Source organism: Malaya genurostris, unplaced genomic scaffold (assembly GCF_030247185.1).
Source record: "Malaya genurostris strain Urasoe2022 unplaced genomic scaffold, Malgen_1.1 HiC_scaffold_17, whole genome shotgun sequence".
In the NCBI taxonomy this organism is placed as follows: Eukaryota; Metazoa; Arthropoda; class Insecta; order Diptera; family Culicidae; genus Malaya; species Malaya genurostris.
The window spans coordinates 3,624-75,523 of NW_026682647.1; the positions used below are offsets into that span (position 1 = coordinate 3,624).

The window sequence follows — 71,900 nt, forward strand, 5'->3', positions numbered from 1 at the left end:
GTGTAATGATGCCTTTCTCATATTACTCATTACATCATAAATATTATCGTGAAATTCGCAAAAACAACTGTTTATTGAATAGAAATAGGTTAATTTGTTCGGATCTAATTTCACAAACTCTATAAAACCTGTTTACTTTGTAGTTCCCGAGCCGAAAGTAGTATCCACAACAAATTAAGGAATTCCGTATGAAACTGTAAGACTTTTCTTTTGAACCTATAAGTTTGTGAAAATCGATTTGGCCATCTCCAAGAAAAGTAAGTGAGATCCTTTTTGCAGTTTTTGATCACTATTTCCAATTCTTCCGAAACCGGATTCAGATAAACGGAATAGCCGAAGTTGGTTCGTTTACTACCAACAAATATGACCTACAAATTGGAACAGTTTTGAACGTAGTTAAACCTATACATACTATCTCATGCTCTATTTCGATTAAACCAATTAAACGAAATTTCTGTTAGTTCTGCATACGAAATAGAACACAGCACGCATCGTTTGTGTTGTGTTTTCTACTTCTTTCGGTGTTGTACATATTGTCACTCTATATGGCGATTTGATAACTTTGACACTCATCGCCCTGTAACTGCGGAACCGGAAGTCGGATCCGGATGAAATTTCACAGTAGGTTTAAAGACAGTATGAACTTTAATTCAAATCAAGATTTGTGAAAATCGGTTCAAGCATCGCAGAGAAATCGAAGTGAATTTAGTTTTAGGAGTTTTTCTTCTCCACTTTCGGTGCTCTCGGACCAGGAAAAGAGGGGACCAGTAGTGCCGAATTATGTTTTTATGTCCACAAACTAGCTCTGCAAATTAGAAGAATTTATCAGACAGTTTTACGGTATTTGTACCTATTTTTAACCATCGTTCGCGGAAAAATACTAATAAAATTGGTAATTTTCCTCTTATCACGCTTTAGTTCCGGAACCGGAAGTCGGATCCAGATAAAATGTTCCACAAATTTTTAGGGTACTATAAGACCTTTCATTTGAATCTTAGTTTGCAAAAATCGGTTGAGTTGTTCCAGAGATAATTGAGTGTAAACTTTTTCTCAAATTTTCACATATTACCATATAACTCCGGAACCGGAAGTCACATTCGAATGAAATTTAATAGCAAGCTATGGGACCATAATACCTTTTGTTTGAATCTTAGTTTGTGAAAATCGGTTCAGCCATCTCTGAAAAAAGTGAGTGCATATTTTTTTCACTTTTTTGGTACATATCATCCTATATCTCCGGAACCGGAAGTCGGATCGGAATGAAATTCAATAGCAGACTATGGGACTATGAGACCTTTCATTTGAATCTTTGTTTGTGAAAATCGGTTCAGCCATCTCGGAGAAAAGTAAGTGCATATTTTTGTTACATACACACACATACACACACACACGGACACATACACACACACACACACACACACAGAAATTTGCTCAGTTCGTCGAGCTGAGTCGAATGGTATATGACATTCGGCCCTTCGGGCCTCGGTTTAAAAGTCGATTTTCACAGTGATTGCATAGCCTTTCTATATGAGAAAGGCAAAAAGGTTAAACAACGAAAAGAGTACAACAATGGGAGCATCACACAAAATCAGCCTTTCTAATGGCTCTAAAAGTTTTCTAAAGAACTATTAGGATTTCTTGCTCGCAACTCGAAGGTAAAAATCTTCAGTTTAGTGCAAATCTAGAGCAGTTTGATTAGATTTGTGCACTTTTCGCTGTGTGAAATTCACAGTTATCGAGATCAAGAGAAGCCTTCTTTGTTTTTGCGAAAAATGTGAAAAAGGGGAATGCTTGCATAATTCATACAATTAATCAACTAATTGATATTCGGAAGTGTTAAGGAACACGTCAGTTGTTTTCGTATTCACGACATCCAGTTATGTCTCTGACATTACCCACCCGCCTTTTTGCTTTCATGTATTCAGGTAACTTTACTGGGATTGTGTCATTGTTCAGTTGCATGAGTGATACCTCATTGAAGCGTTTCATTTTTCGTTTAGGGTGTATGTCGTTGCTCAACTGTAACGTTTCATTACTCGTTTATGGTGCGTGTTTTTGCTGAGTGTCATTGCTAAACTGTCAGCACGATTATTTGCATAGTACTTATCCAGATTTGCTAGGCGGTGGTATTTTCTTCTTCTGTACCAGCACATACCGGTTCGTACCGCTTCTGCATCACCTTGTATGACAGTTTGAAGGTTTTGATACTCATCGCCCCATAATTTCGGAACTGGAAGTCGGATCTGGATGAAATTGCACTATATCTTTTAAGACACTGAGAGCTTCAATTTGAATCATGATTTGTGGAACTCGGTTCAACCGTTGCTGAGAAATCGAAGTGAGTTCCGGTTTTGGAGCTTTTCTTCACTACTACCGGTGCGTTCGGAAGCGGAAACCGGGGACTAGTAGTCCCAAAGTAGATTTTTATATCCACCAACTAACTAGATCTGCCAACTAGATAAATTTAGCAGTAAGTTTCATAAAAATGTGCACCTCGTTTCGCCATCGCTTGTAAAAAAATACTCATAAAATCGAAAATTTTTACTAATCGCACTGTAATATCGGAACTTTAAGTCGTATCTGAATCAACTTTTTGGGGACTTTTTAAATAATTTTAAGATCTTTCATTTGCATCTTAGTTTGTATAAATCGGTTAAGGAATTTACCAGAAAAGGGATAATGAGGGATAATGAGGGATAAAATTCAATAGCGATCTATGGGACCGTAATACGATTCATTTTAATCTGAGTTTGTGAAAATCGGTTTAGCCATCTCTGAGAAAATCGAGTGACATTATTTGTCACATACACACACACAGACATTTGCTCAATTCGTCGAGCTGAGTCAAATGGTATTTGACATTCGGCCCTCCGGGCCTCTGTTCAAAAGACGGTTCCTATACGAGAAAGGCAAAAAGGCCTCACGACAATCTTTTCTCATGCCTATACCAAGCCAGAAACCAAAATCGACTTGTAGCTGTATGATCCGTGAATAATCGGTATTTTGGGAGCGCAAGTAAGCAACATCCAACTTAAAACCTATGCTTTAAGCCCGACATATTCTATTCCGCGTCGATTGAGATAATTCGTGTGCTAATTCGTTACCAATGTTTGAGGGATAAAATTCAATAGCGATCTATGGGACCGTAATACGATTCATTTTAATCTGAGTTTGTGAAAATCGGTTTAGCCATCTCTGAGAAAATCGAGTGACATTATTTGTCACATACACACACACAGACATTTGCTCAATTCGTCGAGCTGAGTCAAATGGTATTTGACATTCGGCCCTCCGGGCCTCTGTTCAAAAGACGGTTCCTATACGAGAAAGGCAAAAAGGCCTCACGACAATCTTTTCTCATGCCTATACCAAGCCAGAAACCAAAATCGATTTGTAGCTGTATGATCCGTGAATAATCGGTATTTTGGGAGCGCAAGTAAGCAACATCCAACTTAAAACCTATGCTTTAAGCCCGACATATTCTATTCCGCGTCGATTGAGATAATTCGTGTGCTAATTCGTTACCAAAGTTCTCATACGGTGACCAACGGTTTACCGGACGAGAAGAAAAATACACAAAAGCAATCTTGCCGATCTAGTTTTCTTCTTCATCTTTTGACGCGAATGTTAAACCGTTGCCAGAGAGACCGGAAGCGTGATGAAACGAAAGTTTCGAGCACTATTCAGTAAACCAAATATGCATGTGCTATATCAGTCAGTTTGGAAAGTAGTTTTCGTCGGTGTGGTGCTTTGTCACAAGTTTTATATTTTTTTATCGAAGTGCTGGCACAGAGCAAATGCAAGGGCCCTCCTGGCGAGAAGCAGACAGACAGTTTGATAACGATGGAACTGTTCCACGATTGACTGTGCGAAAATCAGTTCGTTGCCAAAGTTAACGTTTGCATTTAGTCATTGCAACTAGTGATGGCAGGTACTCCATGATGCGACAAATCATAATCTTGGTGGTGATAGTGACTTTTGGAACGACACTAGCAGATGAACCTACGGATCGTGAGTAGAGAACGAATCTTCGGATTTTATCTGACAATTTAATGTGATCCATAAGGCTCCATCCTTACAGCTGTCAGTACGAATCGAATCGGGTTCGGATCGAATTTCAGTGCGAAACGTGACGTACGATTTTACTTGTACACACCGCTGACGGTAAATGAGCCGCACGTGTTTTCAATTGACACTGTCGGAACGCTGTCACGCACCTTTTACAACAGCAGCCTACCGGTCCGGTAAGTTATTCAACAGAAACATGCTATATAGTGCGGTAATAACCTTCGTATTTAATTTGTAAAAAGGTTTAGAAAAAATGACATTCCGATTCACGCATAGTAATTTCTTAAGAGTTGCTTACTGTAATACTTAGTCGTTATTTTTCCATTGGTACTACGGCTTAAAATATTGACTTCAAATTCACCGTAGTTTTGCGTTGCTTAGTTTGTTGTTTATTCTCTATGTGTCGTCTGTGATACATCAGTACGTAACAATTCGCTAGTTACTCAGAGTCTAGTAGTATAATTATCATTCTCGAATGATATTTGAAAACGTCCAAATTTGAGTGGTTATCATCGTGAGTAACTTGATCATGAGTAACTTTTACTCTACATTTGGATAATTTTTAAGCTCAAGAAGCAAAATACGAGTATCAATCCGATCATATTCACAAAACAAAATTGTAACATAATTTTATCAATAGGTGTAATTTACTATATATCAAAATATGTTATGTTTAGTTACCTGTGCACTAATGATCTTTTCCCTGTCTCGTGTGTTTAAAGTGTGAGTTGGTAATCCTGGTCTTCCCGGTTCGAATCCAGGTCCGACTACTGGAACTTTTTTTATCAAGTGAAATCGCCTCACTGAAAATATGCAATTGAATTTTATATAGTACTACCTACCCGAGTAGAGTGTGAGATCAAAAAGAAAACTCAATTTGATGTTGTGCTGTTCGTATATATCGATTACTTAATTTGCTATCGTTTTGGTCGTTTTAACGGTTAAAAGATCAAAATCGAAAGCAAAAAAAAAAATGCTGTGTGACATCAAAATGAAAACTAGTTTTGCTCTCAGTGAAAGCACATTGAAAACTTAATATGATGTAGATTTTCTCGAAATGACACGTCACGAGCATAATCTAAAAATAGAACAGCCAAAACAGGTCCGGGATAGTATACATTTAGGCGATATTACTCGCAAGCAAGAAAAAAGATTGTATGCAATCTCCGTATTACCCGCATACGCATGGCTGCCAGATGGCTGAAAGACTAAAGGCAGACATTCTGGTGACCGACTGCCTCACCGCTGCCAGATATACAACTCAAACGATACAATCGTATCTCCACCAGGATTTTTCCACATCGAAATCTTTGACATTTTCAGCAAAGGTGAGAAGAAGATGAAAACGCTCGGCTAACTTAGATACAGGCGACTTTGTTTTGTCAAATTTGATTTGATAACCGTCACTGAATCAATTTTGGTAGCCGTCTGGTGGCCATGGCTGCCCAGGTAGCCAAAACGCTATGCGGGTGGTAGTAGCAAGCCGCGGAAAGAATCCAGTTTCGAACTTAGGTGATTTGAAATGCGAACTTTTTTGCGATTGCTATGGACTGTAAGTGTTAGCTATAAGTAGACGGAAAATGTTCGGCTATATGACAAACAGTGTTGTTTCACAAAGTTGTATACAGGTAGTTTCTGTCAATGCAAACTCGTTGCGTCGCCATCCCGCATCCACCATGAATAGCAGTGTGGCTATTTGAGCACAGTATAAAAATGTTTTCTGTGTCCTTCTTATATCCAAAGCTGTAGGGTAAAGTGTTATAATATGCCCCCCTTAAGAAAACATTGAGATATTTCTAAATGTACTGATATATTTTCTTCGAGAATGTATGTATTTCTTTGCAATACGTCTGAGGAGCATAATTTTCAATGATTTCGGAAGAAGTGATGAGAATTGGTTGATAAAAACACCTTTTCCAAAACGACCACATTCTCAGTTTTTTCGCTTGCCGTTGGCATAATGCCCCAGCAACTGTATAATATGCCTTACAACAAATCAGTGGTATGCCCCACAACAATGATGCAATATGCCCCTTGAAAGGTCGGTATAGAAGAAAAGCAGATAAAGAAGATATTCTTTGCATCAGAAATCAATTGCATAATCAATTAATTACAATTGGAAACCAACATTTTTTATCCTCCCAACGCTACTTTTTGTTTTAATAACCGTTATAAATCTTTAAAACAATATTTTAACTCGAAGCATACTGTTGAATCGAAGGTGGGGCATAATGTCCATAGAGTGATTGTTATGAGAAAATTCGTAGATCAAAGAAATGGCTTTGTTTCTCTAGATATTTATACTGTAAATAGAGACATTAGCACTGCTGAAAGTTAATTAATAAGTTGCAACCGACCATTAGACGTTTTACACGATTAAAATGCTTGTTTAGTCGAAGCAAAACCTTATACATCGAAAAGCTATCTAATGATATTTTCAGTTTTTTTCATATTTTCCAGCAAACCACAACTGCCAAACTAGCATACCAGAAAGATCTTACGAAAAGATAACATTAGAGATAAAACTTTTGTTTAGAAAATTCTTGAATACCTAAAAAGGAAGGGGGCGTTTCGGCCAGTAGGGACGCTTTATAACACTTTCCCCTATCATTGAAACATTATAACATTAAATTGAGTTATCTACTTGATCGCACACAACTCGCACATGTAATCATTTTGAAATACGAATTTAGAGGCTCTGAAGACCGAACTTTTACAGTGAAGCCTTCTACAACACAGGGAACGTGCATTAGGAATCCGGCAAAAATATATCTCAGATCTCTTATTTTTTCGTTTAATTGGGACAATGAACGATTATCTCGCTTCTCGCTAGAACCAGGATCTCTTCAGTAAATTTAGTCCTGTGACTCAAAATTTTGCAGATTTGGTTAGACGATTTCTTTGTAAAAGTGTATTATAGTTTCAAGATATATTAGATGATGGATAAAATACTTCTCATTGTATCTAGCGTTAGTGAGTATATGAATTTTTAAGCATTTATAATTAGACATGAGAATTCTTTTGGAGAGTGAGGAATATACAAATTAAACATATATTTTCTTGGTGTATCCTATATGCTACTGAAGTATTATTAAGAATTAGCTCTAGGTTCTGAAATCTGAGACATTCAATATTCGATGTTCGAACTTCGTAAACAATAGCTTTTTTTTTTTCATACTGTAGGATATAAAAATATGGGTATTTTCAGAACGGGTTTGATGAGTAGATTATATTCGCCATCCAGGTCCCCGATTTCTGGATGCAATGAGGATAATGGTTTAAAAAGTTTGGAATGAACTTCGCGACGTCGTCTGATTACAAATATCGTAACATTTTTTTTAACAGAACGCAAAAATTGTCACAGGATCGGATATTTAACGTATCTAGAAGGAAATCGATGACGTAAAATATATTTCTCATATCAATTTCTGAAATAAACTCCTTCTACGGCAGACGATCAGCGAAATGGGAATGCCAAAGCCACTATTCAGATTGACCTGCTTCAGACAAACGTGGTACCGATGATCGCCACTAATTTGACACTAATATACTCGTGGTTAAGTGGAGCATTATTTGCGTAAAAGTTGAAAAAATGATGAAAAAAATCGTGTCTTCGCGGTTATGGTTGCGGTCAACTGCAGGATCTCGGCAGAATGCCAAAGCATTTTTGTAAAAAACAACATAGGATTAAAGGAATAATTCTTCCATTGAAACTTAACTTTGTATTTTTGTGTTGCCATTTGAAATTTGCTCAATTTCAATGGATCCACTAAGCTGTTGATTTTAATATTTTCATTTTTTGAATTTCACAAAACTTTTGCCTTTAAACAGCAAAATGATAACATAAAGTGATATTAATTGAAAATTTGATGAGTGAATATCGTATTTGAATTCAATCTGATGTTGCTATCATAATAAGATTTCAATTTGTTCTCATTCTGATGTTAGACTTTACTCGGGTAGGCTAACGCACGGGATAATGGTTGAAAAATGCTACGGAATTCGCTATAAAATTAGATGTATTGTTCTTATTAACAATTCTGTTATCACCTTGTATGTTTTGTTATTTCAACCATCAACCAGCCAAATTTAAAACAAATGTTGTTATGTGAATTGAATACCTCAAATGGTTATAAATTTCTATTGAGCCTCTGATCGGATTTTCTTTTCCTGGATTATACCACTTGTTCTAAATATGAGTAAGATCTTGTTCATTTTTGAGTAACTTTGTCTAAGCGTGCATGACTCAGAATATATTTTTTTTTCTTTATTAAGGACCTTTTAACTGAAGTCATTCGGGTCCTTTCAGAATATATGATTTCAATTCAGGCGAGGAAACCAGTGAAATGATATTTGTAATATCTCAGATCATTTGTTTTACGTCAAACTGAATAAATACAAATATATATATATATATATATATATATATATATATATATATATATATATATATATATATATATATATATATATATATATATATATATATATATGTATATATATATATATATATATATATATATATATATATATATATATATATATATATATATATATATATATATATATATATATATATATATATATATATATATATATATATATATATATATACCCCAAAAAAATTGAATTTTACAGGTGACTTAATCCTTTATACGATGTAATTCATAAAGACCTAATTGGTCAAATGACAGAAAATTTTATTTGTAATGACTTAATGTTAGATTAGCTTGAATTTTGCTTGTTTCGACTGTAACTTGCGTTCTGCTAGCGACTGTATAAATTTAAATGCACCTTTTTCCAGCCAAGCAGATGCATGCTTCTGTGGTTCAGTCGATTAACAGACGTACTTGCGATCCAATGATTTTCGGTTCAAGTCGCGGCGGTTACTATCAGTGTTCTTTTTTTTATTTCAATGAATTTCATGTCATGGAGTTTTAGACACAATATTGAATGTTCTTCGACGTAAATTTGCGTGAACTGCGATGCTCCATTTATGTGCATCTAATAAGATGTAAAAACACAAGATTTTTTTTAAAGTGTGTATATATATACATAAACTGCTGAAAGTTCGTGTAGATTTCAAAACCAGTTTTCAACGAAATTCTTGGACGACTGCGAACCTACCTGGAACAGCTATAAATAGACAAGTAAGCAATGTGTAGCTCTAAAAGTATGAACCACACGCAAAAAAAAAGCATTGACCGTTGTAGTTCTTGCTGTGGCACAGAGTAGTCCCTAAGGACAATACTCCAAGTAGTTCTTGGATATTGGAACATCTCTTAAACGATTCCATGATCTTAGAACATACTCAGAGAGTCCTCAGACACTAAAGCATCGGACGTAGTAGGATTGTTAATGTTATTTACACTAAAATCAAGTGAAATTGGAAAAAACCTTTTTTTTACACGAAAAATTTGAAATAACGTGATGTTTTATTTAATTTATGCGTAAATTGAGAATCCAGTGTAATAGTTCGAGTTGATTTTACGGTTTTCGATTATGCCACGTGGTTCACAATTTAACTTTAAACGTGTTTAATTTCCGCTTGATTTTGCTCATTCATAAGTATCTGAGTTTAAAGGTAGTTGCGATTGTAAGTTAGTCATTTCCAACAGGGCGTATTTTTTTCATCGTATATTCAAAAAATCTGCACACTTCTCGTTTTGAAGATGAAAGTGCACTTGCCAATATGACGAAAGTGTTCGGAAAATAATTCTTGATAATCAGGAACGCTAGATCAAGAGGATATTGGAAACCAGAAGCCCCAAAATCGCTGAAAAGAGTGGCCAGCAAAACCTCAATCTCTCCGTTCGATATTCCTGGGAGTGTCGTGCATCAAGAGAAAAACGACTACGGACTTACAAAGAGGAGGTGACTCCTAATCGAGATGACAAGGAAACTATACATGAAGATTCATTTAGGCCTTCTTTAAGTTTTTATAGATTTACACAGCAACATGGAAAATAATGTTGTCGCTACACACTGTATACAAAGTGATTCGTTTATTGTCAACAATTTCATTTAGGGTAAACCTAAGCTTGTGCTTAGGGCACATAACCGTTTTTACTTTTCTTTACGTTTCGTCTTAGACTCGTCAGTGCAGAGCAGTTCAACTTGAACCGCTAAGCAGACGTAAAGTTAACGCTATTTCCGAAACACTTTTTATTCGGCATCGAAGAACCATGTCTTTGCTGACGTGTCGAACGAAAACGTTCGGCACCAATTAAAAAGTGTTTCGCAGATAGCGTTAACTTTATGTCTTCTTAGCGGTTCACGTTGAACTGTTTAAGTTTGCATTAAGCAGTTCAATTTGAACTGCTCTGCACTGACGAGTCTAAGACGAAACGTAAAGAAAAGAATTCCAATGTGGACTGAAACTAAAGAGCAGAATTCTGTTTGTTATCTGCTTTGACCTTTGTTTCATGTTCCGGTACCCAGCACAACACTAACAGCTATAGTCCTGGAGTATCCTTTGCTGTACCAAGCATACGTCTCCACAAAACTCGGTCCAAGGCTGCTCGTCGCCAGTCACTCAAGCCACTGATGCTTCGTAGATCACCCTCCCCTTGATCGATTCACCTTGCTCGCTGCGTCCCTCTTCTTCTTGTACCAGTCGGATTAGATTCAAGTTTTGTGGGCATCGTACAAGTTACGCTTACTTTCATTTTATAAAAACCTGACGAGAATCGCGACGGATAATATATTAAAAAGACATTTAGGCCTTGAACCATTTTGCGAATAATTTTTGGTTAAATTTCGGCATTTCAATAGTTTTTTTTCTAGATTTAACTAAATCGACTCATTTCAAAATTTTACGGATGGAAAGTTATTTCGATTATTATTCAATTGAACACAAAATGATAAAAGTAGTATGATAATTGCAGTACAGTTAATATAAGAAGAAATTCGAAAAAAATTTACTTCGGTTGACAATATAATCACATTTTTTTGAGATATTTTCTTCAACGGATAGTATAAAAACAAGTTACAGAAGATCTAAAACTTACAATTTTTGCAAGACTTTTCCAGTGTCGAAAAGAAAACTATCTAATTTTTGACTATGTGGTAAATACTACTGTGGGCAAAAGGTAGTAAGACTTTTGAATTATATTTCGCGTGATAACCTTATTTGTCGATGAGTATAAACTTGGGGGGGGAGGAAATAGATTTAGAATAATGAATAAAGAATGTTGAAATTATGAACAAATTCTTACTGCAGTAGAAATTAATTACTCAGCTGTCAGATTTCAAACGAAAGTTGAAATTATTCGCGAAACGGTTCAAAGCTTCATGAATCAGTTCATCCATTCTAAACCCATGCAATAACAACCAAAAATAATTTATTTTCACAGATATATTTCGTATCTACATCCAATTCTTTTCATACCAAGCAAAACTAGGTGAAACAATAATACGTGTTAACGCGTTAAAATATTTATGCTATTTCGATGAACCGTGCAAAAGATTCGAGCAGTTTTTGGACATGTGAGTAAATTTGTCATGTTTTTTTTCTCGAAAAATCGTACAAAATGAATATGAAATGTTTTTTTTCTCGAAAAATCGTACAAATTAAAGAACAGAATTGGGTGTACCCTACCAGTATGAAAACTCAAATAACTAATAAACATTAGTGATTAATTTTATTACACAGCATCGTGATCCACGGTTGGATGAACAACTACACCTCACTGGCAATTCAGGGCATCAAGAAGGCCTATCTGTCCAAGGGCGAATACAACGTCATCGGAGTAGACTGGAACAAAGGAGCCGCCGAGCCGTATCTTCGCGCATCCCAGTACACCTTAGCCGTTGGATATGTGGTGGCCGATCTGATCCATCGGGTAGTCCGATCCAGCATGGCATCGATGGATCAAATTTATCTGGTTGGTCACAGTTTAGGGGCCCACATTGCCGGGTGTGCCGGGAACCTGGTGAATATCGGGAAAATTAAGGTGATTTTCGGTCTGGACCCGGCGTCGATTAATTTCTTCGAAGACGAACCGGATGTTCGGCTCAGTCCCGATGATGCGGAGTATGTGGAAGTGGTACACACCAGCACGCAGTTTTCCGGCTATCCGCATCCCATCGGGCAGGTGGATTTCTACATCAACTACGGCAAGAAGCAACCGGGATGTTTGACCGAATCTTGCAGTCATGGAAGGTCGATCGAAATCTTCATAGAATCGTTGGCGGAACAGAGTAAAGGTTTCTGGGGGGCCCGTTGCGATGACTACAATGAACTCAAGGCCAAAACATGTTACAATCTCAAGCAGCAAGCCTTTCTCGGTGGCGATCCTCCGAGATTGGCGAATGAAAAGGGCATCTATGTGGTGGTAACTTCTGTTGATCCACCGTTTGCTTTGGGTTATAACTTCTAAACGATCATCCTAGTTCCGAAAATCGACCAATGAGAATAAATGTTATAAATAAAGAATTGATAGATATCTTACAGGAAGAAAGAAATAGTATTACGACATGATTTTAGTTTGAGAACGGAAAATCAGTTTCGTAGTAGTAATTGTTTTCAATTAGTAATAGGAACATATACTGCCCAGCTCGTTATCAGCTTTTCTAGCCGCGAAACACGAGTAACTGCCCAACAAGTTTTGCAATGTTGTCTTGATAACAAATGTACGTGATGACAATTTTATCGTTAGTTTATAAAAGACATCGCCATTGGATACTCTTCCATTTTCGGTCATATTTTGCCATCGAAGTATGAAACTTGTTCTGTGCTGGTTCGTTTTATTTCAACTTATAATCCAGGGTAATATAGCACTGAAATGTATATGTAGTATCCAGGTTTAATAATTTTATTATTTAGGTCATCTGGTTCCCACCGAAGAAGATCATCAATGGCACTTCACAGTGGATGATGAAGGTCGCTTGCACATATTTTCTAGTGAGTCGAATACCGTTGGCATATATTCGGACGTAAATCCACTGTTCCAGCCGGAGAAGGACATTCGATTTTTGTTGTACACCCGCTCGACAGGCGATAGTCCCCACAGGATTGCAAACAATGATTACGAGTCGATAACGAGTTCACGTTTCAATCCCAATCATCCCACACGAGTAATTATTCACGGATGGGGTGGAAGCCAGAATTCAGTAATAAATCGGGTTATACGAACGGAGTTGTTGAATGTCGGGGAGTTTAATGTTATTTTTGTCGATTGGAGTGCTGGAAATGATCCGTTTTATCCGAATTCACGGCGTCTGGTATATCCGGTTGGAATTGCGACATCCAATTTGATCGATTATCTTGCCAAAGTGGCAGATCTAAATCGCGATGACGTGGTAGTGATCGGCCACAGCTTAGGAGCCCATGCAGCCGGCAACGTCGGTAAAGGGCAATACGGAAAACTGCCAACAATCATCGGGTTGGATCCTGCACTTCCGTTTTTCGCTGGAGACGTAACCGATAGGATAAAGCAAACCGATGCCGAGTATGTGGAAATCATTCACACAAACGGCGGGGCCGCTGGTTTCCTGGAACCGATTGGTGATGCGGATTTCTATCCGAACTGGGGTCGAATACAGCCGGGATGCGGAGTCGATATCGATGGAGGCTGTGCCCATCAGCGGGCGGTAGATTACTATGTGGAATCAATATACTCACGAATTGGATTCAATGCGGTTCAGTGTGCAAGTTTCCAAGAAATTCGAAGCGGTGTGTGCTCTAGCACTGGAAAAGTCGCTAAAATGGGCGGTGAACCTCCCAACAGAGGATCGTCAGTGCGTGGTGTGTTCTACTTTAGGACTTCCGATGCCAGACCATTTTCCATTGAATGTTAAAATGTAATGCATCGAATATCCAAATGATAAATTATTTGTATTGTGATTTCAAAACCCTTGCATATGTTAATGTTTAGGACTTGAAATCATCATGTAGATATTATCATAATTTCTGTTGCTGAATGTGTAACTAAACGAGTTATATTTGTAATGGCAGCGAATAGGTATGGAATTTTGGCATTAAAAATGTCTCTTCACTATACGGAGCCGGGAAGGTATTAAAAGATTCAAAACTAGCCGCGTTTCCATTTTCTGTCTTAATTTTGAATGATAATAACTCAGTTACTTATTGAAGGATTTATATAATTTAACAACCAATCGATTCGGGAATATTTAATTTTACATGTGTTGACGGGTATAGCGTGATGGGATAGTCGATGCCTTTCACACAGCCCACCTGGGCTCGATCTCCAACCCTACAAGTAAGATTAGAAAGCTTTTCTGGCCCGAAGAGGCGAATGACCATAAGGTTAAAACATCTATAATTGAAACAAAAAAAACTTTACATGCTTATATGGCAACTTCGTTTCAGTATTTCAATAGCATACTATTGAAAACTTGGTTTGAATCGACCCATGCTTTCACGAACCAATCGCAGCATGCCATCGTGATGGTATCCGTTTGCTTTCTCTCGCACGGCCGACGGTTTCGATCGTTGTTTGCACCTTGAATTTCATCAGCAGTAGCAGTTCTGCTTCGGTTACTATAGGGAGGCTTCGTGTCATGCATAAAAAACACCGCACCGTTCCGCGTAGTATGAAGTTTCGCACAAAGAGGAAACTATAAATATATACTTTCTTGGCTTTGTAGGTTCTTACCTGTAAATGAAGCAAGTAGCTCATTCAGCGAGTTGATGACTGGATTATAAAGAATACGCTTTTGCTTTTGCGTTGTGTGTCGGTGCAAATTTCTGCTGTTTGCTGCACACCGTGTTCGTTTGAGTATATTAAATATCAATTAGCTATTGAAGAATCGAATTAGATTCTTTTGACATATCCCATGTATTTTGTAGCTATTTTTTCCATTTACTTGAGTTTGAGCGAGTGCATGTTGTACGAACTTAAAAATATGGATAATAAAATGATTATTAATGTGTTGTCATCAAACATTTTATTAAAAACTGTCCTAAATACTCGGATGAAATTATCAGTTCACATACAAAATTCGTTTAGGTGATCAACATCAATTTCGTTCATAGTTTATCAACGCATATCTAACTCCAGCCTTAAAAACTAAGAATTTCCCAGAGAAACCACGGAACGTGCGATCGCAGAAGAGTTGGCTGCATTCGAAAATTATCATCATTTACTTCCAGCCAAAGAAAACATTTCAAAAACTTTACAATACAAAAAAAGTGGGAAGGGTTGAGTAAAATCAATTATTATGAAAAAAATCAATTGTCAATTTTATCATTCTCAAACAATCTAAACGCCTAAACTAGATAAAGTTTCTAATTGGTCACTTGAATAAGTTTTTAGTTCAGTGCATCCACCATCATCTTTAGTTTTGTTTTTATTATGAGAATCTTTGAATTGTTTCATTTTTAATGCAATTGTGCTCGGGTGTGTCTTGTATAAAACCATGTAATTTCAAGTTGTGTGCACGAGGCATTTCACGAGGAACATGAAGGAATGTGTATAATTAGTAAGGAAACTAGTATACCTAAAGTAAAGTCTTGATATTACATTCGAAAAAAAGGTAAATATCTAGCATTGCTGGAAGTACTAATTTGCAAAAATACACAAACTAGAGCATGCAAACTATCTCTTTCCAGTAAAATTGTTCATTTGAACCGCTTTCCGAAGAAAAGCTATTTTCTTTTCTATCGTTCATCCGGTAAAGATGTTTGAGAGTATCTCATTGTCGCTCGTGAATATGTAATAACAGAAATTATTTTTCGGGGTGGTTCAGAACGCGTTTTTAATTTCCATACGTATGGAAATATGCACATAATTACTAGAAATTTTTTTGGTTATATAGTCGATTGTTGGAAATCATCCATTTCAAGGATGGATTTTATCGTATCAAAGAACGCTCACCAGCAACTCTTCACACGATTTAATCAGTGCCATCAAAGAATGACGGATATCATCGCAGTAACAAAAGAACCGGCATGGTTCATTTAACATAGAATGGACACCAGTGCGAGAGCGAATTTCTCTCGATGACATTTCTGAGATTCAAAGGTTGGCACGCTGTTGTGGGGATTCTGAAGCAACAAACGGTCGCTTATTCTCGTTTCGCGATCCGGTTCTATACAGGCAGTTGATAATTGCGATAGAATCATTTTATTATTGCCGCTTATTCTAACATATAACCTTTGTATAAGTTGTGTCTATGGTATGAGAATCGTCAAGTTGAATCATCGATTCGATTTTCTGCAATAATTGTCAGCTTGCAGAGAATCGCAAGTGTGGGAAATTCCACACAGCAACGATCATTATCAGACTGTAAATTTTTTTAAGCGCCGTAAAATACTCAGAGTATGAAGTGGAGCGAAGAAATGTAGAAACATTCTCTCGCGGTTCATGCATTGAGAGACTCGAGTTCTTTTAGCATCTTCTACCGGATTGAAAATGTTGTATACAATATGGATAGCAATATAGCAGTTTCTGCTAAAATTTTGACAATCACCAACACTGATCCATTTTATAATTGACTTATATATCTGAAGAAAAGAGTTTTCCTGATATAGGGGAGACCGGGGCTAAACCGGAAATATTTTGAATGAAAGTGCATTATTTTTCATTTTTGCTTGCATGATATAATAGACAATGATTTATAATATTACTTCTAGTAAAAATATGAATTTTAGGACAAATACCACCCTAATCATATTTTTATTTGCAAAGAACAGTATTATTCAAAGTTTTATCAATTACCATTCGACTCAGTTCGTCGAGTACGCAAAATGTCTGTATGTGTGTGTTTGTATGCGTGTGTATGTGCGTATGTGTGTATGTAACGTTTTTTGTTGCTCTTTTATCGGAGATGGTTGAACCGGTTTTCACAAACTTAGATTCAAACGAAAGGTCTTGTGGTCCCATACAAACTTCCTGAATATTATTTGGATCCGACTTCCGGTTCCGGAATTATGGGGTAAAATGTGCAAAAAATTGTGAAAATAAGTGTACTAACTTTTCTCAGAGATGGCTGAGAAAGGTGAAAGGTCTTGTAGTCCCATACGTAACTCCTGAATATCATCCGGATCTGACTTCCGGATCCGGAAATATAGGGTAAAGGGTTGTAAAAATTTTATACCATCACTGAAAAGGACGAAAACCGTAAAAAGTTTTCTAAATCGACCTCAAATCTTCTCCAATTGATAGTTTTTATCAGTAGACGGTCAAACAAACCGATTTCGGTTATTCTTTTAAGAATCGAAGAAAAATATTTTGAAGAATACCACAGTATTATATACGATAGTATGATTGATATGAGACAGGCATCATTACACTATTAGATAAATTAAAACAGGTTTTTTCATTCGATATCTGTTACAATTGTCCATGAAAACAGAATATGTTTTTAGATTCAGGTTCCGCATGGTAATAGTCATCTAACAAGCCGTTCGTTTTTGGCAACGTTTTTTTATGTATTAGAAAGATGGCAGAATTTTCAAATTCAAAACACTTTCATATTTATATTGATTTATACTGCTTGCAATAATAATTGCTGGAAAATACAACTTCTTACACCCTTATACCATTCGAAGAAGTTCGTCGAGATAAGCAAATTTATGTGTGCAAAATAATTTCATTAATTTTTCTCGGAGATGGCTTACCTGATTTCTACAAACTTAGACTCTTATGAACAGTCCTGTTGTCCCATATAAGGCTTCTGAATTTCATTTGGATCCGACTACTGGTTCCGGAACAACAGGATGATATATGTAATGAAATTGAAATAATGTCACTCATTATGCTAGTAGATGGCTGAACAGATTTCGTCAATCTTACATACAAATAAAAGGTCTTAAGGTCCCATAAAAACTGCTTGTTTTTTTAATCAGATCCGACTTCCGGCTCAGGAGATTACAGGGTGATGAGTTTTCTTCATACTTTTAAGAAAAAATACAGATAAAATTATTCGTCACGGTTTCGAAGGAATTCTCGAATTTTTCCTGTAACACGGCTCATTAGGCGGCGCACACCTTCTTCGTCCATCGTTTTAGCTATCTTATTCCACCAGGTCGTCATCTGATTGATGTCTTTAATAACCTTTCCCTTTGCCTCTTCTTGATTGTCCAGTATTTCTCAATAGGGCGGAACTGGGGGCAGTTGGGTGGGTTAAGGTTTTTCGGAACAAACTGGACCCCTTTCTCTGCATACCATTCTTGAACGACTTTGCTGTAATGACAGCTTGCCAAATCTGGCCAAAACATTTCGGGATGGTCGTGGGATCGAATGAACGGCAAAATTCGTTTTTGGATACACTCTTTTTGGTATAGTTCCGATGTCATTGTCTTATTTGTAACGAAAACGCAAAAAGCCACAGCTGCAAATGCCCTGCCAAATCATAAATTTTCTTGCAAATTTGCTGGAAAAAACAAATTTAAATTTGGCTGGAACATCCTCCCGAGCCTTTGCCAAGTAAATTTTTTGACGTGGGATTTGCCCGAAGTCAGCCTTGACATAGGTTTCATCGTCCATCAGAAGACACCCGTCGAACTTGGTCAGCACCTGGTCATATAGTTTCCGAGCACGAATTTTGACCACACTATTCTGTTTTATGGTCCCATTTGGCTGTTTGCTAGCTCGATACGACTTGATTCCTTCCCGGAGTCGAGTTCTCCTCACGGTACTATGGGCAGCATCGAATTTTCTGGCCAAATCACTATCCGACAGATTAGGATTCCTCTTAATCGTCTTCAAAATCTTACCACGCAGTTTCCGGTCACTGTTGTGAGAAAATGAAAAGACTCAACACGAAAATACTTCTGAATATTGTTTTATTAGATCAAAAACTTACATGCAAATACTTAAATAGCAAGTCCAATCCCCTTCAGTGTTAATAATGACTTGACAATTTCGAGATTTTGCGCGTATTATTCACTCAATTGTTGTGAATTCTGCGAATAAGCTTCAAATTGTGTTGTCGGTTCTTCCCAAGCTTCATCTTCATTTGAGCCCAAACGTTCTCAATTGGCTTGGCATCGGCCGACTGAGAGCTCTGCGGCAGCTTGGGTCATTTTAGGACCTTGCGGGTGCGAGCACAAAAAAACTGCTTCGAAGCGCGAAGCGTACGCGGCACTCATTTTGGAAAAAATGCTGAGAATGCTGTTACAATTCTGACAAAAATGCGTTTATATTTTTCATTTTTTTCAATAATCTCTAAATTTGCCATATCCTGACAGAATAATCTCCAAAACCATAAAACCCCCTCAATCTACTAATTATTCGCCCTTATTCTGAATAACGACGTATTGATTTTTCGATCGAATGTGGTTCGATCGAATCATAGCTACCTTTGATTTTGCTAGCGTTATGGGGAATACAAATTAAATACGAGCGAAAAAACGATACGACGTTATTCAGAATAAGGGCGATTATGAAATCAGAGATAAGATGCTACCGAGGTATAAAACAGCGACTGCTGTACAGGCGGAGACCAGTTAAAATGACTATCAGCATTGTGACATTCTTAGTGTTACTGTACGGTGTTACAGTTTGCCTGGGACAGTGTGATCCTTCGCCAACTACCGCAAGCGGATGGATGGCCCCCGAGGGTGAGTAATGGTTCAGCTTTGATTCAACTACCCAGCAGTCAGATAACATTCAACAATGTCGACAGGACCATACTGTTCCGGTCAGTTGATATTCGAGGATAATTTTGACACACTCGATAGATCTGTCTGGCAGCACGAGAACTCGCTCGGAGGTGGAGGGGTAAGAACATTTGCTTCAAAAGATGTGCTAATCAAGTATAGAAATGATTTTAATCATAGAATAACGAGTTTCAATGGTATTCCGGAAGCGATCGCAACTCGTACGTCAAGGACGGAAACCTTGTCCTGAGACCAACGCTCACTGCCGACGAATTTGGTGAAGAATTTCTTTCCACTGGTACGGTCGATATACGTGAGGGAGACGATTTCGACAGGTAACAATCGGTTTGTAGTAGTTTCCCAGTGATACTCACATTTATTCGCTCTGTTTTTATTTTTTTTATAAAAAGATGTACAGATGAAGGCCCGTGGGCTGAAGAAATACGAGGATGTTACCGACAGGGTAGTCCAGAATACATCCTAAATCCGATACGAAGTGCACGTCTTCGCACGCGCAATTCATTCGGGTTCAAGTTTGGAAAAGTGGAAATTCGTGCTAAACTGCCTGCTGGGGATTGGATTTGGCCGGCACTGTGGATGATGCCGAAGGATGACTTCTACGGATACTGGCCCAGATCTGGTGAAATTGATGTCATGGAATCCCGCGGTAACCGAGATCTGTCGATGAATGGGGAACACATTGGAGTAAACAAAGCGTCCGCGTGTTTGCACTTCGGAAGCAGCACTGATTATCGGAGCCAAATCTGTGAATCCGAGCACCGAGATGGACGGCATACATTCTTCTACAACTATCAACTCATTTGGACAGAAAGTGCTATCCAATTTGCGGTTAACGATCAGGTTTATCTAACCATCACTCCAGATGAAGGATTTTGGAAGCTTGGAGGATTCACGTTTAACCCGTGGCCCGAAGGTACTCTGATGGCGCCCTTCGATAAGGAGTTCTTTCTTTTGTTAAATGTCGCAGTAGGCGGAGACTACTTCCCGGATGGTGCTTCAAATCCCCACCCGAAACCGTGGTATTATGGAGAGTCAACCGCAATGACCAGTTTCTGGAATGCTCGCGGCAACTGGTACAGCACCTGGGGTGAAGAGGCGGCTATGGAAATAGATTATGTACGAGTCTGGGCACTGTGATTACTATTTGTTATAAATATTTGAATCGAGTTTTCCGCTGCATTTTTTTTTAATAAATACACATTATGGTAAGATGCAATATCATAATGTTATATGTGTCATAACAACACGAGAATTTTGAAGCGAATGCACTCTTTTTCATTTCATTCTTGAAACCACTGAATTCTGCATAGTTAGAAGATCTCACTCTGTCTACAGGGTCCGGCAATTGGACTGCCAAAACCGTCTTGGATGAGCCCTCGTCGTTTTGTTTACATGGCGGTTTGGTTGTCACTGGATGAATAGTATAGGCAAATACAAATAATAATACCCCTAGGTCCCATACAAAACGATCGTCATTGTTTGGTTCACGAGATGATCAATTTACCTTGGCCCATTTATATACTCTATTCTGACAAAGAAGACTTGACAAAGAAAAAAATTAACTGGCAACTTTTCTAAACGTAACTATGGTTATTTTAGTTTTGTTATTTATTTTTATTGTTTACAAATCTGACAGAAACCATTTTTGAATATTAAAATAAAATAGTTAGGGAAAAAGATAGTATTCAATTATTTGTAAACTGGGGTACTTATAAATCTATTCTTTATGCAAATATATGTATTTATCGGAAATACTGGCTAAGACCGAAAGTCGAACTGTATGTATCGGACAATCACAGAAAAAGCGAGATATTGCGGATTCTTGGAGAAACATATCTGTCATTGTGGACTATACTGTTGAAACATAATGGCAGCCAACTTGAGTTCAAATCTATCGCTTCAGATTTACATCGAAAACTAAAATTTTTATTGTCAAGTTATCGATTAAACTATCTTTCAAATGTATTTTTGCTGTTTTCTAAAAAAGTGCAACCGTTCATAATAATGTGTATTATTTTCGTGGACCATTCGTAAACGATGAAATCCGATACCTGGAAAGAGCCTTGAGACGATGAGCTGAATGAAAATCTACCACGTTTTCAAAGAAATAGCAGTCGAATGTCACTAAATAGATAAAGTGCATCCTTCCTCAGAAACACTGAAATGTATCTTCTAAAAGATAGTTTTACGGAATGATTTTCATTTGATTTTCCCATTTTTTTCATTAACTAAATCATCGAATGGTTAAGTACAGAGTGTTTTGATGTGGAACACATCTTTATTAGGGGTGCAAATCAGAAACTCGAGAAAAACTACACGTAGAAATGTTGTCAGGTTTTAAACACTTACAGCTCAGTCTGTTTTGTATCAATTATTAATATTATTTCATCATTTGATAGGAAATATTTCTACGTATTGATTTGAATGTTCATAGCCATGTATTTTGAATTGTATATCATTGACATGTTGATTAATAGCTAGCAGTGTCCTATTTTGTCGGCAAAAAATCTCCAGCATACCGGATTTCCCTGCCACAGTCGACGGTTTTGAAGGAGTAAGCGATGTATCAAAGAGAGAGCATCGCTCTGATTGGTCAATCGATGCAAAAGCGAAGCTGTTGGAAGCACGCGAATCTATAAATAGAAGCGAAATTAAAACGTTTCAGTCCTATTCCTAGCATGCTAGAGGTAGGTTGTTGCTAGACAGCAAGACAAAAACGTGCCATAAAACGATTTGAAGCTTTAAGGTGAAATGTAGCGTCATGAAATGCGTGCAAAATTTTATCCGCTTCAGTTGAACGAACCGTCGCACAAAGCATACCAAGAAAAACGGACACACAGAAACAAGAACTTTTTTCAATGATTGAGCGCAGTGGGCTTATCTCTCGTTATATTGGCTTGTAAAAAAGACTGGATGTAATGGATTTTTGAATCCTTCACACTTTGAATATATGCTAATTCAATCGTTACTGTTAGTGATTACTCTTACACTAGAGCTATAAATCATGAGTATTTATGAATGACTAACATGAGGCTATATGTATATGTATTGACCAACTTGCTAACCATGTATATGCCTGTTGTTTTTCAATGTTTATCACATTGTTTGTATCATGATAATACTTGGTTTGTATTTCATTCAGTAGCTTGTCAATAATGAAGTTATAGTTTTGCTATAAAAATTGCTACAATCTAAAATAATACCTGTTATACGATATCACACAGCCAGGCTTTATTGCTTCAGCAACATCAATGCATTGAGCTCAACAGAATTGGACATTATTAGCATTATAAATGACAGTTACTTAGAAAAACAACTTAACAATTTCTTGCAATACCCATTTTATTGTATTCAACTCGTTTTTATTGCAACACAAAACGCAATGCTGCATAAATTCGCGTCATAATTTTATATGTAATTTTTGCTCACGATACAATGCCACCGTGCCCACCGTGCATTTCTCACACCACCTCAATACGAAACAGCAGCGCGCAAGCAATACAAAAAATGCGGAAAAGTTCATGTAAACTTTTTCAAATTTCGGTTGCTCTAGATAAAATTTTATAATTTTGAGTTGCATTTTCAAATTCTTTGTGAAATTCTACTACAAACACTACTTTTCAGTTCTAAAATCAGCCCCGTGGAACGAAACAGTAACTGTTTATACATTTCAAAAACCAATTACGGCTCGGCAAAGCAAAATTTCAAAATTCAAAGAATACTTAGTTATGATAAATTTGATTTCTAAAACTTAAGTGTTTTTGGTTTTTCGAAAAGCGGTCTAGTTTTTGAATAATTGATCAAAAACGCGATTTTCGCATTCCGCTACATTTCACCTTAAGGGCTGATGCCAGTTGTTAGCGTAAAACCGTGTCGCTCGCTGTGCGTATTACATTTCTCTTCATGTTCTCTCGTAAATGTGTAAAATGACTCTCGATGTGGCCGGGTGGCCAAGAAAGTTTTGATATTTTCGGTTATAAGTTTGACTACATCACATAAAATCCAATAAAGCTACCGCTTGTTTGGCAGCCTTGATGAGCCGATTTTATTTCTCTCTCATGTGTCGTTACGTTACCAGGATACAAGAGCAGAAAATAATGGTGCCGCCATAGAAATGGACTTACCATTACAAAAATCACATTCACTTAATTTTTATCGCGACAACATATATGTTTTTATGCACTAATCGCATCCAAACTAAATTATCTAGACATTGTCAGGATAGATTTCTGATCCATGCTTTTGAAGGCGAGATATTCAATGAACAAGTTGAAAGTTGCCGTTTGGTTCGGATTGATTGAACTTTTTGATTGTAGATCATTAGAAATTTTGGTTGTCTTGTTCCACATCAACGGCTCGAACAACCCCATGGGCTGGTCCTTGTAGTTTTTCAATAACAAAGTAATATTTAGGCTGTTCAATGTCTTGGTGCATTAGATATTTTCGTTTATCTCACGACGGTTGACGATCGTTTCAGGCTAAGGAATTCGGTTTGATGGAATTCTGATGAATGCCCTGGATAATAAGATCATCGTAACAATGACAAGCCACCGTATTTATGATTTTAATTCTGTTGTACCCGTCGTAGCTTGTCGTTGGGAGGGTACTATTTAGTATTAATTTCTTTACAAAAAGAGAGAAAACGTCGACAAGTTTAAAATTCAGATATAACAATCGACAACTCCCATTGTGTAACCTAAAAACGGTTTCAAACGAGACCACGATGAGTTCTGAGCGGATTTCATGAGCAGTACTTTTTCATCCGACTGTCTCGATGATTCTACCATTTTCAGTTATAAAGATAAATTAGACAGCGCTGAAAACACAGAAAGTTATACTTTATCAGCAAAGTAGATATTAGAATACAAAATCCTTTTTCATTTACTTTACAAAAATATGCCTTGTTCGTAACAGCTTTTCTTTCTTATTCAATCGCAAAAAAAAATAAACAGTGTCTATGGTGAATTGAATTGCAGCATTGCCAGTTATACAGAAAACTCTCTAAAAATGTGTCCTCGAAAATTTGACGGAGTATTCCGTATTATAATTTGTATTTGGTATAAGTTGTGTTACCGACGAGAAACTCTTAGTCGTACAGCAGTTAGCACTGGAATTACCAACACTGAAATAAAATAATTTTCCGGGGTTTCTTCCGAGCTCAGAGTAGTCGACTTGTTTAGAATATGTTTGAGACCGAAGTCTGCTTAAAAACGTTCTTAACCCACCTAATAGTGAGTTGATACTTTTTTTTATCAATCCGCAATATGTTTTTTGCATGAATATTCTTGTTGTTGTTTTTAGTTTTCATGAAATAATTTTAACGACCGTCGTTTCACGTGACAGTTTGAAAAATCAATCGCTTTATCCTGGTATTTCGGACGTAAAAGTTTTTTTTCTAAGTATTGTTGGGGATAGCAGTTAATATTTCAATTTTTTTTGGGGCAATGTTGATGTGCACTCAGGCAAAAAATATATGGAATTTCATAATGATTTAGTATGATTTTTAACAACAAGAAAATCGTAAGCGAATCATAAGATCGCCTTATGAAATCCCGAAAACAGGAATTCCAATAAAACGCCTTATGAAATTTATACGAAATTTTTAGGAACATTGTGCGAAAATTCTATGATAAACATAACTTCTCTCATTTATTGTGAAGTTCATAAGTTGTTCGTATGAAAACTATAATAGTGATAGATAAGATGTATATTGCAGAGGTATATTTTTCATATTTATCTTATGAAATTTCGATTTTGGTGATTTTTGATGCATCATAAGATTTGCCTTATGATTTTCACTACTCAATTTGCTTGAGTGTGGAATAAATCTTTGCTTTCTATAAAGGGGTTAAAAATTCAAGGGTAAATATAAGTAGATATGTGGTCAGTTTTTGAGCATTTACAGCTCAGTCAGTTATTTTGAATCAGTAATATTATTTCATCAATTGATTGAAAATATCTCTACGTATTGATTTGAATGTTCAGAGCCAAGTATTTTCAATTATATATCATTGAAATATTTGTCAATTTGTCCTATTTTGCCTGCTAAAATCTCCGGCTTACCGGGTTCCCCTAACGTAGACGACAATTTTAAAGGAGTAAGCGATATATAAATGGGAAAGCATCGCTCTGATTGTCCAATCGATGCAAAAGCGAAACTGTAGGAATCTATAAATATAAGCGAAATTATAGCTAACGTTTCAGTCCTACGTGTAGTATGCCAGTGGTAGGTTGTTGCTAGGCAGCAAGACACAAAAACGATATGAAACGAATTGAAGCTTTAAGGGCTGATGACAGTACCGTAAAGGGGTAGGTTTTTTGCAATTTTCCCGCACTCTAAAAATTTTTGAATTTTACAGGTGACTTAATTCCTCATACGATGTAATTTATAAAGACCTAATTTGTCAAATGACGGAAAATTTTATTTGTAATGACTTAATGTTAGAATAGCTTGAATTTTATTGGTATCGACTGTAACTTGCACTCTGCTAGCAGATGCGACTGCATGAATTTAAATGCTCCTTTTACCAGCCAAGCAGATGCATGCTTCTGTGGCTCAGTCGATTAACAGACGTACATGCTATCCAATGATTCTTGGTTCAAGTCGACGGCGGTTGCTATCAGTATTCTTTTTTTATTTCAACGAATTTCATGCATGGGATTTTAGACACAATATTAAATGTTCTTCGACGTAAATTTGCGTGAACTGCGACGCTCCATTTATGTGCATCTAATAAGATGTAAAATCACAGGGTTTTTTTCAAGTGTGCGTTTCAAATTAAATTTTCATGGAAACGGTGCAGAATATATAAAAACCCACCTGACAATGTCTTCGAAATTTAGTTGAGAATATTCTGTGAAATTTTCAGAATGATTCATTGAGTTTAGCGGTCGTGTTTTTTTTTTTCTGACTGAAGAACTGCTGAGAATTGGAACGCTTGGAAATGCATACCTCTACTTGTTCATCGAATATCTCGGCTTTGAAGGCTTGTATCATAAATCTACCGTGACAAAGTCTAGATAATTTAGTTTAGATGCCATTAGTACATAAAAACATATATGTTATCCTGATAAAAATAAAGTCTTGTATTTTTCTGTTAAACAAAGTCAGTTTCGATGCATCCACCATTTTTTTCGTTTCCTGATAGCATTCTGAAAAAGGAGAGAGAAATAAAATTGGCTCGACAAGGCTGCCAAACACACAGACATTCAATCTTTGTGAAAGTTGAATATTTTTTCATTTTTCATTGAAATCCATGTAATGTCCAACCCATACGATAGATTAATGTGATAAAACTTCTCATCAAAATAATAAAATATATGCTGGCAACCCGGTACAGTTCGCTCATATACGAGAGAGTACAAGAGAAATACGATGCGCAAAGGGAATTGAGCGAGCCACGTGGTCGATTTAAAACTCAACACGTGGCCCTCTGTCCTCAGACCTTAATTGGTTTGCTCTGATCTTGTGTCATATCAGTTGGGATGAAGTTCCATGTTGTCGTTTTCGCCTGACAAATTTGCAACTACCTCAGGGTAAATTTTAAGTGCTTAAGATTATTTTTTATTTTTATAAGATGAACTCGATTGATAATGAGAAAAAGTTTATCGCTTCAACCGAAATCACAGAATGGTCGAGACTTACCGCTATAAAAATAATTGCTTGCATACAAAGCTTGAACACAAGCTTGGCAAAGAGAAGCTTAAATATCGAAATCCGTATCGTAAGTTTGTACAAAGATATAATTGCATACATTTGGGATATTGGTGTAATTTCTTCGGCTACAAAACAAATACAAATCTAAACAAACAGAGTCTATATTCTGAGTTCACGTGTTCGGTGTTGGTTCCTAATCAAGATCAATCTACGCAGAGTCTTGTGCAATTACGGATTCAACAGTGTGACGATTGATTAAAAATGTCGATCATTAGAAGTTTAGGTTGCCTTGTTCCACATCAATGGCTCGAACAACCCCGTGCGGCTGATCCTTGTAGCTTTCATATACAGATTTTCAATACAGAATTTTGATTTCCCGATACAGATTTACATATTTACATGTTCTTCTTCCGTACCAGCACGTACCGATGCGAACCATTTTTGCATTTTCATTTTGTATGACGGTATAAAAGTTTTAGTACCATTACTTCGTATCGCGTAAGACGTTGTTGTTCAATTGATGGGAATCGAGTGATATCTTGCCAGTTTTACGGCTGTCTATTGAAAAAAAAACAGAGCACAATGAATTACATGTATGATTAATAGCAAACCTCCCGACGAATTATCTTTTGAGTAATTTTTCGTTGGTGAGCTTCGTAATCGTAGTACTGGTAATCTGTATGAAGATGGAAGGTAAAGATATAACTGTTTAGGGGGTACAAAAACAATCTGATTTACAATATAATCTAGCTTTTCATGAGTAAGTAAAAACACACTGTTTATTCATATCCTCGGCTTATCTCGCTTTAATAGCTTTCCAATAATGAACGAGACTGATATCAATTCAAGTCTAATACTGCTCGACTATAAAAGAGCTGATATCAAACCCGATAGAGTTCAGTAGCAAATGGTAATCTTCAAAAATGTTGGGTACAAAAATAACTTTGATAGGCTTGCTGGCAGCGGGTAATCTGCTGAATAATAAACACTGATTGTATCAGATTTCAGTCCAATGTTTTTTTCAGCAACTGCTGTTCCATTGAATCAACCATGGCAACTAGTTCCCAATTCTTATGGGTTTCTGCACATAGTTAATATCAATCCATCCAATCTACCGGACGTGGTATCTAGCAATCCGGAACATCTCTTCGCACCCGAAAGTGATATGGTATTTCGACTTTTTACCCGAACCAATCCAATTGAACCGCAGTTTTTGGAAATAGGAAATCCAGCATCAATCACAAACTCCAATTTCAACGCCGAACACCCAACTCGCTTCACGATTCATGGCTGGAACGGAAACGGTAACGATCCCTCAAGCACGGTAGTCCGTAATAGTTTTATCTCAGCCGGTGACTTCAACGTAATCAACGTTGAGTGGAGTGTAGCTGCCGTTACTCCCAATTACGTATCGGCTCGGAATGCAGTTGGGCCGGCCGGAACCGGAGTAGGCCTACTGATAGATGAGTTAATCGCTCATGCAGGAGCTAGTCTGGATGATATCTATGTGAGTGGTTTCAGTTTGGGTGCTCACGTGGCCGGAAATGCCGGAAAGTATCACAACGGTAACATCAATACAATAATTGCCATAGATCCTGCCGGTCCGTTGTTTTCGTCCGGACAGGAAGATGCAGTATCTCCCGAAGATGGCCAGTATGTGGAAACTATTATGACCAATGCTGGGGTGGCAGGTGCAAATATACCGTTAGGACAGGCCAATTTCTACCCGAACGGTGGTCGCAGACAACCCGGTTGTGGCACCGACATCAACGGAAGTTGTGCTCACGAACGAGCGCCTGTATTATATGCGGAATCCATCGGGTCATCGGTTCCGTTTCGATCAACAAGATGCCAAAGTCATGATGAATTGCTGGATGGCGTTTGTACTCCTAGTGGACCGGATGCCAACATGGGTGGAGAGCCATCCAATTATGGTCGCGAAGTTGAGGGCATTTATTTCCTAACGACCAATGGGGAAGAACCATTTGCCCAGGGATGAATAAAAGTATACAAATCAAAATCAGGTTATTATCAATTGAAAAATATGAAACAATTAATTTTGGTTAATGATTAGGGATAGTTGGATTGATTGAAATCCTTTTCGAAGAAATCCACCCCATTGCCGAATGTCATGTACCTATCGGTTCAGCTCGACGAACTGAGCAAATGTCCGTATGGGTGTATGTGTGTTGTCAACAAAGAGGTCGAGATCTCAGAGATGGCTGGACCGATTTTGATCAAACTAGTCGCAAATGAAAGGTCTCCCCATCACCCAGAACGCTACTGTATGGTTTTAAGATAGGATGTTTACTTTTTGAGTTATATTATTTTTGATTAGCAGCGAGCAGTGTCCTATTTTGTCAGCTAAAAATCTCCAGCATACCGAACTTCCCTGCCATAGACGACGGTTTTGAAGGAGTAAGCGATATATCAATGCAAAAGCATCGCTCTGATTGGTCAATCGATGCAAAAGTGAAGCTGTTGGAAGCACGCGAATCTATTAATATGAGCGAAATTATAGCTAACGTTTCAGTCCTACATGTAGCATGCTAGAGGTAGGTTGTAGCTAGACAGTAAGACAAAAAGTGTCATAAAACAATTTGAAGCTTTAATTGGTATGCTCTGATCTTGTGTCATGCAAGCTCGGATGAAATTCCATGTTATGTCGGTTTGCCTGAGAAATTTACGACTACCCCAGGGTAAATTTTGAGTGCTTAAGATAATTTCTAATTTATATAAGATGATATCGATTGATAATGAGAAACAGTTTATCGCTTCAACCGAAATCGCAGAATGGTAGAGAAACTTAACGCTGTAAAAATAACTGATTGCTTACATAACTTGAACACAAGCATGGCGAAGAGAAGCTTAAATATCGAAATCCGTATCGCAAGTATGTACAAAGATATAATTGCATACATTTGGGATATTGATGTAATTTCTTCGGCTACAAAACAAATAGAAATCTAAACAAACATAGTCTATATACTGAGTTCACGTGTTCGGTGTTGGTTCCTAATGAAGATCAATCTAAGTAAACTGTTGTGCAATTGCGGATTGTGACGATTGATTAAAAAGGCGGGTGGGTAATGTCAGAGACATAGCTGGATGTCTTGAATACGAAAACAACTGACATGTTCCTTTACACTTCCGAATATCTATTAGTTGATCAATTGTATGCAAGCATTCCCCTTTTCCACATTTTTCGCAAAAACAAAGAAGGCTTCACTTGATCTAGATTACTGTGAATTTCACACACGGAAAAGTGCAAAAATCAAATCAAACAGTTCTAGATTTGCACTAAACTGAGGATATTTCCTTTCGATTTGCGAGCAACAAATCCTAATAGTTCTTTAGAAAACTTTTAGAGCCATTAGAACGGCTGATTTTGTGCAATGCTCTCCACTGTTGCAAATGACTGGCAGCTGTGACGTAATCGCTCTTGTCGGAAGCGAAACTAGCTTTGTAAACGACACAAAATACATCTGCTCGCAGTGGCGATAGAATCCAAACTGATCCAATTTTTATTGAGAGGTTTGTTTTTACCTGATTTCGTTTGTAGCTTTTTCAGTAATGGGCGGTCCTAACGGCTATAAAAATAGCAGCATATAGAATTTTAATGTCGATTATTTCATTTCGGATTTGCAGAGTTTATTGAAAGAAACTATCAATATGCTGTAGGGATTCGTTTCTAGTATTCAGAAGGGTCAAATGGCGTAATTCTTTACGACATTAAACTCTGGAACATTTTTCGCAAAAACAAAGAAGGCTTCACTTGATCTCGATTACTGTGAATTTCACACAGCGAAAAGTGCACAAATCTAACCAAACTGTTGCACTAAACTGAGGATATTTCCCTTCGATTTGCGAACAACAAATCCTAATAGTTCGTTAGAAAACTTTTAGAGTCATTTGAACGGCTGATTTTGTATAATGCTCTTCACTGTTGATTTTTCACCAATGCAAATGACTGGCAGCTGTGACGTAATCGCTCTTGTCGGAAGCGAAACTAGCTTTGTAAACGACACAAAATACATCTGCTCGCAGTGGCGACAGAATCCAAACTGATCCAATTTTTGTTGAGAGGTTTCTTTTTACGTGATTTCGTTTGTAGCTTTTTCACTAATGGGCGGTCCTGACGGCTGTAAAATAGTCGCATACATACAGAAGGACCAAATTGTGGAACTCACTACGATATTAAACACTGTTTGGAACATTTTCTCGAACGATTTGTTGCACAGCAGCAGATATTTTGTTCTCTTCCTCAGAACGCGTTCTGATTGGCTGGTGTTGACGTGGGTCAAATGAGACAGGTTTTTCAATAGTGTACTATCGAAATACTTCAATGCTGTTGCTATACACGTTTAAGTTGAAAAATTTCGATTCTATTGGTGGTTAGTTTATATAAATCCTTTCACAGATCACAGAGCTATGAGCTTTAAAAATACGAGAAAGGCAAACGCGCCTTATGAATTATCCTCTTTGATACTCGTTTATTCAAAACATTTCAGAAAAGTTTAATTTTGAATTATTTGAGATTATGTCACACAACTGAAAATTTTATCATAAAATTGTGATCATATTTCCGATGGCATGTAGCAAAAATTATGTTGATTCGTTAGATACAACAAGAGATATTCACAATCAAAAACTTATCACTCTCTCAGAGGGTAAATTTTGAAAAGGCACCCCATAGTAAAGTAAGTCGTACTCACGACAAAACACTTTCTACGTGTGTGGTCAGGTTTCAAACTCTTACAGCCCAGTCTATTTTGTATCAATTATTAATATTATTTCATCATTGGATTGGAAATATTTCTAAGTTTCGATTTGAGTTTCGATGTGTGTAAAAAGATATAATTGCATACATTTGGGATATTGATGTAATTTCTTCGGCTACAAAACAAATAGAAATGTAAACAAACAGAGTCTATATACTGAGTTCACGTGTTCGGTGTTGGTTCCTAATGAAGATCAATCTAAGTAGACTGTTGTGCAATTGCGGATTCAAAGATGTGACGATTAATTAAAAATGTCGATCATTAGAATTTTTGCTTGTCTTGTTCCACATCAATGGCTTGAACAACCCTATGGGGCTGATCCTTGTAGTTTTATTCGTATTCACGAACTCCAGTTATGGCTGTGGCATTACCTACCCGCCTTTTTGTGAACCAAAATAACTGCCAACCAGGGTTTGGGATATTCATTCACCGATGAATGAACATGTCGTTTCCACTGCGTAGTGAGCGCACAATTCCACCGCACACAAAGAGGACATCTTGCTAGCCAAAAAAAAAACACACACAAACAAAATGCTAATGGACGAAAATATATTCCACATATACACAGATGGTAGATTGTGCTGGTATTAGGGTCTTCACGAAGCAGTGTGCCTAAAAATATAATATATTATTGAATTTAAAAAAAAGAATTCTTAGTTATACTAGAATATTATAAACAGAAGTAGCAGGAGCGCAGGATTAGCGATGGCGATCTGGTGATATCAGCAAATACTGCAAACAACCAACTGCACTCTTGTTACTTATGTAAATCAAATTCCTGACAATTCCTTAAAAGTGACATGGTTCATAAAGCAGGTATATTCATGAATATCATACACCGTGAAGCATGTATACTGCTTCGTTCATTCGAACCCTGCCGACCTAAGATGACGGAAAAAAATTTACGACATATGTTTTTACAAAATCACTATTTCATGGTACGAATTTAGCTACGAAGATAAACAGGCTCTCGCAATCAGGCAACCGCTATCAGATAGCGATCTTGAACGATTACGGGAAAAAAGGTGATCATGAGAATATTTATGGCGACCATGGAGTATTTATAATTATGGAATCAGGAATCAGAACAAATTGGCTCAAATGGCACGTTCCCCTCTTTGCAGTCTGAGAGTATCGTTCATTCCGGTTACCTTCTAAGTTGACTTTCACCACATCAGAGGACTATTGACAGGATCTTTTTGCAATCTTGCCTTCACAAAATATTACCGAGTAATTCAGTTAGATTATTAATAAATGGTTGATCATTTTTCTGATGACATGGAAAAAGAAGTATGTTGTTGCGTTCAGTACAACCCGAGATATTCACGATTAAGTTTTACCCGTTCTTCCACAGGGCGAATTTTGAAAAGGCGCCCCATAGTATAGTAAGACGTATTCACGTCAAAAGTGTTTTGCATCATTGATCTATGTATTATATCAGTAGTTGCGCATACGCAATATAATGTTTTACCTTTTGTTATTTGAAATATTCTGTCATCACAAAAAAAAGAATGTTATTGTTTACTTTATGTAGGATTTTCTATGGTTTTTAAGAATATTTATATACACATAGCACAATACTAATTAATATTTGTTCTTTTATTTTCGTTTGAACTATGTTTCCGTGTTTGATTCATGGACATTACCGCCAGTGTTGCTATTTTCCTATTATTTATCCCTGTGCAAACGGCGACTGAGCATTGGTCGTTAAAAAGTAGATACCACTAACTCCCCGTCCTTGATTGGATGGCTGTCCACCCATGTTGGCGTCAGCGCCGCTCGGAGTACAATTGCCTTCTAGAAGCTCACCGTGACTAGCACATCTCGTCGATCGGAATGGGACCGAAGAACGGATCGATTCGGCATAGAAATTCGGTGCCCGCCCGTGAGCGCATCCTCCACCGATGTCCGTACCGCAACCGGGCTGGGAGCTTCCTCCGTTCGGATAGAAATTGGCCTGACCCAAAGGTACATTAATGCCCAACGTTCCGGCATTGGTCATGATGGTTTCCACGTACTGCCCATCCTGCGGCGATACGGCATCGCCTTGTCCGGCCGAAAATAGTGGACCAGCCGGATCCAAGGCAATGATCGAATTTATGTTACCTCCATGCCGCTTTCCCGCGTTACCTGCCACATGGCCACCCAAACTGAAACCACTCACGTACATATTGCCCAAACTAGCTCCACCATGCGTAATCAGGTCACTTATCAGTAGACCGACTCCTGTTCCGGCGGGTCCCACTTGATTGCGAGCGCTGTTGTAGTTCGGAGTAACGGCGGCTACACTCCAATCAACACTGATCACGTTGAAATCACCCACCGCAAGGAAACTGTCGCGTATGATCGTATTCGAACCGTCGTTACCATTTCCGTTCCAGCCATGAATTGTGAACCGAACGGGATGGGCAGCGTTGAAGTTGGATCCGGTAATCGAGGCGGCGCTTCCAATTTGCAATATCTGTGCTTCGGTTGGATTGCTCCGGGTAAACAAACGGAACACCATATCGCTTTCCGGTGTGAACAGATGTTCCGGTTCAGTCGGTTCTTCTTCCGGCAGATCATACGGGTTGATGTTGACCAGGTGTAAATTTCCTTCCGAGTTCGGAACCAATTGCCATGGTCGTTCCACAGGGAGGGCGGCAGCTGAAAATGTATTTTTTTATGGTAAATAATAATGCATTTTGTGAATTCAATTTCATTTTTTCATTTACCCACTACAAGAAGCCCCAATAGAGTAAGTTTTCTTATAAACATTCTGAGGACTGTTACATATAACTGAGAAGAGGTGAATTTGCGATTTGTTCTTTTATAGTCGCACTAATCGGTTTCGATTATACCTCAATACCTTTAAGTATCTGGAAAATCCATCTACGGTTAAATATTACGTTTGAAGCAATGTGATAAGACACCGAAATTTCACGGATCTATGACACAGCGGATCAATAAGATTGTGTTTATTTATTGCTGGTTATTAAATAATGATAAATTATTTTAAGTGGAAAAGTTAACATTCTGAAATGAAAAATACCTGCGTACTGAGCATATAAGCTGGAAATTCTTCCAGTAACTAAGTTCTTAATCTGAATGTTAAAATATGGACTCGAAGTATGGCATAAAATAAATATAATTTGTAATTTTGTAATTTGTAATTTTAAAAAATCTCATCACTCTGTAATTCCAGAATCGGAAGAAATTCACCAATTCGTTTTGGTCTTCTTCGAGAAGATGATTTCGGAGTTTCTCTATCTCCGACACTTACAGAACCGGAAATCGGTGTAGCCGAAGTCAGTTAAATTCATCTAAGGGATTGTAAACCATTTTATTTGATTCGGAATTTTTAGAAATCAGTGTAGCCATCTTCGAGAAATCATAGTAAAATTTTGGAGTACCTTCTGCGATCGAAATTCGAATACCGGTAAAACTTAAATAAGTTTATTTGCTCATCGATTATCAAAATTTGCAAACCCGATTAATTTATGCGAAATGAACACTTTTACACTAATCATCCAGTATCTCCTGAACCGGAAGTCGAACTTGATTAAAAACAAGAATTTTTTATGGAATCTTAAGACCTTTCATTTGATTCTTATATGGAGAAAATCGGTTCACCCATTTTCGATAAAAATGAGAGCCATTGTTTCAATAACGTTACACATATCATCATGTAGCTCCTGAACTAGATTCAGGATCCAAATGAAATTCCGGAACTCTGTATGGGATCGCAGGACTTTTCATATGAATCTAAGTTTGTAGAAAACGGTCAAGCCATCTGAGAGAAAATTGAGTTAAATTATTTGTCTCACGCACATTTGCTTATCTCGACGAACTGATTCGAATGTTTTACGGATGGTCTTGCTGGTAAGCAATTTAAACTATTGTAATTTAAATCAATATAAATATGTAAATGTTTTGATAGCACAAATGGAAGGAGTAAGTGAAAAAGCCGTGCGAAATGCAATCAGGAAGTTCGGTGAGGATAACACCTTTGAGGATAAACCGAAAACGGGTCGAAAAAACTACAAGGATCAGCTCCATGGGGTTGTTCGAGCCATTGATGTGGAACAAGCAACCAAAATTTATAATGATGACATTTTCAATTAATCATCACACTTTTGAATCCGCAAATGCAGATCTGTTTAGATTGATTCTTATTAGGAACCAACACCGAACACGCGAACCCAGAATATAGACTCTATTTGTCGTGATTTGTATTTGTTTTGTAGCCGATCAATAGCTCAAATGTATGCAATTATATGTTTGTACATGCTTGCGATACGGATATCGATATTCAAGCTTTTCTTCGCCAAGCTTGAGTTCAAGTTTTGTTTGCAAGCAGTTATTTTTATAGCGTTTCTCTACCATTACTACCATTCTGCGATTTTGACTGAAGCGATGAACTTTTTCTCATTATCAATCGAGTTCATCTTATATAAATTTGAAATTAATCTTATGCACTCAAAACGAAGGCAGCGTGGAGCGTACCGCAGCGCAATTCGCTCGGGTACGGGCTTAACAGGCTATCCGACCGATCCAAGCTCTCCGGCTATTCATTTTGTAATGTGTATGATGTTCATACTTATAACCGAATGCACCAACCGAATGCATATAATCTATACCAATCGTCGGAGGATGTTAGGAAGATTTTCATTGAAATTTTGTATTAGGCAGTCTTTAAAATGTGCAGATATTAAGATGAATTAATATTGAAATCATTCAGCTGGAAATGAAAATAAATTAAGATGCAAATGACTTACATTTGAAAGCTCTAATTATGCTCCAGTTCAATTACAATACATTTCATATACAGTGAAATTTTTTTTGAAATGGCATTCAATGAGTATGAATTGTTGTTCATTTGAATGTTAAAAATTTCTTAAAAGGTTTCAGATTTTTCGAAATCGAAATATATATCAATATAAGTGTTCCTAACGAAGATCGAAATAATCAGATTTGATGAAAATATTATGACAATCAGTGTCCCACACGTTTTTGTCAATAACGATGTCGGAATGGATGTCGACTTATACTTTTACAGGTTTACTAACACTGGGACAATATGATAAGAGTATTTGCAAGAGTCTTTTCGGATTGGAACCGCAAGGCGCCCAGCAAAATTTAAGAATAATCGCCATTTGTATTATAGCACCTATTGCAAATATTTATACGTAGCTTGCTTTCTACACAAAATGTAAAATATTGTACGAATAATTAGGTTTAGGCAAATTCAGTTTGTTTTATTCAAACAGTTACCAAACAACTGGTTTAATAGATTTGAATATGTTATCAAATATTTTCATTAAATTAACAATTATTTTATATACGAAAAACTACAAGGATCAGCCCTATGGGGGTGTTCGAGGATTGTCGAAGCTACGAGGTGTGTATCTCCCGCGTAAAAAAGGCCTCGGTGTATTAGGAACTAACATCGAACACGTGAACCCGGGCTCTGTTTGCCTTGATTCGTGTTTGTCTTGTATCCAACGAAATTGCCGAAATTACATTAATAGCCCAAATATATGCAATTATACCAACGGATTTCGATATTTAAGCTTCTTTTCGCCAAGCTTGTAGTAAAGTTTTGCATGCATGCTATTTTATTGCGTTCAGTTCTCTACCATTACCACCGTTCTGTGATTTCGATAATAAATCGAGTTCATCTTATTTAAATTAGAAATTAATTTTAAGAACCTAAAATTTACCCTGAGAAAGAATTTCATCCAAACTCGCATGACACAAGATCAAAGCAAACCAATTAAAGCTTCAAATCGTTTAATGGCACTTTTTGTCTTGCTGGCTAGCAACAACCTACCTCTAGCATGCTACACGTAGGACTGAAACGTTAGCTATAATTTCGCTTCTATTTATAGATTCGCGTGCTTCCAACAGCTTCACTTTTGCATCTATTGACCAATCAGAGCGATACTTTCCCATTGATATATCGCTTACTCCTTCGAAACCGTCGTTTATAACAGGGAAATTCGGTATGTCGGAGATTTTTAGCAGACAAAATATGGCACTGGTAGCTATTATTCAAAATTTCAATCATATATAGAAAACAAAGATGTGTTCCACATCAAAATAGTACTTATTATTGAAGATAAAAATCATTTATTCAACATAACAACAATAAAATTAAATTTGATTCAAATTTTAATTTGGTTTATGTTCGCATGCGTGCTAATATCATTGAATTATGTCTATATTACAAACCGATCAGTACTATCATCCGATTCATCAGGAAGGCTGTTGCTTCTAACCTTTTGTACACTTCTTGCAATAGTTGTTTTTAGAGTTTTGATCTGCTTCTCGAAGTTTGTCGTATGTTTGCTGTTGATAAAACGGTTTTTTTTTATAATCCAATTATTTATTGCAAAATTTACGATAATCCACTTACACTGATTGTACCAGAAATAACCGGGCGTTCTATTTTGATATGAAATAAGTTCCGAACAACAAAACATGTCTCAACATTGGTCATATTATTCACCAACAAACTACGAATAGCTGTATGCGGTCTCAAAATAGATTTCTTCGTATTTAGTCCCGGAATGAAACAACAGAAAGACAATTGGTGGAATAGTTAAAAATGTCTTAAGAAATTTACCTTCCAAGTGCAAAAAATAAATAATAAGTTTTCACATATACTACTAAGCCACCGAAAAAAAAAACATTAAGATTTATTGTTACAGAACCATTGAAACTTTTCCAGTGAACATTAGTACACATTTCATGAACTACGTCTATATGTATAAAAATGGATGTAAGTTTGTATGTTTGTAACGCCATAACTTCGGAACTACTGAACGGATTACCACCAAACTTGGCACAGGAACTTCTTGCTCTTTTGAGATGGTCGTAGGGTCATGAAAAAATTGGTCTAATTTGACAAGAATCAATACTTTTTTAAGACCATTAGAAACATTCTGCATATATTAGATATGATTACATGGGGGTGTATGTAGCAAGTGCCTTTGAAAAGGGGGGTGTATTGTTTGTAATGGAATAACTCCGGTACAACTTAACGGATTGCTATCAAACTTGGCACATGTACTTCTTGCTCTTCAGAGATTGTTATAAGAATATTTTTATGGGGGGAACCTAGCAAGTGTCCTTAACAAAGGGGGTCATTAAATGTTTATCTAATTTGACGAGAATCGGTACTTTTTGAAGACCATAAACACTTTTTGCACTACTTAGACATGATTATGAAGATATAGGGTGGAGGGAGAGAGTAGTAAGTGCCTCTAATAAAGGGAGTGTAATGTTTGTAACGGTATAACTCCGGGACTAGTGTACGAATTGCTGTACAACTTGGCACAGGTATTTCTTGCTCTTCAGAAATAGTCATAAAGGTATTTTTACAGGGGAGGAAGTGTAGCAAGTATCATTAACAGGGGGGTGGTTTCATGAAAAAGTTCATAAACATTTTCCATACCTTAGACTCGGAATAATCGGCAAAGACCTTCGCAACGAACAAAGGACTACGATTGGAAGCTTGGCACATGGAACTGCAAATCGCTTCGCTTCCCAGGATACGACCGAATGTTGCATGATGAGCTTCAAATCCGCGGCTTCGATGTCGTAGCACTGCAGGAACTTTGTTGGACGGGACAGAAGGTGTGGAAAAGTGGGCATCGAGCGGCTACCTTCTACCAGAGCTGTGGCACAACAATCGTTCTAGGAACGGGATTTGTAGTGTTGGGCAAGATGCGCCAGCGCGTGATTGGGTGGCAGCCAATCAGTGATAGAATGTGCGTATTGAAGATCAAGGGCCGTTTCTTCAATTACAGCATCATCAAGGTGCACTGCCCACATGAGACGAGACCTGATGACGAGAAGGAAGCATACTACGCGCAGCTGGAACGAACCTACGACAGCTGTCCACGGCGGGATGTAAAACTCGTCATAGGCGACATGAATGCTCAGGTAGGCCGGGAGGCAATGTACAGGCCCGTGATCGGGCTGGAGAGCCTGCACGCGGTAACAAACGACAACGGTCAACGATGCGTAAACTTTGCAGCCTCCCGAGGAATAGTAGTTCGAAGCACCTTCTTCCGCCGCAAAGATATCCACAAAGCCACCTGGAGATCACCTGATCAACATACGGAAAATCAAATCGACCACGTTCTCATCGACGGGCGATTCTTCTCCGACGTCATCAATGTCCGCACTTACCGCAGTGCCAACACTGATTCTGACCACTACCTTGTCGCGGTTTGTATGCGCTCAAAACTATCGACGGTGCACAATACTCGTCGCACAGGAACGCCGGGACTCAATCTCAAGCAGCTACGTATCATTCGTACTGCAGAGGAATACGCGCAACAACTGGAGTTAGTGCTACCAACGGAAGAGCAGCTTGGCGCGGCGACTCTTGAAGACGGCTGGAGGAACATAAGGTCCGCCGTGAGTAGCACTGCTACAACCGTTTTAGGTACGAGGTTATCGAATCGAGGAAATGACTGGTTTGACGGCGAATGTCAGCAGTTGGTCGAAGAGAAGAATGCAGCAAGGGCGAGAATGCTGCAACACCGCACGAGGGCGAACGAGGAACGATACAGACAGGCACGGAACAGACAGAACACTGTTTTCCGGAGGAAAAAGCGCCACCAGGAAGGCCAAGATCGCGAAGCGAGGGACCAGCTGTACCGCACAAATGACACACGGAAGTTCTATGAAAAGGTGAACCGCTCACGTAAAGGCTACACGCCACAGGCCGAAATGTGCAGAGATACCAGTGGTAACCTTCTCACGAACGAACGTAAGGTGATCGACAGGTGGAAGCAGTACTATGACGAGCATCTGAATGGCGAAGCACAAGATACAGAGAACGGTACAGGAATCAATCTGGGTGCACGCTCAGCCGACGACAGATTCCCAGCCCCTGATCTGTCGGAGATAAGTGTGGAGATCGGCAAGCTGAGGAACAACAAAGCCGCGGGCAATGACCAGTTGCCAGGCGAGCTGCTCAAACATGGAGGAGAGGTACTGGCTAGAGCGCTGCACTGGATGATTTCTAGGATTTGGGAGGAGGAGATTCTACCGCAGGAATGGATGGATGGAGTGGTATGCCCCGTCTACAAAAAGGGCGATAAGCTAGACTGTTGCAATTACCGCGCAATCACATTGCTGAACGCCGCCTATAAGGTACTCTTCCAAATCCTTTGCTGTCGTCTATCACCAATAGCTAAGGAATTCGTAGGGCCGTACCAAGCGGGATTTACTGGAGCCCGCACCAATACGGATCACATATTCTCGATAAGACAAGTACTCCAGAAGTGTCGTGAATACAACGTACCCACGCATCACCTATTCATTGACTTCAAAGCGGCATACGACACAATCGATCGAGAACAGCTATGGCAGATAATGCACGAATACGGTTTCCCGGATAAACTGACGCGATTTTCAAAGCAACGATGGATAGAGTGATGTGCTACGTCCGAGTATCTGGGACGCTCTCGAGTCCCTTCGAATCTCAGAGAGGGCTACGTCAAGGTGATGGACTTTCTTGTATCTTGTTCAATATTGCCCTGGAAGGTGTGATTCGAAGAGCGAGGATCGACACGAGTGGCACGATCTTCCGAAAGTCCGTACAACTTTTTGGCTTCGCTGACGATATTGATATTGTGACACGTAACCTTGAGAAGATGACGGAAACCTACTTAGGACTGAAAGCTGAAGCTAGGCGTATCGGACTGGCCATAAATGCGTCGAAAACAAAATACATGAGAGGAAGAGGCTCCAGAGAAGAAACACTACGCCTCCCACCACGAATATTGATAGACGGTGACGATATCGAGGTGGTTGACGAGTTCGTGTATTTGGGCTCACTGGTGACCGCCGATAATGACACCAGCAGAGAAATTCATAGACGTGTTTTGGCAGGGAATCGTGCGTACTTTGGACTCAGAAAAACCCTCCGATCGAGAAAAGTACGCCACCGCACGAAATTGACCATCTACAAAACGCTCATTAGACCGGTTGTTCTCTATGGCCACGAGACCTGGACTATGTTGGCAGAGGACCAACGCGCCCTCAGTGTTTTCGAAAGAAAGGTACTAAGGACCATCTATGGTGGAGTGCAGATGGAAGACGGAACGTGGAGACGGCGTATGAATCATGAATTGCAACAGCTGCTAGGAGAACCACCTATCGTACGGACAGCTAAAATCGGACGTCTACGATGGGCTGGGCATGTCATAAGAATGTCGGACGACAGCCCAGTGAAAATGGTTCTTGAATCTAATCCGACTGGTACAAGAAGAAGAGGAGCGCAGTGAGCAAGGTGGATCGATCAAGTGGAGGGGGATCTCAGAAGCATCCGTGCCTTGAGTGGCTGGCGACGAGCAGCCATGAACCGAGTTATATGGAGACGTATGCTTGATACAGCAAAGGACACCCCAGGCCTATAGCTGTTAGGTAAGTAGGTAAGTATACCTTAGATATGATATATATGGGGGATGGATGTTGCAAGTGCCTTTAAAAAGGGGGATGTGGAAGGGAAAATTGATAGGGTTTTACGAAAAATTTGTACGTCTTTACGAGCACAGTATATTTCTAGTAACTAAGTGAGATTCAAAATAATATTCACAAGAGGGAGGGGGAATAAATATTCTCAAGATTAATCTGAATTGACGAAATCATACAGTCAATGTACATTTTTTTATGTAAATTGAGAAAACTGTCGACTCATGGTGATGGAAATAAGTTTACAAAACATTTGTATTAACCAGAGCTCATTCGTAAATGACCGACACAAATGAAGCGAGACGAAGCTTTTTCAGGTAGCATCAGAAGAATTTCAATTCTCATTCTTGGTTATTAAAAGTGACTAAAATATGCAAATAGAAGTAATTACATCCCAGAACCTCTTTGGAAACCAAAACTACTACAAATTCGAGCACCAACAGGTAAAAGTAATTGTGAAACCTTTTTCTGTCATTTTCAATTCTCACAGCTTCGGTTGAATATCGACACTATGGGATGACTGAAAGAGCAAATGAAAGAAAAAACACAATTTTGAAACTACTGCCACGCTTATGTCATTGACTGGACATGGATTTCGTTCTCATTGTTTGCAAGCGAAGCTGAGAGTGACAGTAATTTCTTGTCATTGTCGTCTATTTTTAGTCAATGAAAATGACTTTCATTAGCTCTGATATTAACTGTATCGTTTCTCTTCTCCCCGGTGAACGACCAAAATGGTTAAAGCCGGGGTAAAATAAATTATATAAAAACCTGTTTCAATCCACCTAGTGGTGTAATGATGCCTTTCTCATATCAATCATACCATCATATATAATACTGTGGTATTCTTAAAAATAATTTTCTTCGATTCTTAAAAGAATAACCGAAATCGGTTTGCTTGACCGTCTACTGAAAAAACTATCAATTGAAAAAGATTTGAGGTCGATTTAGAATTTTTTTTAAGGTTTTCCCCATTCTCAGTGATGGTATACAATTTTTAACATACTTTACCTTATATTTCCGGATCCGCATGAAATTCAGGAATTACGTATGGGACCACAGGAGAGAAAAGTTAGAACACATATTTTCTTTTTTTGCACATTTTACTTCATAACCCTCGAACCGGAAGTCGGATCCAAGTAATATTCAGGAATTTTGTATGGGAACTCAAGACCTTTCATTTGAATCTAAGTTTGTGAAAATCGGTTCAGCCATCTCCGAGAAAAGTTAGTGCAAAAAAACGTGTATGTAACGTTTTTTTGCACTAACTTACGCACATACACACAGACATTTTGCGTACTCGACGAACTGAGTCGAATGGTATATGACACTCGGCCCTCCGGGCCTCGGTTCAAAAGTCGATTTTCACAGTGATTGCATAACCTTTCTATATGAGAAAGGCAAAAAGTTGTTCTATAGTACAAAAGTAGTTATGATGATAATCGGCCTTCCGTTATAAAATAATCGTTACCAGATGGAAAATGTTGAGCTATTACGTGGAAATAATGATGTCATAAGAATTTTAAGAGAAGGGAGTAGCAAGTTTTCATAGCCATGGAAACCAAAGGTGTTGTAGATCGAATGTGACGAGGAAGTACGGAAGTACGTTACAAGCACATATACATAATAATTCAAGTACGTTACAAGCACATATACATATGAAACTCGGAGGTTACTAAGAAGGTATTTATAGAGAGAAAGGTGTTTTAAATGAACATGAACGGAGTATTGTTCAATCGGGTTGTCGTCTAAATTGTGTTTCATTACAATCAGAGTATCAATGGGGAGGACAATTTCTAGAATTTTTTCGGTCCGGCCTTCACTAAACATTTCCGAGCAACGCCGGGTAAATCGGCTAGTTGATAATAATGGAATCAAGCGAAGGAAAATTTCAATTTAATGTACTTTCTCATATCAAGCCAAAAACTATGCACTTCGAAAAACACCTATGATTTTACATCTTTTAAGAGGCACACAAATCGAGCATTGCAGCTCACGCAAATTTACTTGCAATAAACATGTAGTGATGTGATTGGAAAATTCCACGACATGGAATACATTGAAACAGAAAAAAATGCTGATAGCGATCGCCGCAACTTGAACCGAGGGTCATTCGATCGTATTTTGTCCGTTATTCGATTGAGCCACAGAAGCACTAATATGCTTGGCTGGTAAATGGTGCATTTAAATTCATACAATCACAACTGCTAACCGAAAGCAAACTACAGTCGAAACCAGTAAAATTCATTCTTATCCAACATTAGGTAATTACAAATGAAATTTTCCGTCATTTGACAAATTAGGTCTTTATGAATTGCAATTCCTGATAAGCCTTATTCACTAGAATTCTAATCAGACATAAGTTTTAGAATGATTTGCCCTTTGCCATACTGTATAACAAAATCATTCTGAAATGAATTTAAAAAATTAAAATTTTGATCAAAATTTCATTTGAGTTTCATGTGGAATTCATGGATAACACAATTAAGTTGCTTATATAGATCAAATAGAACCTCAAAAATCATATTTTTTGCCAGTCATATAAATAGTGGAGGATAATCCGGAGAAATGTTTTATTTTGTTATAATAAAATTTTTATTCTGGCCTTTTTGCGTAAAAGCTTTACGTGGCCGATTTGCTTACATTTTTGTTACTGAAGTTTTCCTTGTTGATCGTAGTCTTGGGCTCGTTGAGAGTTGCTGTAGATGCGCCTTGGTGTACATTGGTTGCAGTTGCTGGTTGCTTGGAGGGTAAGTTGTGAACTGCAGCTGGTGTACTTTGTTCTACTTGGGATACTGATGGATTCGTTGAAGTGGATACTTCATTGTTGTTGGTGGCTATCACAGGTGCACTGTTGTCCTTTGATTTGGTTGTCTCCTTGTCCAGTTTATCACATGGCTTACGGTAGTGAACAGCTTTTTGGCAATATTGACATGTGGCCATCTGATTGTCATAGGTAACAAGTGATTTACACGGAATTCTTGTATCCTGACCGAAAGTCACATAAGAAGGTATAGGCCTCTTCAAGCGCATGCGTAACAAAGATACGCCATTTAGAATACCAGGGAACAAGTTCTTTCACTTTTCTTTTTTGATAGAGAGAATCTCTTCGTATTGCGACATAGTTTTGCGAATATAAGAATCGGTGACGCTTGAGGGAAGATAATGCACACGTACTTCTATAGCACTACTGTTCCGTTCCACGGGGATGGTTTTAGAACTGAAAAGTAGTGTTTGTAGCAGAATTTCGCAAAGAATCTGAAAATGCAACTCAAAATTATAAAATTTTATCAAAAATAACCGAAATTTGAAAAAGCTAACATAAACTTTTCCGCATTTTTTATTGCTTACGCGCTGCTGTTTCGCATTGAGGTGGTGTGCGAAATGCACGGTGGACTCGGTGGCACTATATCGTGAGCAAAAATTACATATCAATTAATGACGCGAATTTATGCAACATTGGGATTTGTGTTGAAATGAAAACGAGTTGAATACAATATAATGGGTATTGTAAGAAATCGTTTATTTTCTAAGTAACTGTCATTTATAACGCTAAAAATGTCCACCTCTGTTGAGCTCAATGCATTGATGTTGCTGAAGCAATAATGCTTGGCTGTGTAATATCATATAATAGGTATTATTTTAGATTGTAGCAATTTTTATAGCAAAACTAAAACTTCAACCTTAACAGGCTACTGAATGAAATGAATACAAGCCAAGTATTATCGTTCATGTAGAATATTTGAAAATATAACTTTTATATAACCTGTGATACAAACAATGTGGTCTGGTGAACTACTGGCAAAGATTTCGAAAATACTTGAATATTCTCTTGTCTTCAATCGTTCTTTTGAAGACGAATCCATGCTTGCTACTAAACTCAGGCATATACATGGTAAACAAGTTAGTCAACACATATGCATATAAACTCATGTTAGTCAATCATAATTACTCATGATTCATAGTTCTAGAGTAATAGTAATCACTAACAATAGCGATTGAATTAGGATATATTCAAAGTGTGAAGGATTCAAAAATCCATTTCGTCCAGTTTTTTTTACAAGCCAACATAACGAGAGGTAAGCCCACTGCGCTCAATCACTGAGAAAAGTTCTGGTTTCTATGTGTCGGTTTTTCTTGTTATGCTGTGTGCGACGGTTCGTTCAACCGAAGCGGATAAAATTGTGCGCGTATTCTATGACACTACATTTCACACGCTTAAAAATAGTTACTCAAAAATGAGTAAGATCCCACTCATCTACAGAAGAAGTGGAACAACTCTAATTTAGAGTTACTCCTTAATTACTCATATTTGAGTTCTTCCACTAAAAACGATGTTTGGGTAAAATCTACTCATTTACTGAGTAATGCTATATTTGTACATGTGCCAAAAATAGAGTAATTAGCACTCAAATTTTGAGTAAAATTCTATTTCAAATTGATTAAATTTAATTTAATTAATTGTAGCATTCACGCTAAATATAAGTACAGTATGTATAACTCAAAACGAACCGCAAATTATGTTATTCCTACTAATAATTTACTTTTTACCTTTCTCATATAGAAAGGTTATGCAATCACTGTGAAAACCAACTTTTGAACCGAGGCCCGGAGGGCCGAGTGTCAAATACCATTCGACTCAGTTCGTCGAGTACGCAAAATGTCTGTGTATGTATGTGTGTGTGTGTGTGTGTGTGTGTGTGTGTGTGTGTGTGTGTGTGTGTGTGTGTGTGTGTGTGTGTGTGTGTGTGTGTGTGTGTGTGTGTGTGTGTGTGTGTGTGTGTGTGTGTGTGTGTGTGTGTATGTGCGTATGTGCGTATGTAAGTTTTTTTGCACTAACTTTTCTCGGAGATGGCTGAACCGATTTTCACAAACTTAGATTCAAATGAAAGGTCTTGAGGTCCCATATAAAATTCCTGAATATTACTTGGATCCGACTCCCGGTTCGGGAGTTATGGGGTAAAATGTGCAAAAAAAAGAAAGTATGTATTCTAACTATTCTCATAGATGGCGCGACTGATTACACAAACTAAGGTTCAAATGAAAGGTCCTGTAGTCCCATACGTAATTCCTGAATTTCATGCGGATCCGACTCCCGGATCCGGAAATATAGGGTAAAGTGTGTTAAAAATTGTATACCATCACTGAAAATGGGGAAAAACATTAAAAAAAATTCTAAATCGACCTCAAATCTTTTCCAATTGATAGTTTTTATCAGTAGACGGTCAAACAAACCGATTTCGGTTATTTTTTTAAGAATCGAAGAAAATTATTTTGAAGAATACCACAGTATTTTATATGATAGTATGATTGATATGAGAAAGGCATCATTACACCACTAGGTGGATTGAAACAGGTTTATTTTTATCTATGGAAGCTTTTTTTGCTTCTACCTCTGGTTGTGAGACATCCCTCCGTAAATTTGCACTTTTTAGTGATTCCTGCCAAGGAAAGTTATGATTTAAAAAACATTGGATTTGTTATTCACGATAAGTAATGATCTTCACGATAAGTAACGTTTGAGGCTTTTAAATCTTTGGTATAGTGAACCACACTCGGAGCACACGAAAGGTTGGTCTGATTTCCAGCTGGTATTCAAATTATGGCTCTTTCAATTCTTTCGCGTGTCCATGAATTATCATGCCACAACCTTTTTAATATGGCTCGAAAACCCTAAAAACGTACTCCTTATTCTAGATTTCGAAATTATTTCTTAATCTTTACCTCGCAATTTCCTCGCCGTTGTAGCGTCAATTTCATCAAATATTTTCTGCATTGTATTATTGCAGCTATAGAAATTTCCACAAAATTGCCAACGAAGTTAACCACAGATTCGTAATTCGAGCAATAGAAAATAGGAATGATATCACAAAATTTTTCGTTCGATTTTTCGACGGTTCGCTGAAATAGTAATCCTAAAATTCGATACGTAAAACTCGAATTTAGAGCAAAAAGTACTAATAATAATCACGGGTAACTACTCAAATTTTGATGTTTCCATGTATCATTAGAAAATGAGTAACTAGTACTCAAAATCTGAGTAACTTTTTCTAAGCGTGCACCTTAAGCAAACCTTCAAGTTCTCGTATCGAAGGTCGAATTTTGCCTTGCCTGAAGTCAACAACAATTGTATTTTTCGTGTCGGCGGTAGCTTTTGTTCGTTTAGTTCACTCATTTCGAGGTCGTTCTATTGTTCACTACACAATACTGTACTTGGTTTCTTCCATTCCGAACGTAAGTGGTTCTGTTTTATCGACTGACTTGGATGAGATGTGAAAGCGAACTGATGCGGAGAAATGTTGTCATTTATTGTTCAACATAAAATTATTCGAACTGTTCTTCTCAACGATTAAAATGACAATTGGTCGACGGTGTTTCATTGCCATTTCTAACATACGTTCAATCTGCTCCATGACGACTAACACACATTTTATTAAAATTTCAAACATAACATAAATGCAACTGGCGTTTTCTTCCAGTGCAGTAAACTGTTTTCGCTGAAACGGAAAATAAAATTCTGAATAAAATTTTCATCACGACCTAAGTGCAAATGACAGACTAATGGCGTTTTTCATTGAAAAACACTAGTGGCGTGGATTGCTCTGGTTTTGAACTTTCGCACAGAAATGGCAATCAAACACTGTCGAAAAATTGCAAGTGCAAAACCAGGACAATCCAAGTCACCAGTGTTTTTCAATGAAAAACACCATAACTCTAAACAAACGGTATGGCAGCAGTTACGATGGAGACTGGGTTAGATTTGGCTTCGAGCGAAAACGACATTTTAAAACGGACTGCTCAGAATGCTATTCATGAACTTCGTAAACTTTTAAGTACGATTCAGACTGTCCGTCACCGTCATCGTCAAAGGCTATAGCAGGATAAGCATGTAAAATCTGCCTCCAAAGGGAATTCATATTGTTATACCACATTCGAAAGGTCATAGACTGTATACAATTTTCTCAAAGTTTCAACCCTTTAACTGCCATATTGACGGAGCTAGGGTGGTTCTATTGATTTTTATTTTATTTGATTTTTGATGAAACTGCTCCTCCGAAAAATTTGAAAAAAAAAATCAGGTATGTTTAAGGTATTATGGGGATGCTTTGAAGATGTATTTCTTTCATTAAAAAATACTGGAAAATTTTGAAACATATTTTTTCCCTCTTCCAATTTTTGCACCACCCTGAATTTTTTAGTGATAAATAAAAAATTTTTGGACATGTTAAAGTGATATGTTTCCATATTTTTTAAAAATGTGGACGACCAAAAAAATTGATTTTTTTCTAAAAAATTAATAACAGTCGACCATGCGTCCCCATCAAATTCTGAGAGAAGTAAACGCATGGTGCTTTTTTCTAGTAGTTTATGCAACTCAAGCGCAGGGCTTAGAAATCAAAGTAACGAAAAGGAGGAAATGAGTTTCAACCTTTGCATAATACATATACGATCATACTTCGGGTACAACCTAGAAAGCTACAAAGCAAGAACTCACTGTTATGTGATTCATATATGAATGGTGGTAATATATGAACGTCGCGAGTATCACACATATGCAGTTCGGTTACGGCAGTCAAGAACTAGAGCGGGTGTCAGTTTTTTTATGTGTTGCTGATGGATGTAATGAAAGAATAGTGAAAGAAAGAATGAAGATTTCATTACAGCGTCAAAAGTTATCATAAAGATATGTTATCGAGGGATGTCTATAGTTTTCTGGAAAAATGTGTGATAAAGATAAAGTTGGAATTTTGTGTTTGAAAACGTCAATCGAATATCTCCATGATGGTTTTCATGGTTTGTAGACTGATAGCGCTATATATTTTTATATTTATTCTAAAATTTGAAACAACAACAGATACGAGGTCTGTTCAAAAAGTTCCCGGAATTTTTTAATTGCGCGCGTCTGGAGAGTCCGGCGGTCAAAATTTTTTTTTTATTGTGTTGGTACATATGTCCCTAATGTATGGTGAAATTTTCAGCTGTATTCATTGTTTACATTCTGTCTTGTAGCGGCTGGTGTAGACGTGTTTTTTTGAGCTCGGCGATTTTTGTTAGTTTACAATTGTGCTTTTGTTTCGACATCATAACCGTACCCATGTTTCATCACCAGTTATGACCCTTTCAAGTAAATTTGGATCGTCGTTGACGTCGTTTAACAGCTCCTGAGCGATGGTAATGCGTTTGTTTTTTTTGATCAAAATTCAGCAGTTTTGGAATGAATTTTGCTGCCACTCGTTTCATGCCCAAAACATTTGAAAAAATATGATGGCATGAGCCAACTGATATGCCAACTTCATCAGCAACTTCTCTAATAGTGATTCGGCGATCATCCATAATCATTTTTTCCACTTTTCCCACATTTTCATCGATTATTGACGTGCTGGGTCGACCGGAGCGTTCGTCGTCTTCAACGTCTTCGCGGCCATCTTGGAAACGCTTGTACCACTCGTAAATACTTGTTTTTTTCATAGCAGACTTACCTTAGGCTCTCTGTAACATTTCGCACACTTGGTTACACTTTATTTAATTTTTCACGCAATATTTAATACAAATTCTTTGACTCTTCAATTCTTCCATTGTTTAAACTAACAAAAATCGCCGAACTCAAAAAAACACGTCTACACCAGCCGCTACAAGACAGAATGTAAACAATGAATACAGCTGAAAATTTCACCATACATTAGGGACATATGTACCAACACAATAAAAAAAAAATTTGACCATCGGACTCTCCAGACGCGCGCAATTAAAAAATTCCGGGAACTTTTTGAACAGACCTCGTATAAAAAAATAGTGATGCGTTATTTTTCGTTTTTGAGTTATAACCTTTGCATAATTTCAAATCAAGCATTTATCGACCATGTCTATTAAAAACTTGATTCGCTGAATCGATCTCTTTAATTTTTGGGCATATTGTGTTGAAAGCTCCATATTTTCCAGAAAATATCTGAGAATACATAATTAACTCAGTAAGTGATTTTCACTCTCAGAGGAACGCTTCCAGGTTTTTACAGGTTTAATAATTTTGTTCAAATTGCGAACGGGAAGTTCTAATAAGATAATATTATCAATCCGAGAACGAGAGCAACAAGTATCGGAATATCGTAGCTCTGGAATAGAAGCTTTTGAAAAGGATATTCTGCCAAGTAATTTTGGATTTAAAGCTTTATCACGAGATGACCCAATTGAGACACACAGATCACAAAAAAGCTATTCGGGCCGGTAATAAGTCTCATTTTTAAAAGCTTACAAGTACTATATCGAGTACACTACAAGTTCGACTGGATATTTGGGAATCCAGCGCCGTTGCTGTGAATGCGTTATTGGCAATAGAACTGTTGGTTGCTGTTTACACGAGGCCGCCATTATTCACTACCTTTCCTTATGCTCGGTTTTTATCCAGAATTGTAAGACCGGCGAAAATATTGTCAGAAATGCTTAAATCAGAACAGCTAGAATAAACGAAAAGAATCAGAGAGAAAATGTGTGCATTGAAACAGCAATGTATTTTTATAACATTTTTATCCCATTTCCTATTTAAATGAAAAATACAGTCAATAATTTACAGAAATTTTTTCGTGACCTTTCTTACATGAAACTTCTTTATCATTTCGTAAAGACAATTGAAGTTTCAATTTAATAATTGACCCTTTTGAGGGTTAGTTCTGACTCCTACTGCGTCCATTAGTTCATCCAAAAGCAAAATTTTATTAAAAATGATTAGCTGATAAAAAAAACTCCAAGTGGGTTATGAAATCAACCACAAAATGTATAAAAATTTCAGCTTATTTTAAAATTTATAGCAGTTCATCGTTTGGTTTAAATAATATGATATTTAAAAAATAAGAGGAATATGCTTTATTAAACTCAAATTGATGTGACTATATTAGTATTATATTAGGATAAGAATTCTATGTAAAAGTGATGCTACGGCGAAGAACAACTTATGTAAATTGCCTTGAGAAATAAACGTATTTATGGAAAAACAATTCTAAGAAATCGATTCCAACCTTCATCAGTGGCCACTTTTGTTTGACACCAATATAAAAAAGAAAAAATTAAATTCACTGCTGTTTCAACTTGCTATGTATTTAGTGAAATGTACAGAGCTGGCAAAAAGAAAACCGCGTTGTACGAGACCCAACAGTGCAAAACGATTTATATACAGTCACTCGCTCTAGTTCTTGACTGCCGTAACCGAACTGCATATGTGTGATACTCGCAACGTTCATATATTACTACCATTCATATATAAACCACATACCAGTAAGTTCTTGCTTTGTAGCTTTCTAGGTTGTACCCGAAGTATGATCGTGTATGTATCATACAAAGGTTGATACTCATTTCCTACTTTTCGTTACGTTGATTTCTAAGCCCTGCGCTTGAGTTGCATCATAAACTACTAGAACAAAGCACCATGCGTTTCCCTTTTAAGAGAACTTTATGGGAACGCATAGTCGACTACTACTAGAAACTGCTAAGATAAAGCACCATGCGTTTCCTTCTCTCAGAATTTGATGGGAACGCATGGTCGACTGTTATTTATTTTTTAGAAAAAATTAAATATTTTGGTCGTCCACATTTTTAAAAAATATGAAAACATACCATTTTAACACGTCCAACAATTCTTTATTTATCACTAAAAAATCCAGGGTGGTGCAAAAATTGGAAGAGAGAAAAAATATGTTTCAAAATTTTCTAGTATTTTTTAATGAAAGAAATACATATTCAAAAATTGTAAAAAAAATTGTAAAGTATCCCCATAATACCTTAAACATACCTGATTTTTTTCAAATTTTTCGGAGGAGCAGTTTCTTCAAAAATCAAATAAAATAAAAATCAATAGAACCACCCTAGCTCCGTCAATATGGCAGTTAAAGGGTTGAAACTTTGAGAAAATTGTTTTCAGTCTATGACCTTTCGAATGTGGTTTAACAATATGAATTCCCTTTGGGGGCAGATTTCACATGCTTATCCTGCTATAGCCTTTAGTTGAACGCATTCTCATGGAGACATTCACACATGGTTCACTGGTATCAAATGTAAAAATTTCCGTTCTGCATTAAATATTGATTGATATTTTTATCACTCGAACTCGATCGAAACACAGAATGTAAAATGATTTTTCGATTTGAACGAAACACAAAATGAAGGTTATCATAGCGGTTTTTCGATGGACTGTCACTGAGTCGTGTAATGGTTTCGGACCTTAAACTCGTTCTTTTGAAACCTGGAAATAGGTTTCTCGGGTCGTAGTTTTGACAATAAATGGTCTCCTCTACATTTTGTGATCATTTAGGAGTTCGTGTTACAAGTTCAGTCAAAGCATGGTAATTTAGAATGAAAATATATCACAATTTTTTAACTAACCATCGTTGGAAATTTTATTGTTGCCGAAGATCGTGAAAGCACTGTATCATTTCTACAGCCCAGCGAAATCTTCGAGGGGGGATCTTTGCAATATCGTGATTAATAATACAATATTCACACGGGTCTCGTATTTCGCAAGCTTCGATACCGGGTGTGATAAGATAATTTTGAGGTATAAAACATCGACGCTGGTAAGACTGACGGTAAAAATCATTCAATAATGCTACGTTACGTTGCTGCTGTAACAGCAGGGCTGCTCCTGCTGAATGCTGTTTCTGTCTGCTGGGGACAATGCGATCCATCTCCAACGTCGGCATCCGGATGGAAGGCTCCCGAAGGTGAGTGATTGTTTGTGAAGCAATTGTAACAATGGTTAATGTTACCGTCCCGCTCTAGGACCGTACTGCTCGGGCCAGTTGATTTTCGAGGACAATTTTGATTCTCTTGATCGATCAGTTTGGGAACACGAAAATACCGTTGGCGGAGGTGGAGTAGGTATTAACAAGAAAAGAATTGGCAGCAAGAAACTAATTAGATGCGAACATTTCCTTTTCCCAGAACAGTGAATTTCAGTGGTACTCAGGAAGCGATCTTAATTCGTACATAAAGGATGGAAATCTCGTTCTTAGGCCTACGCTTACTGCCGACGAATTTGGTGAAGAATTTCTTACGTCCGGTTCAATTAATCTGTGGGAACAAGACGATTTCAACAGGTAATGCACACTACTAGGAGTTTCAAGTGAACATGAAAAGATAATTTTTCTATCAATTCAAGGTGCACTGACGATCCTGATTGGGCAGCACAGATTCATGGATGCGTACGGCAAGGTAGCCCGGAATACATTCTGAATCCTGTACGAAGCGCGCGGCTCCGAACGCATAACTCGTTCGGATTCAAATACGGAAAACTGGAGATCCGTGCGAAACTTCCTGCTGGTGATTGGCTTTGGCCTGCATTGTGGTTGATGCCGAAATATTCGGTTTACGGCGGCTGGCCAGCGTCTGGCGAAATCGACCTGATGGAAGCTCGCGGTAATCGTGATCTCGTGCTGAACAATGAACACATCGGAATCAAACAGACTGGGTCGTGCTTGCACTTTGGACCAAGCTGGGATTATCGTGCTGCTTTGTGCAACACCGAGAACCGCGATGGGTTGCATACCTTCTTCTACAACTATCAGTTAATTTGGACGGAAAACGTGATCCAGTTCGCGATCAACGATCAAGTCTATCACACCATCACTCCGTACGAAGGGTTCTGGAGATTGGGTGGATTCAACGAAAATCCTTGGCCTGAGGGTCAACTGATGGCTCCGTTCGACCAGGAGTTCCACCTGCTGTTGAATGTAGCGGTTGGTGGAAACTTTTTCCCAGATGGCGCCTCGAACCCACATCCGAAACCATGGTACTACGGAGAGTCAACAGCAATGACAAGTTTCTGGAATGCTCGTGGCGACTGGTACAGCACCTGGGGTGAAGAGGCGGCTATGGAAATCGACTATGTCCGTGTTTGGGCTTTGTAAATGATCAATTGAATAAATGACGACTGAAACAAACTGATTTTGGTGGTAACACATTGAACGTTCAATACGTCTTTTCAAAAAAATCTATTACGACAAGTTCAGAATTACTAGAGAATTCCATTTCATCGATGAAAAAATCGTATAGGAACATTATGATCAAAATTGATAACTTATCGTGTAGACTGAAATTATCACAATAGTGGAAGTATCAATCGTGTTTTCAATGTCACCCATTTTTGTTATTGATTATGCCACAGATAAATGATATGATGTCGAACGGAAAGAAGATGCCACCTCTTTCTTTCTGGACGTATGCGATGAAAACGGAACACACGGCCTTTCCCAGTGATGTTTTACTATTCATTCCGGTTTGACGGGTTTTGCTTCTTGTAAACAAGTAATCTAGCACTAGTTTTCTATATAGGGTGCAAATTAAAACTTCATATGGAAATGTGGATGACGTGAACACGAATAACACTAATACGCATCTTTACAATTCTGAATATCTAAAATCGTTCTCATAAGTTGATATATTGATTACCAAACATTTTAGCAAAGTATAATTTTGAGTTATTTGAGGTTAGATCTGTCGCATCCTTTACGATTTGTCTTAAACGCGTAAGACATCTTTCTCCGGCAACTGTTCTCGAATCACTCATTGATTTTAATATTTCATATGTATATATATATTTGTTATTTGCGTTTGAAACAAAAATAGTTTTATACACTAACAACTCATGCAGCTAAACATCGTCGACAAAAGCTTCACGGTATCTGAAATGGTCTACTTTCGAATTCATTAGTAATTCATTTCGACGTGAACTTTCTGGCTGTTTAAAGGTACAGGTGAAAATTTGAACGACTTGAGAATGAAAAAGTAGAAAACGTTCTTCGAGAATTCGGTGCTTAAAATACTCGAGAATTATTTGGCAACTTGGAAGTGCAGTGCAAGTTTAGAGTGAACTTTCTATTCCAGAAACTGCTTAGAAGTTCGTTTAGTCGCGTCGCGTAAACTTTCAAGGTTGGATAAATATCCAAAAAGGGTAATTAGAACGTTGTTTCTGAACCTCGTAACCTAACTTAGCTAAATCGTTCTCTTCGATCCGAACTTTCAGTGACTTGAAAATTTGAACTAAAATCGGGGTTATTTCAACTAAATTGTAGCCTTTCACATGGACTCAAACCCATGTCACCAGGTTCATGTTCTCCCGCTCGAGTTCAAACATGAATCCACACGAATTATGTCCTCTCGCACGAATCCAAACAAAAATCATAAATTCACACGAATTGTCATCGTTTCTATATATCGCTTACTTCGATTCGATTTTTCGCTCATATAGTCAAGATGTTAAGTTATTTTCCATCGTACGCATAAAGACACAGAAAGTATGGACGCACTTTGATGCCTTCGAGTTTGATTGGTCGAAGTTGTGGGCAATTTGGTGGATTCATGTCTTTTGGGGCGAAAGTGACATTTTTGGTAGTATACCATTCTACCGTTGATTTCGAGTAGTGGCAAAAAGCAAGATCTGGCCAGAAGTCAACAGGATCCTTGTGGCTTTGAATCGTGGATAGAAGTCGTTTTTGTAAACATTCCTTGATGTATATTTCGCTGTTCATGGAAGCAGTGGTGATGAAGGGTTTCACAATCTTACCGCAGCTACAAATTGCTTTCCAGACCATAGCTTTCTTACCAAATTTTTCGACTTCAATCGATATCTCGGAGTGGTTTAACACTTTCTCTTCTCGCACCGTATAATATTGTGGCCCGGCAAGGATTTGTAATCGAGTTTCACGTAGGTTTCGTCGTTCATGATTATGCAGTTCAAATTTCCAGCAAGAATCGTATTGTACAGCTTTCGAACCCTCGGCCTGATCGATGCTTCTTGTTTCGGACTACGTTTTGGTTGTTTCTGCTTCTTATAGGTTCGAAGATTCAAACGTTCTTTAGCACGAAGAGCATTTGATTTCGAAGTGCCCACTTTTTTGGCCACATCCCCAACTGTAACCTCCTTCTTTTACTCGAACGCCTTCAGTATACGTTAATCCAGTTGAGGGTTAGCAAGACCTTTTTTTCGACCCATTTTCGGTTTATCCTCAATGGTGTTATTCTCACCGAACTTCCTGATTGCATTTCGCACGGCCTTTTCACTTACTCTTTCCATTTTTGCTATCTTTCTCAATGACAGTCCGCGTTCTGTGCACCATTTGTACACAATTTTTCGACGTTGTTCTGCTGAAAGTCCACGCATTTCGCAACAAACTAATGAAAACGAATAAACAACTGCACAAGTGGTTAGAGAAGAGTGTAAACAACAGGACGCAGCCATAAAAATTGACAGATTCTGAACTATTGCGAAATGGCAGCGGTTTTTGTTTGCGTCCATACTTTCTGGGACAGTCTTTAATGTCAGAGACATAACTGGATGTCGTGAATATGAATAAAACTGACACGATTTCTTTACACTTTCGAATTCGATTGTGTGAATTGCGAAACTTTCCCCCTTTTCACTACTAAAATTCTGAACGATTTTTGACGTCGATTATCTCATTTCGGATTTGCATATTTCATTGAAAGAAGCTATCAAGATACTGTACAGGATTCATTCCTGCCTTTTAGAAGGACCAAATTGTGGAATTCTCTACACGGGCAAAATTCCGATTCTTGAAATGAGCAAAACGAGTCATGATTTGGGGAAAATAATATATTTTCATGTTATGATAATACATCTTGATTAAAATTTCTCGGATCATGATCCATTCGGACTGATTTCTATGAAATTCAAAAGTAACGAACTTGACGTTGTTGGGTATAACTTCAGGCGTGTTTCTGTTACGATGGTAATTTTTGCAACATAAATTCAGGCGTTTTGTGTGATTTTCGCCACGATGTTCATTTTTGCAATCTAAATTCAGTGAAAAGCACGACGAACTTCTTTTAAAATGAAAATATTCTGTTTTTGAAAAACGACGACGCAAGAGATAACGTGTTTACTTGCGTTCTTTACTTCAGTTTTAATTTTGTGTTTCAGAATTTAAACACTTAAAGGAACTGCATGAAAAAACACGAGTGAATCAAACCTCTTAACAAGAAACTCTATGTCGAATTCTTGGAAATAAAATCGTCTTATTCATAATATTTAGGCGCATCAATACAGCTTGTGTTGTCATATCTATAAAACCAATTAATCAAAGCGGTTGAACAAAATATTTTTCTGATTTTCATTAGACGGTGTTCCAAATTCGCAATCGAATTAAACGCTAGCTCTCGGAATATTATTCTAGCAACAACGATCACATCAAATATGTAAGAATACATTCGAACAAAATGTAACATTGATGTTTGTCAAATGAAAAGCGTAGCCGTGCTTAGTCTCTTATGATGTCAATTTTCGGTTCATTATCTTTATTTTTATGTTATGTTTAATTCTCTATCAGCCGGTGGGTAAAACAACACGATTATTTAATAACATGCTTCAGGATCAAGTAAACATTTCCAGTAGGTCTTGCTTTTCAATGTCTGCTTTTTGCTTTACCATTAATCTATTAATCTATCACATCATTCGAGGCAGAGGGTTCAAAGTGATATCCGGGTAGAAAATTAAAGTTACGAGCTTTGAAAGAAATGCATTCTTCAAATAACGCATTTTCGAACCATGAATAATTTTCATGGGAGAAGAGTTTCTGCTCATGATTTCATGATAAGTCAAAATGATTGGTTTCATGATTTTCTAATCATAACAACAGTAACGGATTTCTTTCCGTGTACGATATTTAGCACAGTTCGAAACATTTATCACGAAACAAATCAAATTATTTTAGATTTTCACTAAACTGATAACTTTTACCTTCGATTTGCAAAGAAGTAATCTTAATAGTTCTTTAGATAACATTTAGACCCATTAGAACGGCTGATTTTATATAATGTTGTCCACTTTTCGTTTCTTGTTTTCTTTCTCTCCAATGCAAACCACCACCAGCTGATGCAATCGTTCTTGCTTGAATTAAAACTAGCTTTGCGAACAAACCGACACATCCGCTCGCAGTGCCAAATGATGCGAAACTGGTTTAATGCGTCTTCTCGCCTTGACGACCGGAAGGCAAATGATAACTACGACCTGAGCGTTTGAGGTTTTCAACCACCCGGAAGGTGCGCTCTCCGATGCCGCTGTTTGAATGCGTCTTCTCGCCCCGATTTCTCCTTCCATCCATCGCACAAGAAGAAATGATCGATTTTCCCCTTTTATATCGTTCAGTTGAAGATTTGTGCCTGACTACCTCAAAATCGTCGTCCTTGCGCGTTGTTTTAAAAATTTCAGAAAACCTAATTTTGGAGTTGTTTTTTTTATCTCACACTGTTCAAAATATTATCCTAATTTCCTGATCATATTTTTGATGAAATAGTGAAAGTATTATGTTGCTGCCATTAATACAAGTCGCGATATTCACGATTAAGTTCAGCCCATTCTTCAATATGGCTAATTTTGAAAAGGCGCCCCATAGTAAAGTACGTCGTATTCACGACAAAATAAAGCGGATTCAAGCATGTAGTATAGCGAGGTTGTTCATCGTTTAGAATACGCATAAGTTCGTCAGCTAACGGATTCACCCAACCATTTTTGTTTTCTCTTCAGTAATAAAAATATTGTAAATGGCTGTTTCTTTCGAGTCCCAAAAGAATTATTCAAGATTTTAGCGCAATCGGTGAAACTATATATTCGCGCCCGAGGTTTAAAGTTTGAACGGAATTTAGTATGGGAAAATGAAATATTCGCAGAAAAAAAATCGGCTGGAGAACGATCTAGAAATTCCAATAATCAGTACATGTGTTATTTTCATTGGAAATTTAACGCAAAATAAGACCGCAAAATAATCCAACATTTGTAGAAAAAGTTATTAAAGGAAACCCGACACAAGATCCAAACAATGGTTCATTAAACCTATTGGAATGAATCTTCGTCGAAACCCTAAACGTTTCTGGTCCTTCGTTAACTCAAAAAGGAGAGAGGCTGGCCTTCCGCACTCTATGTACTTAACCGATGAAACGGCCCGCAACGAAAAGGAAAACGATTTATTTGCCCGTCATTTTAAACAAACATTCAACGAAAGTTCTGCTACACTGATGCAAATAGACGAAGCAGTCTCAGATGTGCCTCGTGATATTTTTATTTAATTTCAATATTCCGCTTGTAACCGAAGAAATGGTTAGAGTCGCATTGAACAAATTGAAGTTGTCGTTCGCTGCTGGACCCGACGGTATTCCCTCATCTGTGCTGAAGCGTTGTGCAGGCGCTCTCAGTTATCCACTAGCAAGACTGTTTAACCTTTCAACTCTTCAATGCGAGTTTCCTTCTCGATGGAAGTTCTCCTATCTGTTTCCTGTTCACAAAAAAGGAGATAAACGCAATGTCTCCAATTATCGAGGAATAACGTCTTTGTGTGCTTGCTCAAAGCTGTTCGAAATTATTGTGAACGATTCCCTTTTTGCCAGCTGTAGAAACTACATAGATAACGAGCAAAACGTTCGGTGTCATCTAATCTCATGTTGTTCACTTCGAAATGTGTGCAGAGTATGGAAGGCGGATGGCAAATCGACGCAGCGTATATGGATCTCAAAGCAGCATTTGACCGAGTGGATCATGGAATTCTTCTATCAAAATTGCAACGACTGGGAATCTCATCGATGAGCGTGAAATGGTTCAGATTCTACCTAACAAACCGTTATGTCAGTGTAAAAATTGGCTCCTCGACTTCAGAAGTTTTCTCAAACCTGTCCGGAGTTCCGCAAGGCAGTAATCTTGGAACGCTGCTGTTTTCGATTTTCATGAACGATTTTCTGGTACTTTTACCACCGGAATGCAGACTCTCCTATGCCGATGACACAAAAATCTTTAAAGTTGTCAAATGTCTCCTGGATTGCATTGAGTTACAGGAAATGATTCAAACGTACGTTGAATGGTGCTCAAAAAACTATTTATGTTTAAGTATCGAGAAATGCTGTATCATCTCCTTCCATTGTAAAACTGCGGGATTTCATTGCGGGAAGATCCATGACACGAGTGGAGAATATAAAGGATCTTGGTGTCATTCTGGATCAAAAAATGACTTTTAGACTTCATTATGACGAAATTTTAGCCAAAGCCAATCGTCAACTCGGTTTCATCATGAAGATTGCCTCAGAGTTTCGGGATCCGTTGTGTTTGAGATCTTTGTATTGCTCACTTGTACGCTCTATACTCGAGTCAAACGCTGTGGTATGGTGCCCTTACCATGCTCTTTGGAATACTAGGATTGAAGCTGTTCAACGAAAATTTGTGCGTTACGCTCTGCGCCTGCTACCGTGGCGTGACCCCATGAATTTACCGCCCTATACCGATCAATGTCGTCTATTGAATCTTGAGCCATTGGAAACACGACGAATCATTGCTCAAGCTACATTTGCTGCTAAACTGCTTTTGGGGGTAAATGACTGCCCACCTTTGCTAATGCGGTTAAATCTCTACGCACCGGAAAGATCACTTCGTCAACGCAACTTTCTGCTCTGGAATCAAGGAATACGGTTTATGGACAGCACGAACCTTTTCGCTCTGTCTGTACGAGATTCAACGAGTTTTTTCAGTATTTCGATTTTAATGTGTCGTCCCGTGTGTTTCATCAACGTCTACTTGACCTTTTTCATATTGTGTATCGTGAAAATTAATTTTAGTGTACTTAGTTCATTAATTTTTATTCATTAAGACAAACTATGTCAGATGAATCATAAGAAACAAATAAACAAATTCCTTAATATATCTAGCACCACTGCTGCTAGTGATCGTTATATGATTATTGTTATCTTTTATTATGCTATAACGGTTTTTTTTATTCAATAATATAATATATTTTTAGGCACACTGCTTAAGCTCTAAGATGCCAAGGGTATTTTCTAATCATAATTAATGACTAACTTAAAACTAGAATAGTATCATTAGATTATGTCGTCTCGGTTTTTCGAAAATCCAGCTTTCAGCTGGCGATCGGCAGTGGTCGGTGAATTGAATATTGCATGAGTCTTCCAGATGGCGTTGGTAAATATCTATGCTGGCCGCATCCATCGGTCCGTGTGGGTCCGCGGGAAACACCACCAGGCTACGAAGGCCCCGCATGCTGGTCATCGACTGGAGCGGTCTTCCATGGGCGGTGGTGATGTTACGGAAAAGAATGAAAAATAAGTTAATATTGTGGAAAGCGAGGTAAAAAGAGGGTATGGAAACAAAATGTCTGAAAACTACAGAGATCTAATTAGTAGCCATCGAGATGGTGAAGAGACGGGGAAGGGGGAACGAAAAAGTTAGTGACAAAAAAAAAATCTTGTTAGTTCCAATGAAGATGGTGGACAGGGACGGGGATCTAGAGAATCGAGCGGATGTTAGTATCGAACCTGTAGGTGGAGTTTATACTTTCTGAACGAGGATAAACACATTACACTTGTATATCAATGTGTTTAAGGTACTGGTATATGAGAAGCATATATGAACTATCCCGACTCGCCAACACATCCCGAACCGGAACCTCAGGCGGTCTACCTCGGGCCCTAAGGGATTCCAGTAGCTTCGACCTGGCGCCACGATACTCTGCGCACGACCACACGACATGCTCGATGTCCTGATAACCGTCGCCACAGGTGCAGAGACCGCTCTCCGCCAGCCCAACACGCCAGAGATGTGCGTTAAAAGTGTAGTGATTTGACATGAGCCGCGACATAACACGAATGAAATCGCGACTCACGATCATCCCCCTGAACCAAGGTTTCGTCGATACCCTAGGGATAATGAAATGTAGCCATCGTCCCAGTTCGCCATTGCTCCATGAAGTTTGCCAACTTTCAAGAGTTTTCTGATGAGAGATACTGAAAAATTCATTGAAGCAGATTGGTCTTTCATGAATATCACCTTCTAATGCGCCCACCTTAGCCAATGAGTCTGCCTTTTCATTTCCTGGAATGGAACAATACGAAGGAACCCAGACTAGCGATCAAGAATAAGACCGTTCAGATAAAGTTCTCAAATGTTCCCAGGCAATATGGGGGATACTTTCCTGGCTTCATTGCCCGGAGAGCTTCTATTGAGCTTAGACTGTCCGTGACAATGAAGTAATGGTCATTGGGCAAGGTTTCAATGATCTCGAGGGTGTACTGAATAGCAGCTAATTCTGCCATGTAAACTGAAGCCGGATCACTGAGTTTGTGAGAAGTGGTGATGTTATGATTGAAGATTCCGAAGCCTGTGGACCTGTTGATGTTTGATCCGTCAGTGTAAAATACCTTTTCACAGTTGACTGTTCAAAATTTGTTATGAAAGATATTAGAGGCCACTCGAGGGCGTACGTGATCCGGAATGCCACGAATCTCTTCTCTCATGGATGTGTCGAAAAACACAGTAGAATCAGTAGTATCCGAGAAATGAGCACGGTTGGAAACAAACGAAGGAGTAATATTCTGAGCCATGTAATCAAAATACAAGGACATAAAACGGGTCTGAGAATTGAGCTCGACAAGCCTTTCGAAGTTTTCAATCACCATCGGATTCAAGATATCGCATCGGATAAGCAATCGATATGAGAGATCTCAGAATCGATTTTTCAACGGTAAGACGCCCGCGAGCACTTCGAGACTCATTGTGTGAGTCGATTGCATGCAACCCAAGGCAATACTCAAACAACGATACTGAATTCTTTCCAGCTTGATGAAATGGGTGTTCGCGGCGGATCGGAAACAGAAGCATCCATATTCCATTACGGACAATATCCTTGTTTGGTAAAGCCTAATCAGGTCTCCTGGGTGGGCACCCTACCAAGTTCCGGTTATTGTGCGAAGAATATTGATTCTCTGCTGGCATTTTTGTTTCAGATACCCAATGTGACATCCCCAGATGCCTTTGGAGTCCTGAGCTATGGTTCCACCCCCTAGTTGAAGCTGTAGTTGTGCTGGTTCTCGCTTCCTTGAAATTACAACCAGCTCAGTTTTCTCCATAGAGAACTCGATACCCATTTGAAGAGCCCATGTCGACAAGTTATCCAGGGTATCTTGCAATGGTCCTTAGAGATCTGCAGCTTTGAGTCCTATAATAGACACAACGCTGTCGTTGGCAAGTTGTCTTAGCGTGCAAGATGTGTTGATACATTCATCAATGTTGTTTACGTAAAAGTTGTATAAAAGGGGGCTTAATCATGATTTCTGAGGAAGACCCATGTAACTAAATCGTATTTTTTTTTTTCAACAATTTTTATTCAGGCCAATTTGCGTATAGCTTTACGTGGCCGATTTACCCATGTTTTTGTTACATAAAATTATTTTTTTATTGTTGGATCTCGTTGTCACCCTTCTTCTAGGGGGAGAGGAGCTTCCATTTCCTTCTAGCGAAGATTGGAGGTCGTTTTGTCCGTTGCTCGTATCATCCATTGCTATATCGTTGGAGTTGTGAGCGGTTTCCGTTTCCTTGTTTTCGTTGTTGATCGCCGTATTGGGTTCATTTGCAGTTGCCGCAGATGCGCTTTGTACATTGATTGCAGTTGATAGTTGGTTAGATGGTGAAGGTGTTTTTGAAACAGGAGCACTGCATTCACTAGTTTCCGTTGTTGAGCGGTTGTCCTTGTTTTTGTTTGTTTTGTTTGTTTTCGCAGTTTCAGTGCAAGGTTTGCCGTAGTGTGCAGGTTGTTCACAAAACTGACATGTAACCAATTGATTTTCATACGTAATCAACGTTTTACACGGATGTATCCCGTCTTGACCACAAATGATGTAAGATGGAATTGCTTTACGTAGTTGCATACGTACCACTCGCACGCCATTCCGGATACCCGGGAAAAAATTCCGCCATACTTCCTTTTCGATGGAAAGAACTTCACCGTACTGCGACATACATTCCCGAACATACCCCTCGCTGGTCTGCGGGGGAAGGTCATGCACGCGTACTTCTATGGCATTGTCCACCATGTACACAGGGATTTTATATTTAACATTGTCATGATCAATACTGTGCACCCCGTTATTAACCGAAGCAAATGCAATTGCATCTTTTTCACGTTTAAACATAATGTACACACAGTTCGACGCCTTGTTGAATTGAATCTCACTAACATCATTAACGTTTAGATGCATTCGTTCCTTAAGCAAGATTTCAATTTCGGTTGCTGCAGGTCTAACTTTGCAGCGCTTGAAATCAATACAAATTGAATTTGGCCTTGTAGGCCAAGTTTCAGGCTTTGTTAAATCGTATTTGCCCATTTCGTACACTCTATTGTTCACTGCACTGTATTGTCTTTGTTTCTGTCGTCGCGACCGTAAGAAATTTTGGACTGCGTCGGATGCGTTGCGAGCACGAACTGAACTAAATCGTATTGTCGACAAATCACCATGCGCGAAATACATGTATTCCTCGGACAATAGATTATACAAAAAGTTATTCAAAATTGGTGAAAGGCCATGCTGATGCAGCTTCTCAGATAGGATGTTTATGGAATCTGAGTCAAATGCCCCCTTGATGTCTAGGAAAACTGATGCCATTTGTTCTTTACGTACAAATGCCACTTGAATTTCGGTTGAGAGCGACGCGAGACAATCGTTCGTTCCTTTGCCCCTGCGGAAACCAAATTGTGTATCTGAAAGTAAGCCATTAGTCACCTAATTGTCTAGACGAAACAGAATCATTTTTTCGTACAATTTCCGGATACAGGAAAGCATAGCAATCGGCCGATACAAATTGTGATCGGAAGCTGGTTTCCCTGGTTTTTGAATGGTAACCCGAGTAAAGTCTAACATCAAAATGAGAACAATTTGAAATCTAATTATAATAGCAACATCAGATTGAAATCCTAATCACTCATCAAATTTTCAATTAATATCACATTATGTTATCATTTTGCTGTTTAAAGGCCAAAGTTTTGTGAAATTCAAAAAATGAAATTATTAAAATCAACAACTTAGTGAATCCATTGAAATTGAGTAAATTTCAAATGGTAACACAAAAATACAAAGTTAAATTTCAATGGAAGAATTATTCCTTCAATCCTATGTTGCTTTTACAAAAATGCTTTGGCATTCTGCCGAGATCCTGCAGTTGACCGCAACCATAACCGCGAAGACACGATTTTTTTCATCATTTTTTCAACTTTTACGCAAATAATGCTCCTTATTTTTAACCACGAGAATATTAGTGTCAAACCACACTTCTGGGAGGCATTAGATAAATTGGCGATCATCGGTACCACGTTTGTCTGAAGCAGGTCAATATGAATAGTGGCTTTGGCATTCCCATTTCGCTGATCGTCTGCCGTAGAAGGAGCTTATTTCAGAATTTGATATGAAAAATATATTTGACGTCATCGATTTCCTTCTAGATACGTTAAGTATCCGATCCTGTAACAATTTTTGCGTTCAGTTAAAAAAAAATGTTTCGATATTTGTAATCATATGACGTAGCGAAGTTCATTCCAAAGTTTTTAGACCATTATTCTCAGTGCATCCAGAAATCGGGGACCTGGATGGCGAATATAATCTACTCGCCAAACCCGTTCTGAAAATACCCATAATTTTATATCCAACAGTATGGAGAAAAATCATTGTTTACGAAGTACGAACATCGAATATTGAATGTCTCAGATTTCAGAACATAGAGCTAATTCTTAATAATACTTTAGTAGCATATAGGAGACACCAAGAAAATATATGTTTAATTTGTATATTCCTAAGTAGTCCACAAACTCACTTTTCAAAAGAATTCTCATGTCTAGTTATAAATGCTTAAAAATTCATGTACTCACTTACGTTAGATATAATGAGAAGTATTTCATCAATCATCTAATATATCTTGAAACTTTAATACACTTTTCCAAACCCTCTAACCAAATCTGCATAATTTTGAGTCACAGGACTAAATTTACTGAATAGATTCTGGTTCTATCTGTGGTCAGAAGCGAGATAATCTTTTATTGTCCCAATTAGTCGAAAAAACAAATGATCTGGGAATCTTTTTGCCGGATTCCTAATTCACGTTCCCTGTGTTGTAGAAGGCTTCACTGTAAAAGTTCGGTCTTCAGAGCCTCTAAATTCGTATTTCAAAATGATTACATGTACATGAGTTGTGTACGATCAAGTAGATAACTCAATTTAATGTTATAATGTTTCAGTGATACAGCTTTGGATACAAGAAGGACAAAGAGAACATTTTTCTACTGTGCTCAAATAGCCACACTGCTATTCATGGTGGATGCGGCATGGAAGCGACGCAACGAGTGTGCATTGACAGAAACTACCTGTATACAACTTTGTGAAACAACACTGCTTGTCATATAATCGAACATTTTCCGTCTACTTATAGCTAACACTTACAGTCCATAGCAATCGCAAAAAAGTTCGCATTCCAAATCACCTAAGTTCGAAACTGGATTCTTTCCGCGGCTGTAGTGGGAGATTGCGTAAAATCTTTTTTTTGCTTGCTCTAATGGAGATTGCATACAATATTTTTTCTTGCTTGCGAGTAATATCGCCTAAGTGTATACTATCCCGGACCTATTATGGCTGTTCTATTTTTAGCTTATGCTCGTGACGTGTCATTTCGAGAGAATCTACATCATATTAAGTTTTCAATGTGCTTTCACTGACAGCAAAACTAGTTTTCAGTTTGATGTCACACAGCATTTTTTCTGCTTTCGATTTTGATCTTTTAACCGTTAAAACGACCAAAACGATAGCAAATTAAGTAATCGATATATACGAACAGCACAACATCAAATTGAGTTTTCTTTTTGATCGCACACTCTACTCGGGAATAACTCTTACTTGTCTCCAGTCATGTGGGACGATATTATTCTCAAGAAGCTTATTAAATAAATTCAATAAACGTCTTTTGGCAGAATCAGGCAATTTTTTCAACAAGTTGAATATGATTTTGTCTAACCCCGGAGCTTTTTTTTTTATTTAATAACATATTTTAAGGCACATTGCGTTAAGCTATAAGATGCCGAGGGCATATGTTTTAACTACTTAAACTAGATTTTTTTTTTATTTTCACATCATATGAGCTTTGGGAGATCTAGTCTTCAACGGGTGGTCGGCAGTGGCTGGCTGGATCTTGTACGCTGGAGTAAACTGGCACGACGTTGGTACGTATCACTGTTGGTCGCATCTTTTCGTTCGTGTGGGTCCGCGGAAAACACCCCCGACTACGGGGAGCCGGCTGATGGCCCGCATAATCATCGACTTGAGCGGCTCTCCCCCCCGGAGCTTTATTGTTACACGATAAGAGCGCAAGTGAGAGCTCTACCATCGAAAACGGTGTTTCGTTTGTATTTCTTATCGGATCTTAATTCAGTATTTGATAACCATTTGAACATGACTGAAGGGTTTTTTGGTTTTGAAGAGCAGGCTCCTCTGAGTGACGAAACGTGCGAAGTGTTAAAATTGAACAAAAAATGTTTTACAAACAGATTAAGACAAACAGGTAAATTACATTCTTGTTTTCACTTGATATCAAATTAGATAGATTTCACGTGTGATTGTATCACTAAAATGAGTGCTATTGACAGATTGAAAATAAATTCTACTGGTAATGCGCTCTTCGTCGGGCTGCAGATGATCGTTCGAAGTATGGTGGGAGAGCGCAGACAGAAATTCACGGCAAAAGTCAAAAACTGATTTCAATATCGACCCATAACCACATGCCTGATCCTCTGCATCTAGGAACAACGCGGTACAAAATAATGTTGTAACGAAATGCCCAGGAAGATAATGAAAAAAGTACGGGTGTGTAATGTCAGAGACATAACAGGATGTCGTGAATACGAATAAAACTGACACTCTTTCTTTATACTTTCGAATATCAATTAGATGATCGATTGTGTGAATTGTGCAAGCTTTCCTCTTTTTCACTACTAGGATTTGAAATGATACTCCTAAACTAAAGTACAAATTAGTTACATGAAAGATTCTGACACACAAATATTACGAAATAACCAGTATAGTTCTTTATGATAAAATAATGGTGGTTCTAAAAGGAACCTTTCATCAATGGCTTCTAAGTCGGTGCTATGCATTTTATATAGCAAATCAGCAGAAAGATCTACTACAAACTACAAGTGGTTGAAAAATGTCGTCGTCAATGTTTCCTTATACCGTTTGATAATGAGCCATACGGTATTTCTGGGCAATTTTAGCTGTTTAGTTAGCCTAGATGCAGACCACAATGGATTTTCCAAATAACTGTGCACATTTTTTCCCTTCTTTCGGCTTCCATGTTGATTGTTTACAAAGTACAGTCGATTTGCGGAATGTCAAAAATCATACGTGAAGCTGACAGTTCTTCAGTCAGAAAAAAATACAACACGACCGCTAAACTCAATGAATCATTCTGAAAATTTCACAGAATATTCTCAACTAAATTTCGAAGACATTGTCAGGTGGGTTTTTTATATTCTGCCTCGTTTCCAAGAAAATGTAATTTGAAACGGGAAAATAGCAAAAAACCTACCACTTTACGGTACTGTCCTCAGCCCTTAAGCGACATCTCCAATTCATTCGTATGTATTATCGAAGTTATAACTGTGTACTCGTTGAAAACAAAACACAGAATGATGATCGATTTTCGACCACGGTTCCCCTTTTATTACGTTCAGTTGAAGATATGTGCCTGACTACCTCAAAATCGTCGTCCTTGCGTGAAAACCCAAGCGAAAGTAAAGAGCTTTCCGCGTTGAGAAAATTTAATTTTTGAGTTGTTTGTGGTTATCTCACACTGTTCAAAATATTATCCGAAGTTCCTGATCATATTTTTGATGAAATAGTGAAAGAATTATGTTGCTGCCATTAATACAAGTCGAGATATTCACGATTAAGTTCTGCCCATTCTTCCATATAGCCAATTTTGAAAAGGCGCCTCATAGTAAAGTAAGTCGTATTCCCGACAAAAGAGGAAAGCATGCACATTTCACACAATCGATCAACTGATTGATATTCGGAAGTATAAAGAAAGAGTGTCAGTTTTATTCGTATCCACGACATCCAGTTATGGCTCTGACATTACACAACCGTACTTTTTTTTGATGTGGAACACATCTTTATTTTCTATATAGGGGTGCAAATTAGAAACTCAAGGAAAAATACACGTAGAAATGTGGTCAGGTTTTAAACACTTACAGCTCAGTCTATTTTGTATCAATTATTAATATTATTTTATTATTTGATTGGAAAAATTTCTAAGATTCGATTTGAATGTATCAAGCCATGTATTTTCAATTATAAATGATTGAAATTTTGATTAGTATCGAGCAGTGTCCTATTTTGTCTGCTAAAAATCTCCGACATATCGGATTTCCCTGCCATAGACGACGGTTTTGAAGGAGTATGCGATATATCAAAGGGAAAGCATCGCTCTGATTGGTCAATCGATGCAAAAGCAAAGCTGTTGGGAATACGCGAATCTATAAATAGAAGTGAAATTATAGTTAACGTTTCAGTCTTACGCGTAGCATGCTAGAGGTAGGTTGTTGCTAGACAGCAAGAGAAAAAGTGCCATAAAACGATTTGAAGCTTTAATTGGTACGCTCTGATCTTGTGTCATGCAAGCTCGGATGGAATTCCATGTAATGTCGTTTCGCCTGAGAAATTGACAAATACTCCAGGGTAAATTTTGAGTGCTTAAGATTAATTTCTAATTTATATAAGATGAACTCGATTGATAATGAGAAAAACGTTTATCGCTTCAACCGAAATCGCGGAATGGTAGAGAAACTTAACGCTATAAAAATAACTGCTTGCATACAAAACTTGAGCACAAGTTTGGCGAAGAGAAGCTTTAATATCAAAATCCGTATCGCAAGTATGTACAAAGATCTAATTGCATACATTTGGGATATTTCTGTAATTTCGTCGGCTATAAAACAAATACAAATCAAGACAAACAATGTTCAGTGTTGGTTCCTAATCAAGATCAATGTAAGCAGACTCTCGTGCAATTGCGGATTCAAAAGTATGACGATTGATTTAAATGTTTGATTGTAGATCATTAGAAATTTTGTTTGCCTTGCTCCACATCAATGGCTCGAACAACCCCATGGGGCTGATCCTTGAAGTTTTAATGTGGAACACATTTTTGTTTTCTATATAGGGGTGCAAATTAGAAACTCAAGTAAAATACACGTCGAAATGTGGTCAGGTTTTGAACAATTACAGCTCAGTCGTTATTGTATCAATTATTAATATCATGTCACCATTTGATTGGAAATATTTCTACGTATTGATTTTAGCCATGTATTTTTAATTGTATATCATTGAAATGTTGATTAATAGCGAGCAGTGTCCTATTTTGTCTGCAAAAAAGGCTTGCGGGTAATGTCACAGACATAACTGGAGGACGTGAATACGAATAAAACTGACAAGCTTCTTTCTCACTTCCGGATAAAGAAAA

At 37.8% G+C, this 71,900-nt stretch overlaps 6 protein-coding genes across 7 annotated transcripts; 5 read left to right on the forward strand and 1 right to left on the reverse strand.

The window, feature by feature from the left end:
- The first annotated feature begins 3,736 nt into the window (after positions 1 to 3,736).
- Positions 3,737 to 12,548, forward strand: LOC131439933 (phospholipase A1-like). 2 transcript variants are annotated; one of them, XM_058611042.1, is made up of 3 exons: positions 3,737 to 4,011; positions 4,067 to 4,244; positions 11,723 to 12,548. In XM_058611042.1, exons 1-3 carry the CDS (start codon positions 3,939 to 3,941, stop codon positions 12,447 to 12,449), a joined length of 978 nt encoding a protein of 325 aa, XP_058467025.1. In that variant the 5' UTR covers positions 3,737 to 3,938; the 3' UTR covers positions 12,450 to 12,548. The 2 variants fall into 2 exon arrangements, with proteins under 2 accessions (XP_058467025.1, XP_058467026.1); XM_058611043.1 differs by having other exon boundaries at positions 4,082 to 4,244.
- A 114-nt stretch (positions 12,549 to 12,662) lies between these two features.
- Positions 12,663 to 14,102, forward strand: LOC131439931 (pancreatic lipase-related protein 2-like). Its single transcript, XM_058611040.1, has 2 exons — positions 12,663 to 12,838; positions 12,896 to 14,102. The coding sequence occupies exons 1-2, from the start codon at positions 12,790 to 12,792 to the stop codon at positions 13,867 to 13,869; spliced, it is 1,023 nt and encodes a 340-aa protein (XP_058467023.1). The 5' UTR covers positions 12,663 to 12,789; the 3' UTR covers positions 13,870 to 14,102.
- Positions 14,103 to 19,450: 5,348 nt separating this feature from the next.
- LOC131439930 (beta-1,3-glucan-binding protein-like) lies at positions 19,451 to 20,909 on the forward strand. Its single transcript, XM_058611039.1, has 4 exons — positions 19,451 to 19,597; positions 19,663 to 19,757; positions 19,817 to 19,971; positions 20,047 to 20,909. Exons 1-4 carry the CDS (start codon positions 19,489 to 19,491, stop codon positions 20,792 to 20,794), a joined length of 1,107 nt encoding a protein of 368 aa, XP_058467022.1. The 5' UTR covers positions 19,451 to 19,488; the 3' UTR covers positions 20,795 to 20,909.
- A 7,302-nt stretch (positions 20,910 to 28,211) lies between these two features.
- Positions 28,212 to 29,334, forward strand: LOC131439932 (lipase member H-like). Its single transcript, XM_058611041.1, has 2 exons — positions 28,212 to 28,280; positions 28,340 to 29,334. Exons 1-2 carry the CDS (start codon positions 28,238 to 28,240, stop codon positions 29,311 to 29,313), a joined length of 1,017 nt encoding a protein of 338 aa, XP_058467024.1. The 5' UTR covers positions 28,212 to 28,237; the 3' UTR covers positions 29,314 to 29,334.
- A 4,339-nt stretch (positions 29,335 to 33,673) lies between these two features.
- On the reverse strand, positions 33,674 to 34,903 carry LOC131439936 (pancreatic lipase-related protein 2-like). Its single transcript, XM_058611048.1, has 2 exons — positions 34,810 to 34,903; positions 33,674 to 34,741 (listed from the first exon to the last, which is right to left on the reverse strand). Exons 1-2 carry the CDS (start codon positions 34,850 to 34,852, stop codon positions 33,768 to 33,770), a joined length of 1,017 nt encoding a protein of 338 aa, XP_058467031.1. The 5' UTR covers positions 34,853 to 34,903; the 3' UTR covers positions 33,674 to 33,767.
- A 19,250-nt stretch (positions 34,904 to 54,153) lies between these two features.
- LOC131439938 (beta-1,3-glucan-binding protein-like) lies at positions 54,154 to 55,519 on the forward strand. Its single transcript, XM_058611050.1, has 4 exons — positions 54,154 to 54,276; positions 54,335 to 54,429; positions 54,497 to 54,651; positions 54,714 to 55,519. Exons 1-4 carry the CDS (start codon positions 54,159 to 54,161, stop codon positions 55,459 to 55,461), a joined length of 1,116 nt encoding a protein of 371 aa, XP_058467033.1. The 5' UTR covers positions 54,154 to 54,158; the 3' UTR covers positions 55,462 to 55,519.
- Positions 55,520 to 71,900: the final 16,381 nt, after the last annotated feature.

What these genes read in the sequence shown, in the direction of transcription:
- LOC131439931 (XM_058611040.1), top strand. Translation starts at nt 12,790, where the DNA reads ATGAAACTTGTTCTGTGCTGGTTCGTTTTATTTCAACTTATAATCCAG. An exon ending in ATTTCAACTTATAATCCAGG is followed by an intron (nt 12,839 to 12,895) that starts GTAATATAGCAC and finishes TTTATTATTTAG; the next exon opens with GTCATCTGGTTCCCACCGAA.
- LOC131439933 (XM_058611042.1), top strand. Translation starts at nt 3,939, where the DNA reads ATGATGCGACAAATCATAATCTTGGTGGTGATAGTGACTTTTGGAACG. An exon ending in AGCAGATGAACCTACGGATC is followed by an intron (nt 4,012 to 4,066) that starts GTGAGTAGAGAA and finishes GTGATCCATAAG; the next exon opens with GCTCCATCCTTACAGCTGTC. An exon ending in AACAGCAGCCTACCGGTCCG is followed by an intron (nt 4,245 to 11,722) that starts GTAAGTTATTCA and finishes TTTATTACACAG; the next exon opens with CATCGTGATCCACGGTTGGA.
- LOC131439936 (XM_058611048.1), bottom strand. Translation starts at nt 34,852, where the DNA reads ATGTTTATAAGAAAACTTACTCTATTGGGGCTTCTTGTAGTGG. An exon ending in ATTGGGGCTTCTTGTAGTGG is followed by an intron (nt 34,742 to 34,809) that starts GTAAATGAAAAA and finishes ATACATTTTCAG; the next exon opens with CTGCCGCCCTCCCTGTGGAA.
- LOC131439930 (XM_058611039.1), top strand. Translation starts at nt 19,489, where the DNA reads ATGACTATCAGCATTGTGACATTCTTAGTGTTACTGTACGGTGTTACA. An exon ending in ACTCGCTCGGAGGTGGAGGG is followed by an intron (nt 19,758 to 19,816) that starts GTAAGAACATTT and finishes TTTTAATCATAG; the next exon opens with AATAACGAGTTTCAATGGTA. An exon ending in GAGGGAGACGATTTCGACAG is followed by an intron (nt 19,972 to 20,046) that starts GTAACAATCGGT and finishes TTTTATAAAAAG; the next exon opens with ATGTACAGATGAAGGCCCGT.
- LOC131439932 (XM_058611041.1), top strand. Translation starts at nt 28,238, where the DNA reads ATGTTGGGTACAAAAATAACTTTGATAGGCTTGCTGGCAGCGG. An exon ending in GATAGGCTTGCTGGCAGCGG is followed by an intron (nt 28,281 to 28,339) that starts GTAATCTGCTGA and finishes TGTTTTTTTCAG; the next exon opens with CAACTGCTGTTCCATTGAAT.
- LOC131439938 (XM_058611050.1), top strand. Translation starts at nt 54,159, where the DNA reads ATGCTACGTTACGTTGCTGCTGTAACAGCAGGGCTGCTCCTGCTGAAT. An exon ending in CGGATGGAAGGCTCCCGAAG is followed by an intron (nt 54,277 to 54,334) that starts GTGAGTGATTGT and finishes GTCCCGCTCTAG; the next exon opens with GACCGTACTGCTCGGGCCAG. An exon ending in GAACAAGACGATTTCAACAG is followed by an intron (nt 54,652 to 54,713) that starts GTAATGCACACT and finishes TATCAATTCAAG; the next exon opens with GTGCACTGACGATCCTGATT.